Genomic DNA, 72,089 nt, shown 5'->3' with positions numbered 1-72,089 from the left:
GTGAGAGGTCACTCACTGCACTGCAACAAAAGAAATGAAACATTATCCCTGTGACAATCAAACCCTACTTAAGATGCCTTTTCAACCAATTGCCATTGTCTGTCAACTTCCCGGGCGAGTAATGGGTGCTTTTAGCTTCGCTGGTGATTTATAGGCTGACTATGTTACAAAGAGCTCACAAGCACAGCACATGGAGGGTCTTGTCAAACACAGGAAAAAAAAAAATGACAATATAATAAAGGATCAGCTCATGCAAATTACTATAAATACTTGTTATGCCTTATCTCTAGTGCTATCTAGATGGTTTTAGCTTCATTTCTCTAGATTTTGAGCTGTCCATGTCTGACATCTCAGCCTCCGCCCCAATGCAATAATTGTAAACACTCACAGCATAGATAGATAGATAGATAGATAGATAGATATTTTATTATAATGTTAATTCACAAGTTCCAGATAATCTAAAAGCACAGCAAGCAAAGAATTAAAAGTTAAAAGTAAAAATGTCCACATGTCCAGTGCAAACAGAATTAAAAGTAAAGATGTCCAATGCAACAGAATGCAAGTTTGGATGTCAAGTGTTTAAATGAGTTTAAATGACACGTCCAGAGTTTAAATGTCCAGTGCAAGCAGAATGCAAGTTAAGGTGCATGTTGAACAGAGTGTTGTACAGCATTTAAAAGACTTTAGCAGTAACTTGTCTGTTCAGAGACGTTGTCCAGGTGACTCTGGATAATCCCCAGACCTCATTATGAGCAGTTTCCACTAAAACTACTGGATGTGCTACAGCAGAAACATATCCTCTGAGAAGTTTTGATATGAACTCTTTCTTTGGTAGAAAGTACAAACTGTCGACAGTGAATTCTGTGGATTATCAGGAGTAACTCAGGGATTTTGAAAACAATGAGCTGAAAGACCATAAAACACTAATACTCTGTTGGTTCATCATTATGAGAGACCCTAACCATTCACTTTGATCTGCTGTTAATAAAATTTTTGACAAGGACAGCTTTAACATTGACATATTTCCAGTCGGGTGAGATAATTCCATGCACATGCACATGCATCTATCTTTGGTTAAGGAGGAGTTCAGTTGAAGCAGGACAATGACCAGAGAATCTGCCTTGATGAATCTCCCTGCTCTGCTAGCTCATCTGTTTGGACTGACAGACCAAAAGGGCAGGAGGATTAGTCGCTTATTAAGCAGAGGAGCTTGCTCTTTAATCACTGGTGTTGTTTAGGAGACAGGAAAGTGTTGCCGTGTGCTACTGATGCCACTTCTTGGTGCCTCCTGACAGCGGCAACTGTGTCGGAAACAGAATCTTAGAAATAATGCTAAACTAATGTTAGAAAGAGCAACAAAACAGGTTCCACATTTTGGTGCATTTTGGTGTTCTCAGTTCTCACCTACCTTGGTGTGAAAATATATCTTGGAAAGGCCAGGAATGAGAAAACTTAAAGCAATATAAAAATCCCCTAAGTGACTTTGTGCACCTTATATTTTTGCCTCTTAGCATTGCAGATAAAACGTCCAGATGATGTGCTGCTGGGATTGGATCTCCTGGTGCGATGAAGCATGTACGCTCTTCCCACGTATACCCCAGCTGCATCTGGAGAGGGATTCAAGTACACGAAACAGCTAATTACCACTAAGAAGATAATGAAATCTGTGGCAGTTGAGGGCATTTGAAAAGCAGTAGATTGGAGAACATATGGCAACGTACATGCAATAAGGTCTTCATTAGGTGTAATGAGGACTGCTTGGTTGGCACTGAAACGATGTAAGCTGAAAGATACATTCCTAAACTGGAGTTACCCTGAACGCCACTGAAGAGCTCCTCGTCTGCAGAGGGTTTTGTCTGCTAAAGCGAATGTGAGGGATGAATGTGACATGGTGCCTCCAGCAATACCACAATTAGGAAAAAAAAAAAAAAAAAAAAAAACTTTAAATACAACTACATTAATGCAACAGTATGACAGTTTACAGGCAAAAGTTGTCAAGAGCTGCATGAACACAATCCTGTGGATTATTGTTGTAAGTATTAATGTTTTTTTTTTTTTTCTTTTCAGAGATATTTGCACATCCAACTGTATCAGATGCAGGTGTGTTGGAAAGCATCATTTGAGTCTTGAGAAAAGATTACAACATGAAGTCTACTGTAGACGTAATAATGCGTTCTGGTGTCTCGCTTTTCTTTCTCTTTTCTCATATGTGGAATATAATGTGACAGATTGTCACTGCCAATTACTGAGAGACCCTCCCACAGGAGAACAGCTGTCCCACACCTGTGCACACAATGGGTGGAGTATGATCTATTTAAGAACATTTTTTCTTAGGATTTTACAGTACAGTACAGTTCTTACCAAGGTCCAGAGGGATTGAAATGTTTGTATGATCAATAAATAGTGATGCTGAACAAGAGCAGTGTGCCGGATCTTCTTTACTCGAGACTAAGTATTAATCTTTAGAAACCATGTTCACAGTGTTCTGTATTGAAGTGAAAACATGACAACTTGCATTAACCTCTCTGAGCTCAGCTTCAATCAGGGCTGCATTAACACCTCACTGTATCCCTGGGCAACCCAAGTGCATTTTAATAATAAATTATGATCAAATATTCAACAAATCACTCCTTGCTGATTCTATAGAACTTCCTATGAAATGCGTGACCTGAGTAAGTTTATCTGTCAAGGACTTGTCCAGGTCTGTCAGATAACACTTCAGCTTAGCAGCTCTCTCATGCACATCACATTCACCACAATCCCACCACATCAAAGAGTACAAACATAGATAACGATGCATTTGGATAGACATGAACCAAGCCTGTCAATAATAATATACCTTAAATCTCAGACTACCATCAGTGAGAGCTAATTCTCCATCATCATTAGACTCATCGGCAAATCTCTTGATTGTTGAAGACGTCACCTGCGTCAATGTCGAATGGACACTGAGGCTTAATGGCAAGTATTTGCTGTCACCATTGACCTTTTAAACTTTGCATCACCATTACATGACACGACCAACTGGCTGACCAATGAGGTGAGGGTCTGACAGCTTGCAGTTTTACAGTGTGAGTAAGCACCAGTGGACAGGTTAATGTAAAATGAGATCCAACCAGATATTTTGCCTGTGCACTGGGCCCTGTAGAGGACGTGGGCCCCTTGGAAATTGTCCTGTTACCCTTTTGGTTCATTCGGCCCAGGATGTACAAAAGCTTGTGGTCTATTTATGCTTGTAACTCATTTGAGTCTTCCTAAGGTGACAAGTTTGTCATATTTCTAAAATACTGGAATATTTATCTACAACATTTAACATTCTCCATGCAAGTAATTAATGACAGCCATCTGGTTGAAACTTGATTGAGACTGATCACAGTGCAGTGTATGGCAGGATGTTTGGGCTAAAGCAAAGAAAAGAAGAAGTGTCTCTACTAGTTTGCTAAAGTTGGGGTAAGTAAGGAAAATGATACATTGAATTTTAGTCTTCTTTCATGTATTGTGGGGTTGTTAGCATAAAGGCATGTTATTTCATTCCATGTGAGGTCACTATATGGTGGCTACATTCTGCATGGACACGTTATCTCTACATAGTGAATACGTTGTTTGCAGATGACGTCACGTCACTCTTTTGTTGTGGCGCAAACTGCAGATGGAGGCCCGCAAGTGATTTTCAGCATAGGAATCAATGTTATGTGTTCACATAACACACACTGAAAATGCCTGTTTTGCATCATTAGCAGTTGCTTGGATCAATCAAACCAAGAAACACTGATTTTGGACATCTGGTAAGGCACAGTGTGTTTACTTCTGGTTTTACTTTTGAGATAAAACCACTTATTTGTTTACATGTGACACGCTAACATCCCTTTAAAGTTTGCTAAAGTTAGTTCATATTAGCCACTATAAGCTATTGGCCATACCAGACCAAGTAAGGTTGCAGCAGAAAATCCCCTCAGTGTATTTAATTGAGAAAGGAAGCATGTCATTGTTTATGAAGTTCAACTTTTCATTTATAATTGGAAGAGCGTTCTATTTCTTCTTTCAAAAGTTACACAGTCGAGCTTTCAATGAAGCTCAGGAGTTAATTAAATGCAGAATTTACAGCACTGTATGATTTCTCTTCCCTCCAAAAGTCATATAAGGAGAATCTTTGTCCAAGTTCTTAAAAAAGACATAGAAAAATCTTAAGGGAAAAAAAAGAAAGAAGACAAAAGTATGCAACACTTAAATTAGCATGACAACTTTCAGCTCTCTAACTGCAAAGGGCCTGAGAATCATGGGACCTAAAGAAACAAGGTCAAAGGCCAGAGGCAGTTAAGAACCATTGCACTACAGTGACGTTAAGTGCAAGCTAAGGTTAAGCGTTGTGACTGGCAGGGCAATGTCAAGTTTCAACAGATCTCAGGCACTGTGTGCACTGAAACTATACCGTCTCTTGTCACCGACGAGAGCAGACTGTCTTCAGTTTGGACATGTATGTACATTACTGCAACTCTATCCTCCTGGCGCTTTAAAACTTCAAAACATTCAGTTTTGTGCGAAAATAAAACCAGAGTGCAGGTTCCTGCTTGTTACTAGATGACTAAGCTCAGTCCGCCATCAACCTTGACATTTCATATGAATCTGCTGACAAGTTCCTCCTCAGGTGTGCTGCTGGAAATGTCCCAAAATTTAAAAAAAAAAGATGCAGTACTTACCGGAAGCTTGTTATTCTTGCAATTATTCTCTAATGCAACACAAAGGAACAGGGTACTCTGTGTTCTTTGTTGACAGAACAGTGACAGCTGAGACAGAGACAGAGGTGAGGACATCAAAGCACAGGTGGAGAGTTAGTAACATATGGGCTGAGCAGGATGAAGGGATCACATCACCTGAGATAAAAGGGCAGACGGAGGACACACACCAAAACAAGACCACCGCATCAGCGAGGCCACAATATCTCTCACCTGTTACACGATGACCTTCAAAAGGTCTTGTTTTATCTTTCTTCTACAGAGTGTTTGGTCGGTTGAGTGAGGAGAGATGTTTGCTGCCTGCAAGTGAGTGTGTGTGTGTGTGTGTGTGTGTGTGTTCAGGCCTGTCTGCTGCTTTTTAATGTCGCAGATAAAACGAGAGATCCGAAGAGAAACCGCTCCGAAGCTTTAGAAACTGGCCGCCTATGCTCCCTCTGAATGATCCGTGCAGGCTCCCGCTCATTGTTTGTGCATATGTTGATACCTTTCGCTCTCTTTTGCCTCACCTCTGAAGCTTTCTCCCATCTCTCCCTCTATTTAAAGTGACTCCACAGCTCAGAAGCCTTTGAGGCCAGACAAAGGCAACCATCACACGGACAGGATAAGCTCAGAGCTGTGTGTAACCAGATTTGATCCTGCACCATTGTCAGAGATGCTCTGCTTTATACCGCGGCCTGAGCGGTGCCGCTGTTCTTACCTCTGCCCTCGCTTCGACTCTGTCTGAACACTTTGATATGCAGACGGACACAGGAACAAAATGTCAGGATCATTTTGAATTCTGAACCAGGCTTTCCATTAGTTCAGATTTTTTAGGGGTTTTTTTTTATTTTTTATTTCTGCCCGGGATGGTGTAGTGGACCAAGCTGATGCCTTCACCTCTTCTCAATCATTAATCACTCTGATTCTTGCCGGCGAAGATAGCTCAATCTCGAAATGTATTAAAGTTAAAACTCCGTCTGGCAGGTTGATGAATTAATAATAATGTTCATATGAATGTCTATTCAAAGTGGAGGGAAAAGTGGCAAGAATCAAGATCTCTTCACGGCTATCACTTTGGACTTGTGATATCCTTATGAAGTGTCTGAATAAAATATCACCTTGGGAATAGTTAGCATGGATCATGCTGCAAATGTAAAACTGGCTGGAGTCACATCAAACACGCATGACTTGAAAAATGTATTTTTAGTGTGTTTAGAAGAATTCTGCTTTGATGCTGCTGTTGTTTTTGGTAGTTTTTTTTCTCTCTCACTATTTGAGCCATGGTGCTCCTTAAGACAGTGTGTTCTTCCTAATGATAACACATGTGTGCCTTTAATCAGAGAGGATTGTGAGTATGTAACATTAAGTGAACAAAAGTACTGGAAGTGTAGGTCAACACATTTTTTTTTTTATAAAAAGACAATTAACACAGCTCAAGAGTCTACAGCTGTGCTAACGGCTGCACAGGCAAAGTTGAGCTAATTGCTAAGATCAGCGAGCTAACACTCTCACAGTGATAATGCTAAAATGCTGATGTTTAGTGGGTATAATTTTATAATGTTCATCATCTTATTTTTGCATGCTAACAGTAAACAAAAGTACAGATGTGGTTAATGGGAATATCATGAATTTTGCAGGTGCAGTATTTGGCACCGGGGTACCAAATTACATTCCAAACCCGATGGTGATGTAACATACCTGTCAACACTGGCATTTGAAAATAAGGGAAATTTTTCTGGTGTGCTAGCTTGGCCGTCCCACCTCCCTTTTACCACTGTCCTCATACCCCTTACATTTAGACAAGGCTACACACAGTATATCCTAAAATCCCCTTGCAGCAACCACTTTCCTTAAAATATCAGAGCAACAAGGATTGGGTTAACTAGTTCCTACATTAAGTGACTGCAGTTGGATGGTCAGAATCAGATGCCTGGTTAGAAGTGAAATGCTGTGAACACGCCTGAATTATATACATGAAAACACAACACGGCAGATAAATTCAGCACTTAGTTTAAACATGTATTACTTGAAGGATATGAACACTTCACTTCCACACGATGCTTCAGTTCAGACAACTGGTAGCAGAGGGTGATTGTGAAAATGGTGGAGCATGTTTTTGCAATAAAATCCATGTGGCACATTTTACAAGAAGTATGACTTTGACCAACATGAACCTCCTCCCATTTGATGAGATACTTACACAAACTTTCAGCCTTTTTAGGCAGGTACTAAATGCCTCTTATGTTCATCTGTCCTCTTCTTCTTCTTCTTCTTCTTCTTTTTCTTCTTCTTCTTCTTCTTCTTCTTCTTCTTCTTCTTCTTCTTCTCCTCCCTGTCTTATTGGTGGGTCTTACTGACTTCTCGTGAATAGATGTTACAACTAATGCTCTACGTGCTGCCACCTGCTGTACTGGAGGGGAATGTAGCTAACGCATCAAAATAAGCGGTTATACCTCCTGCCAACCTTTTTATTTTATTTTCTATTTTTTCAAAAGATTAAAAAACAGCAGGAGAAAGGAGTAAAATATGGGAGAATCCCGGAAAAACAGGAGAGTTGACAGATCCATGGTGCCAGAGGAAAAAATCAGTGGCTCACTAAAGTCCTTACAATTCACCCTGAGGGGGACATGAATGAACATGATGCATTCCATAGTATTGGATCTCATACCACCACTAGAGGAAAAGCCATGGGCTCACCAAAGTTACATCTGGGAGCCATGACTTTCTCAACAATTCTCTGCCAATTCATTGAATAGATGTTGAGATATTTCACCTCATAGGTGAAGTGTTTTAGCAGCTGATGGCGCTTGATGAAACGTCTAGGGATCATCAAAATCATTAGGATTCATCCTCGGGGCACCATTCATTTATGCAGTAAATTTCAAAGCAATGCATCCAATAGCTGCTGTGATATTTTACTCTGGACCAAAGGACTGACTCTGCCATCCCCGCAGCAGAAATGAAAATTGGCAATTTAATGATATTAGTAATGGGGCTTATTTGTGTCTGAAGCATATCAGCCACAAAAAAAACAAAAAAAAGGTTTGATCAATAGTCCTAAATGTCTTGCACACCAGAATTTAGCCTCTTCTATTCTTTTCACATGCACTATTCTAACTGTACTGACTTGGAACAAGACAGAACGCTGAAGAAGTGTGAATTGCCTGAAGGCTATGAAAGGGTACGACTTTGCCCAACTGAAGTGCATCAACAGGGACTCCCTGCACAGCAGAGCTGTTGCCCTTCAACTTTGTGTCTTTCACATTTTCCACAAACTCGTGTGCGTGTCCGCCACTGTGGCGATGGTGGAATCGCTCCCCGCCTGGCTCTGCGGCCGCGAACAGGGTGATTCAGCTTCACAACTTTGTTCATCGGCATGTACGGGAGACACAGGGTGTGTCTGCTAAACGGTGGGTGACCGACCATAATGATGCCGCTTTCGGTGTGGCTCTGTGTGCAGCTTGAGGCTCCCAGCTGCTACAACCTGTCTCAGCATTTCTTCTCTGTTTGTGGGAGGTGGCACAACCCGACAGGTGAGAGTGAGCTGGCTGGGAAGAGGTGAGGAATACGGATAGGAGAGCATTCAGTGAGGAAGAAATGCTTTTGTGCAAAGTTGGGCGGATGGTTGGAGAAAAGACGAGATTCTTGTGAAGACCACTACTTTCTACTACAGTGTCCTTCTTTTTGTCTCAGTTAGCGTCCTGAAAAGCTGATTGTGAATGACGTCAGTCCCCATAGTGGTGAAATCTGATTTTATTTAGTAAACTGTGTAGTTGGCTTACAGGCATGTTGCTAGACGTGCTGTTTAGACTTGCCTGGTTTATGGTATGTAGCCTGAATATAATCAGTGAGATATCATCATGATTTTAAATCTTAAAATATTTTAGGGCAACTTGGGGACAGCAGGACAAGCACTGACATATTCTCTCTCTCTTTTTTTTTTTTTTTTTTTTTTTTTTTTAGAAAAACAGCATCACGTCTGTCTGCTGTTGATAAGAGTGTTGAAACTGAATCAACACAGCAAAGTTGCCGCCTTTAAAACCAAAGCAGTTGACTGAAAGATGATAAATGGACATTCTCCGTGGACATGACTGGAGCTGCAGAGTCAGATGATCATTCTCTGTGTGTTTGCCCTACAAGTGACCCTTTCACATTACACATTGTAATTAATTAATAGAAAGTTATCGGTTGGTGCAGCTTTAAAGCGAGAAAGTGAAACTGACACTTACGGGTTCAGTTAGTGCCTGACCTGAAGTAATATCTAAAGAATGTTATCATTGGATAACATTAGCTCCCAAAAGCTACTGGTCATACCAGACCAAGTAAGGCTGTAGCAGCTAAACCTCCTGAGTGCGCTATATTGAGCAAAGGTGTGCTTTAATGCTTACTTCGGAACAATGTGTTTATGAAGTTAGTCTTCTCTGAATCTTGGCTTTAGGAAAGAATGGTTTACTTTAATCACTATGAGATGGATTGTTTAGGCCGTGAACATGTCATGCATTCCTCAAGTGGAACAGCTGGCCGCTTTCATTTCTCTGGTAAAGCATAATCCGTAATGCAAATTTCTGTAATATTATATGCCTAATCTGAGCCAGAACCAGAGCTTTTGAGATGCATTTGTCAATTATGTATGAACTGCAGCGAGAAGCTATGGGAGACACGCCGTTGTTCTACAAGCAGGCTGACTGCTCTGAAAACCTTTGGATATTTCCTCTTTTCAGCAAGAGAGCACTTAAAGCTGCATGGTCTGCTCACAGAGTGACGTGTTTTGGCTTCACAGAATTTTCCCCTTGTAATAGAAATGCCTGGATGTACTAATCCCGCAAGATGACAGTCAAAACTGCAATAATAAACACATCCAAGAAACTAACAATTAATAGAAGGCAAAGCTTGACATAATGACTGTCTTGTCCTTTTTCAAATCAGTTTGGGTATTCACAGAATCCTGCTGAAGAGCTGAACTAAATCCTTTCACTGGTCTGCACGATTCAAATTGATCATTTGCCTTTTCACTGATCCTAGCAAAACAAACTTTTCTGTATTGTTTTCAATTTGTTTCACTGATACAAAAGATTGCAAGGTTAACGGTGCTGCAAAACCACACAAAAATTCCCATCAGTGATTTCAAAGTAATGTTAGAAAGTAGATCCAAAACAAAACATTTGCATAATTGTGTTTACAATGTAAAAAAATGTACAATAATAGCTGCTTTCACAGGAGCATGCACGCCCGGACCCTGTAATTTGCTCCTGTGTATGAGCGTGTGTGTGTGTGTGTGTGTGTGTGGCAGATCAGAGATTTGTAAATTGTTTATCTGAGTACAGGAGTGCAAAAAGCTCAACTCAACTTGGGACAACACAATGAGCCAATGAAGCATGATAATAATGCAGGAAAGTCAGCAAGAAAAAGTGCGTGGAAAGATCAAAAAGGGGCTTGAAATGCAAAGCAACAGGCCTAAAGGAACCAGAATAGGCGGCTTGCGGAGAGCCTAATGCAGCCCTGCAATAAACAAAATTACAGATCAGCTTGGTTTCGTTTCACATTTCTGGAGCCGCAAAACCTGATTTCCTGTTTATCTAGATGGGTAGATGGGGGGAGTTAAGGCGTAATTTGAATCCATATTTCATCCGACTTTAACAAGAGGTTTTTCCTGACTTGACATCTGTGTGGTGACACGCACGTGGCCAGTCATATGACTCATTAGCGTGTGCGTGTGTCGTACTGGGTTAGCGGTTACTCTGTGTGCGCACTGAGCATGTGAGCTGGCGTCTGTCAGTGTGTGATGTATGGGTGGATGTACGCGTTTGTCTGCATTTTCAACACTGACGTTCAAGGTTTATTGTCAGACTGTGCAGACAGGAAAACCTGCAGGGTATTTTCTTATAGTTCCCCTGATGAGCTTTGCTGTGAGTAAGATAGAGGACGGTGATGGGAACAAAGGAGAGGTTCTCAGGAGTCAAACTGAAAGGAAATATGCTGTAGAGGAGATGGGAGCTCAGATACAAAACAAGCACTGTATTACAGCACATCTAGAAGAAACACCAATCACAGCAGATAGGAACCCGTTGAGTAAGGTCAGGCGGTGATAGCAAAACACGTCATTTCACACAGATTTTTGTCAACAACGGGAGGTTCAATGGCCACAGGATTGGTACAGAAAGCAGAGTTTATTCATTGCAAAGAATGGCTGCGCCGTCACAGCACAGCCATTCACATTGTGTTGTTTGCCACCCACGCTGATACTTGTCCTTGCCTCTAAACGAAAAAGGTTATATGAAAAATCTTTAAGTAAAATCTCGCAAATTGCCGCCTTCAGCTACTCTAAAATGAAAGCAGTAGTCTTTTTTAAATTAGTGAAGACACCTACATTTCTACTCTTCCTTGAAGCTTTTGAAATGATTTCAAGAACTTTCACCCAGGATAATCCTTGTTGGATGTTCGCCAACCTCACAGGATGGCATGTTGTGTAAATACATGTTCTGAAGGCATAAATTGTACACATGAACCACATTAATTAGCGCTGTGCACCACAGAGGCAGTTAATATTCGATAAATTGCAACCTTTGAGTTCATGTACAAATAATCTGCTAGGGCAAAGTCAGAGTTAATTACAGTGCAGAGAAGCTCACAGAGCTGCTTTTGTTGTGTGACAGAGGTTTACGCAATCAGTCAGAAATGCAAAAGGTGAACTTCCCTCAGGCCGACTCCCTGACAGCTTCAACTCTCACTGCTATCAAAATACATCGGCTTTTTCCTGAGTGTGGGCGCGACAGCTAAACACAAGGCGAAGTCGCCCAGACTCCTGCATGAAACATTATACAATAGCCAATAAATTTTTAACCTAAGGCCTGGCCTTAAAACCTTAACGCATAAATGTAAAACGACCTCACTTGTCAGGAAACACCCTTTTAGCACCGGCGGGATGGAGTGGGTGGGTGGGAAGGGGTTGTTGAAGTCAATCAAATGGACTTGGAAAGGATTAGACCTTTCCAAGGAGGGAAACAGTCGGTCTCCTTAGTGTTCATTAATAAGTGGGTCAGTCAGTCTAAAGCTATATGCCACACTCATGTCAAGTTAGACAGCGGTTCCAAATTTTTTTTTTGTCTGAAATACTCCCTCATCCTTAGCTCAGGTACTCCTTCAGCACCACCTGCCAGGCTACAAATGTGTTCATTTTACAGTAATTGTAAAAATACATAAAAGAAGGTTACGGTTTATATCCTGCTAACACAAGCTGTTAAACCATTTATCCTTCAGCTATTTCAACTGTTTGTCCATGACTACGAATTAGTTATTTCACCTCTTCATTATTTTTGACTAATTCTTAGCTCTCTCTTCGCTGACTATTTAAACCATTCATCCGTGAATTGTACTTCACTGTTTTGATTTCTCCTCTCACTTGCTGACTAGTTTTTCTACAATCTCATACGTCATTAAGGTTTAAGGAGGTGTGTATTGTGCAGTCAGCCTATTGTAGCTGGTAGCTAACTGCTTATTATGACAAAACATTTAATGAAGATCAGTATCTCATCAATTAGTAATCCTATTTGGATGCTAAATAGAAATACATTGATATGCTTTTTAATCAAATTATAATTTCTCTTTTTCCAAAGTAGCTGAGCTACTCCACAGTCTTTCCACGTACCCCCAGGCAGCTGCAGAAGTACCCCCTGGGGTGCAAGCACCCCTGGTTGGGAATCACTAATGTATCCACCAACTGAGTAAACTGAACCTGATTCGGAGCTTCACCCTCTGGGAAGATCGGCAAACAGCAAATGACATCAAATCGCTTTGTACCACATGCTCCATGAACTTGACACCATTGATTGGTTTATTAAACACAGCCGCTTTTTAAGACTCTAATATGGGAGTGGTGCGGCGGTATACTGCCACAGGGCAGCATTCACTAAGTGAACAATAAATCAGCTGCCCGCTCTTTATCTCTGCGCTGCCACTGCAGTTAACAGGATTGGAGAGTGACAAGATTCCATGTAGCATAATTACATCAATCTGATTACAAATTATGCTAATCCTATTACAAAAGAGTGGTAATTGAGTAAAATGGAGATACTTTATGACCCTCATTGACACATTTGAAGAGCTAAAGGCACATTGATTGTGATGTTACATGGTTGCAAATATTGACTATTCAGATTGTATTCGAAAAATGAGAAATTTGCTAAATCTATTTGCCTTTTTTGGACAATTTTCTGTTCAATATACCTGCCTGAATGCCATTAACATATAACACCTCTGAGCTACAATCTAATAATCGCGGTACCAACTAATGTTTTAGCAGGTACTAGTGATAAATTTCATTCTGAAGGTGACCTTGCCCCATTTCAGCACAGCAGCTGCTCTGTCTGTCAGGCTTTTCTCCGTGTGCCACAGCAGCAGCTGAGGAGCCATTTTGGGGCCTGATGCATTCAACAGCTGGTGGTGCCAAGCCCAGGTTGGGCGTAGGAGGAGGAGAGAAGGAGGGGGAGCACGAGGTCGTCTGTCTATCGAGCCGTGGAAACATGGGACACGGAGCATATCGGACGACAGGCACGCAGCCAAATGGTAAAAGAGGAACAGCACTTCACTCGCATCACTCCTCTCAGGGCTGACCTAAAATCACATTTAAACTGCAGCTATAAGCGTCCCATCACTCAGACGGCTCTGTAATGCATGCCATGAGAACACTGCATGTAACTCGCCCATACGCTGTATGTGTTAGGAACCGAAGCCAGAGCTGGCTTCGGTTCACGGGGCTGTTCCCGTTCTGTTCCATGCATGCACGTGTGCGTGCGGACACGGTGAGACAACAATGCACCGCTTGTGGATTTTTGAGACTCCAGCTTCACTTTCACAGCAGTGTGAAAAAGGGAAAAGTGGATAGCATCCCATTTTTCTTACAATCCCGGGACGTGTTTACATAAAATCAACCTTAGTGGTGTCAGGTAATGGAAAAATCCCTTCCAGATTGAATGATTGCAGACACTAGAGGATATGAGAGAGGCAATCGTTCAGTCAATGACCTTCGTCTTGAAGAAATCTCAGACCTCCAGCAGCATTTTATTGCAACTCGCTCACTCTGTGATGACGATACTCATCCACAGCCAGATGTTCAAAGTGCTTTTTTCCCCCTTTTCTCTGGTGCTGTTTGGAGTGTTGCGGCGTGCACGGAGCATCGGTTTGGTTAAAATAAAGTAGAGAGTACGCCACATGAAGGTGGAGTTTCCTGTGAAGTTGTTCTCACATGTAAATCATCCTCCATCTCTCAACTAACACTCAGGGAAGAATTCCGCTCTGCCTTTATGTTGCGCTCATTCACACAATCTGCTGTGTGTGTTAGAGTTTCTCTGTCTCCTTACAAATTATGTGTACTCTCTTCGCTGTCTGTGTGTGTTTTAAGAAGATTCTGTAGAGATGACAAGACAGCTGAACAAATGAAGAAGGAGATAAACATTTGGACAGGACACACCAGGTGTATGGCGAGTAGTATCCAGATGGCACTGTGACGAATCACAACGTGTGTCATTTTCCAGTATGTAATTAAGAATTTAGAGGAAAATTCTAATTTAGAAAATTGTCTATCAAGACAATTTTGAAGAAAAGAAAGTTTTGCTTTGATAAGAATATGGAGATCACAGTAAAATGTATATGCATACCATCCATTTCCATCCTGCTGTGTGATTATCTGGGGTCAGGCCTCCTAATCAATAATCAAGCCTATAATTTCCCAACACAAACAAACTTCACAATGGCGTGCAAATGGCCCTGCGGCAGATATAATAATGTAATGTCTGTCATCCACCACGGCCACCTCCCTCCGACTCCGGCATGGTTCATAAATGTCGTGTTTCATGCACTCAAAGAAACGAGGAGTAGGAAAGACAACTGAAATATGTGAGTTTGAGAGTCTGAGTGTGCTGAGTGTCACGAAAGAAATGGAAAATTCATGTCCATGTGCGCAAATCCCGTAGATTACATTTTGTGACTATTTCACAAACTGCCCTTACACTGTGTTGCATATACAAATCCACACAATCTGTTTTTAATCTTAATTCTGTTGCATCAGTGTGTTGTTTAGTGGTTGTGACCTGAATTTAAAAGCTTAATCAGGTACAGATGCGGTGAATTAGCTTCTGCTAGACGCCTTATCAGATTAATGAAGTATACACCTGTTGACAAATATAAAAGCTTAGCTGAGCTTGTGATGGACATGTGAGAGACAAACATGTGGGTCATAGTCGTTGTGCAAAACATACTAATTGTACTTAATTCCCTGCACAATGACTAATATTGACTCACACATGATTGTGTACCAAGTAGGATTCATAATAGCCTGAATGAGGGCACATATACTAGATAAAGGAAAATTAATGAGTGCAGTAGAGGCCAGTTGGAGTTAGGGCCTGCTCCCCATCCCTTTCCTTAGTAACAGTGGCCTTATGGTAAACACAGGAATTATTTTAGTTCATAACATGGTGCACATTTGTATGAGCCATTAAATCACTCCTCAAAGCAATAATTGAATCATTCATGCTGCTAAGAGTGTTTTTCTTGGACAAATTCCCTTCCGTTTTCCTCTTTTGGACTGATAACACAGCCGGGGCTCGGCTTTATGATGATTCACTGCGATTAACCTGCATCTCCAAAAGGTTAGACGAACACTGCTGCCATAACCTTATTTGACACACTATACACCTCCTCTGGTGCACCCAAGGTGTGCCAATGAATATTTCACTAAGTCAAAATGGATATTATTCCCGAGTCAGACATGCTGGCACAGGCTGCAGTGCTACAGGTGGGGCATTAGTGCCAGGCACGCTCAGAGCACAGGGGTAATGTATCGAGACATTATGGGCTCGGGTCACTTCAGTTTTTTTGGGGTTTTTTTTCTGTTCTGATAAGAGAAGGCTGCATTTGGAAGATTTAGCTGCAGTTAAAGAGGACTTCAGAAAGAGTATGGCAGCTTTTGCACGGATACCGTGCCACCTTTAGCTCTAACACATGGATGCAACACCATCAGTTTAGACCTACATCACTGGACATTTGCTCAAGTTTTGACTGATTTCAGATGTGGACACTGTGCTAGGCTTAGCATACTATCTGGCTTGGCTACTAGTTTCCCTCTTAAGGACTGTACAGACCTGAACTGCACTATGTTTATAGAGATTTTTAGCACTCACAATCACATCCATTCATCCAACCTGTTTATATTGGATTAAAAATATGCTATAGTGAGCATTCAAACACTGACTTCAAGCTGAACTGCAGGTTACTCAGATTCTAGCTCCAGCTGCTTATGTGTCATCCGGAAGGTTTTAGGCAATAGAGTCCTCACATAGCTCATCAAAAGATAAGCTCCTCTTACAATTCTTGTATTTCAGCTGAGACCTCTCTTCTCACAATTATAAAGCCAAGCATAAGAATTGCCTTTAACCAGTCACTGTACAAATACTTTGACGTAAGCCCTGCATGAAGGAGCTTACTTCTTCCCCCAGCAGTATTTAATGAAAGAGAATGCACAAAGGAAATGTGACACTGTGCTTTTATATAAACCTCTGAAAAATCAACGCATGCTTAACAAGTGATAACATTGGACTTGGTAAACTGTGTAGCCATGATCTTATAAGGCTGTGTAAAGCACAGCAGCCATTATTTGGACATGAGACACATTATCCTTAGCTGTCAGCTCCGAATTTGCAGCGAGCCCTGTTCATTCACTCTTCCCTTTCACTCCCATTCATGACATTACTTCTTATCGTACAGTATCCATCTCCTTTCATGTCTCTCCTCAGGGACCAAACCAGTAAAATAAGTAATATGCCGTGCATCAAATGTGGTTCTGCCCATTTATTTTCCAGAAGACTATGTCAGTCAGGCTCAAAAGTAATGAGCCAACACCGCTGGTAAAGACATTTGCAAAGTAAATAAGGCCTCCTCTCTGACACCGCAAATGTATGTCCATGACTGCTGTCACCATGGTGCCGCCTGTCAGCATCGTCACCAGTGTCGTCATGGCAGCATGAGCTGATGATAATCTTTTCTGCGGGTGTGACAGTTTGTGGTCGGGCAGAGTGGGAACTCCAGGAGCAGGGGAGTGGTAAATGTGTCAGTCAGCTACTGTTCAGGCAAAGGACCAGGACGCAGTCAGAGGGCAGGGGATGGATCTGAAAGAAAGAAGTCTATTTTTACTTTTTCACAAGCTTGTAGCTCAGATATTTATTTTCCTTCTCTCGCTTTCCTTTTTTAGCCATAGCAACATGGCTCTGGGTGCGGCAGTGCAGGTTGGTTGGTCGGTCCACCACCTTTGTCTCAACAGAAACAATGTGGCACAGGAGAGCAGCAGAGCAGCACATTTCACATTAGAGTAAATCAATCAAATCAATGAGTATCCATGATCCTGTATTAAAAAGATCCAATTAATTCATTCAGCGCCAATTAATGTAGCCTATGCTCCCAAACCCTGCATAACCATTATTACATTATTACTTGGCAAAACTCAATATGCACAGAATGAAGCTGGCAAACAACCACATGCTACAAAGACAGAGCCAGTCCAGCTACGCAACACGTCTCGTCCACGTCCCATATACTTTGGCCGTTAGTCTTGGAGGAGACATGAGCTTATTTTATTCACCCAGAGAGGTAACATTGTGTTATAAAACAAGAGTCCCTTGTAAGCCATGGATAGTGATCAGCTGGTGTTCTGGAGCAGCCGTGGAAGAAAATGAAAGACATTTTTCTTTCCTCCACCGTGCTATTTGTTCAGTTTGGTCTGCTTGTCTCTCTTGGGGGGAACCAGAGCTGAGCATGGGACACATCTGGGACTGGACAGGTCTGGACTGGTCTAAATGTGTGTGTGTGTGTTGGATGGGGGGTACCCACTGCAGTGCAGACTGGGTGCTGGAGAGAATCATAACTGTTTTCTTTTTCAAAAGCGTGCCCTGAGCAGGTTTACATTGTCGCTGTGCCATATGCTCTACCAAGGAAATGGGCTTTATTAATACGTTTAAGAGCACGTCAGGCTTTGGTGACTTATGGGCTATGTAAGCCAATGTGAAGGTGCATTGTCGGCAACTTTTCACAAGTAAAAGGGGGAAAAAAAAGAAGGAAAGAAAAACATTCTCTGGGGGCCTCTGTGGAACAGGGGACCGACCGGTTTCAGGCCTGTCACGGGGGAGAGGGCTGTTTCAGCCAAGCCTCTGCGTTCCAGGTGTTGCTTTTTAATTGGCAATTCCGCGAGCAATAAAGCATTTCACTTACTTTCGCTTGTAAAGTGCTTTCATTCCATCTCCAAATGATGTAATTACCCCGCCGTCCCAGGCGAGAGGGCGGCAGGAGAGGAGAGGCGTTTGCTCTCCGTGCAGCCTGCTCTCTCAGCAAGAAGCCTGGTGAAGGCTTTCCTGGAGTATGTTTTCATTTAGGAATCCAAACACCATAAAGTGAGGTAGTCGTTCGCACAATAAACCTACGCTTTAATTTCATTTCAAGCTCCCCTTGCTCTGTGTGTCTAATATTTGTGAAAATATGAAAAAAACGTAGGTTAGTTCTCTTTGATGTATGAGGGGCAGCGGGGGTTGTTCTTTGTTCCTGGGAACAGATGGCGATTGATTTTGTTTGTTCAACATTAATCTTTTCGGGGCTTTCATAAAGCCACAGGAACATATTTTTGTTTTCATCATAGCTGGAGATCGACGTCTTTAAAAGAGTATGCTCGGTGTTTGAATACGTTTTTGCTTTTATTTGTGCTCTAACACAGTTCTTGTTCACAACTTCACCCGCCGATCCAAGGCCAATGCAAATAAGTTTGAAATCCTCACCGCACGTCACCTTCGCAGGAGCCTGTTTCTCAGGTAGAGGACGAGAGGTTTACAATTACTCATATGCTAATGAAGTCAGCTAAACCGCGACGTGATGTTATCATTTGAAATTTTGTGGCAAGGGGAGACTTTAAAAAACTTATTTTCCTGTTTATGTAGTGCGGAGTTCCCTCTGAGACACAAAAAGGTCAAAACCAAAGCCAAGTGTCTGTCAGCCAAGCGTGCGGAGACTGTAACACTAACCTGAAGTCATTTGACTAAAACGGATCTCATGATCCACCTGAGGATTGTGAACCCTCAAGAACAAGTTCAGCCTGTCAGTTTGTGGCATGGAGCGAGCTCAGAAACATAAACTCCATTTGATCAACTTCACCTAGCGATAGATGGATTCCACTGAAGCCGTATGCCCAAATAACTCAGCGTGGATGTAACAACACACAGGAGAAAGTCGGAGGGAAAACATTCTTTTTCGCACAAGGCCTACCTGGCAACGCTTTTGCATATCAGACCTCCCCAGAGCCTGTCAGTATTCCAGCAGTGGCGACATTGCCAAAAAACACAAAAACAAGCTGTTCGCTATCACTGTCGTTCCCATGGGAACAGGCCCGCAGAGGGTGTGCCCGCTCTGACACTCATCTGCACAAACAGTACGCGAGCCTACTCCCCAGCATGCTACACAGACCAGGACGAGGTAGAGAGGTGGAGAGTGCTGCACCGCTCCACCACCCCCAGCCTCTTTCTGCAAGTATCGGGGCCTCTTACAGAACCCTGCTATCAGTGTAAGCGATTAGCTGGCCCCGCTTGTGAAAAGTGCCACAAGGGGAAAAAGGATCAAGATTCCTGAGATGTTGGGCCTGCAGTGCTCATTCGCACACTTCCTCTCTTTAATAAAGACCACACATTCCCGGCGGCTGGAGCGACGCCGGGCCGACAGGGCTGCAGTTCAAAGCTGGCCAGAGCTGCAGAGGAGGGGGAGAGACGTCAACAGCGGAGCGCGGACTGGCAAAACAATCAACAAATAAACGCCAGGCTGTGGCTTCAATTACCCACACGTATTTTTGTTAGGCTGCGGTGCGAGAGAGGGAAAGTCAGTTTGACGACGGCATCTGTGAAGGCATCGCATTGGTCTCTGCCTGTTTTTTGGTAATTGGCTGGTGCTGTCATCTTAGCCATCAGTGGGAACGAGCATCCCTTCATCACACCTCTGCATGCTGCACCTCCACAGGTGGCACAAACACCATGTAATTAGAATGGTGTGTACCTGCAATTTTTTTTTTTTTTTTTTTGGATGACTTTATGGGGCTGCACGCAAATGCACCACAAAACAGGTGCCAATGAGAGGTAACAGTTGTGTATTTATATATCAAGCTCTAAATTAAACTGTATGGTCAAAAAAATCACAGACAGAAAATATATATACTGTATGCTGAATTTTTTTTTGTACATAAATATGGATTTTAAAAAGAAATCATTGAGGAGGCAGCCTGGGAATCTGAAGGCCTGACTATAAAAAATGTATGACATATGATGCAGTCCTACATAAAAAAGCCGCAGTGCCTTGAAGAACTGAATTAAAGGGTCACTTCACCCAAATGACAAAAGAACATGTTTTCACTTGAGACGTCAGTCATATTTGTATTGCATATATTGGAAACATTTCCTAGTATAATGCTCTTCAAACACACTGCACAGGCACCTTTCATTCAGTTTAACAAGGCTACAGATGCTGCCTACCTTGCCAGCTAACTAGATAGGTTGGCATTATAAGCTTGCATATTATTCAGTGTTACACTGCAGAGCCAGTGTTAACAGAAGGAGCTAGCAGGGTAATTCAGAGTTATCTTGGCAGCATTCTGATTTTAAAAATGTTCTACAAAGGAAAATAAACACACACACATTAACTGTGAGGAGCAAGCACAAACAGTGTCAAGCAGTCTGGTTGCTGTTGCCAGCAGGATGGAGCTAACATTAGGTAGCTGCCAGCTGTTGTGCACGGAAAGGTGAGGGGGCAGGGATAAGTGACAACAGCGCTGTCATGAGGAGTGACACTATTAAAGAAAAAAGACTTTTGAGAAGGAACGGAATAAAAACGAAATCCAACATAACCCCGAGGCTCCATGAAGGGGCTCCTCATTGAACATTGTTAGCTGTTTCCTTCAGGCTGTGGATGCCTGTATGAGGTCTGCCGTTCAGAACCACCTTGAAAATCTCTTCCTATTCTGTCTTCTTGTCGAGGCTTTCACTGTTGCTGATGTCTGTGATACATTCTTACTTTTAGTGGATTCAGTTTTTAAACTGCATTTCATCGAATTATTTCCATTTTACTCCTCATGACTGGAAATGACCTTGTGACAGTCTGTCTGTCTGCACTGAAAATAAAATCATGATTATTCGTGTGACGTGGTCATCCTCGTTAGTTATGTATGTGTTTTTACTGTTTAATTCATATCTGTGACCCGAGACTAAAATGTGACAACAACAACTCCACAAAAGAAAAAAAAGAAGCTTTCTTCCCCAGAGGAAAACAACCCGCTCTCTAAGTGAGCAATAAATCTAGCACTTAGGAGAGGTTGTCCGTGTGTGTGTGTGTGTGTATTTGAGCGTGTAAATGTACTCAGTGTCCTCAAGTCCACAGCCTCCAGAGCTGTCAAACGCTGCCTGGCCCCGCAACTTCCGTAACCCGTGACCCCTATAACTCCTGTTTTGTTCTCGCCACTCCAGGCCCCTCAGATATCCCTCCACTGGAACTCCCCCAGATGACAGACACCCCTCTCCTCTCTGTTCCTACACACCACCCCGGTAGCCTTTGACCTCCCCAGCACCTCTGCCTCTCTGTGCGACTGCCCTTGCATTCCAGCAAAGGCGCTGAAACCTGAGCAGGCGGTGAGCTCATCGCTGGGCCACGGAATCAAGAGTTAAATGATACCAAAAAACAGAGGGAGAAGAGAAAAGGGAGAGAGAAGGGGGAGAGGCAGCCGTCAGTGCAGGACAGGTCTGGAACTGGTTCTGTGTGTCTGCTAGCCGGGGCTCTTCAGGGGTTAAGTTACACCAGAGAAAGCGACGAGGAAGAGGAAGAAGAAACTGCTGGCGTCTTTGAATTCTCTCTGCTTTTGTCTGTCTCATTTTCGCCCTCTCGCTGTCTCTCAGCGGCCTGACTGACTGGTGCCTGCAGTTTCCTCTTGACACACTCCAGCAAGCCCGCCGCCCTCCATCCGCGCTTTCAAGTTAACGAGCCCCGTCGGTCTCGTCCTCGTGTCTGGAAGGCTGGGATGTGAGTGTAATGCCGTGGGGTCGCGCTCTCCCCTCTGTCTGCGTCTCTGTTCTTCTCTGACCCTGCCATGACCACCAAGTGTCCAGAGATGGTAAGTGTCCCTCTTTAAATTGTCTGCCAGTGTGTGGATTTGTGTGCGTAGGCTGGGGGATTGCATGGATTTATCTGTGTTGAAAAGTGCAAAAGATAGCAGGCAAAAAAAAAAAAAAAAAAAAAAAAAGCTGCTCCCCAAATGTCACATCTCGGAATCATTGTGATTCATGTCTCATATTGTGATGAGTGCCATTAAGACGCTTCATCACTGCAAACATAATTAAACCAATCAGTGTTTCTCTCAAGCTGAGTTCTGAGGATAACTACAGTAAGTTAGAAAAGGGGGCTTTTTAGCCAAGAGCTCCTCCAGCTGAAAGCAAAGATCAACTTTTAAAAGTTTTAAGAGCGCCATTAGATAAACCTTTCATCCATGTATTATTCATGGCTGCCATGTTTCTTTCTAGTTCACTGCCTGTTGTTCACCGTGCCTCTTTCTGACCTTGTGCACTTGTCTTGTCGACCTTTGGGGTGACAAATCCCTTTAAAACAAAGTTTTAAACAGGGTGATGATTTTAATGGTTGACCCACAGGAGACTGTAAGTAAAAGGCTGAGTACACATTATTTGAAAGAAAAAAAACACATGATAAGAGAGTGCATTCGCATCCTCAGGGGTTGTTTTTTTTTAAAATTCAACACAGCATAAGGGCCAGTTTACAGTCTCGAATCTGCCACCTGCACTTCCTTTCAGAGCAGAAAGCAATTTAAAATAATTGTGAACGTTTCCAGCAATAACTTTTAAAAACGTCTGAGGTGAAACAGTAACAATTATCTCGAACATCTTTTGCAATGGTCTCATTATTTAAATGGGTGTGAAGTGCTCCATTGCTCCTCACAGGTAAATACACCGCACTTCTTGGGAAATAATGACATCTCTATGATCAAAAGCTTTCTCTTTTCTTTTCTTTTCTTTTTTTTTTTTGCCCTGCATGCACTTGATTTACAAAGCTGTGCTATTCACAGCTTTTACTTAACACACCGCCAGCATGCCAAATCCCAGAGCCTGACTACCAATGGGCGTGATTAATGAGTAAACATTACAACTTGTGGAGAATAACAGCACATATCTCGCCAGCCTTGACATGTAACTTCTTAAATTTCAGTTCACAAATTCACATTATTCTGTATTGTCAAGCACTTTTTAAGGCTTTTCTCTTTTTAGTACTTTTTTTAATGTTGCTTCCTGCAAAGAACAAAATGATTGAAATGATTCCTGGTCCAAAATGATTGGTACAAAGTGATTTGCACATACAGTACACCCAATAGCAAGGAAGTCAAGGGTCATAGCTGTAGTGTGTTGTAAGAATACATCAGTGGCTCCCGACACTTTTTGTCTGATGTGCCCATCGTCCCTGCCAGGTGAGCTAAAGTACCCCCTCATCAACTCCAACCATCATGTGCTTAATGTGTTGCTTTCAGCTGATTTTAAAGTGGATGTTAAGTAACACTACATATATTTTTTTTTTCATTCAACTGAATTGCCAGTGTTTAATTTGCCATCTACCAACACGGAATCTGTTCCAACCGTTTCTCTGTTACTTTTAACTGCTTATTTCAGCCATTAGTTTTCGCTAACTGCTTCAACTATTTATCCATCACGTTTATGTAAGAGCATGTGTCGTCTAAAAGTGCTCGTCATGAAGTTAGAATGGCCCCCGTTCATATATATTTAACTGATGGATTAATATATAAGCAGTATTTTAATGTTGTAGCTGGTCAAGGTGCAGCTGTTTTAATTGCTTTATATATTCAAGTAGTTGTCATTTTTCAAGCAGAAATGCAGACCAATCTGTGTTTGCAGCTTCTCCACTGTGATGATTTCTCTGCTTAGATCAGTGTCAACTGAATGTGTGACCATTGTACAGTCAGAAGAACACATTCAAAGACATCACTATGAGCTCTTTTTCACTATTCTCAGATGTTTAACACACCAGTAGATTAACTGACGAATTAAGAAAATGAGAAAAATCAGACTGATCTGTAAAGAACGGTAGCCAGAGCTGTCAGATAAATGAGGTGGCGTACAACATTTCTTTCTTAAATGCAGTGGAGTAGAAGGTCTGACGTATGAGCCTAACTGAGGTGACATACCCCAATCTTTCCAAATCACTGCAAATTTCATGCATCATCATTCATGCATCAGCTCTGAAGGTATGTCACTGAAGTGTCAGAGCAGCTGACGGCTCAACATGCACCTTTTTGGAGCATAGGGGTTGAAGTGTTGAAAAAGAGCTACTTCACCTATAATTGCTTTAGGGGACAGGCAGGTAGTCAGAAATGGTTTTATATAGAAGTCCATGAATGAGCGTATTTGACAGCTGGAATGTGTTTTTGTACGGCGGCGGGGGAAGAAAGAGGCACTGATTCAAGCCTCTGTTTTAAGCTGTCAATTTAAAGACATTTAATATCCAGATTTTACATCGTTATTTTGACAACAAGAATGACTCACTGTGTCTGAATCTATCAGAAATAAATTATAAAGACACGAAAACAGAAAGATAAGAATAAAAAAAAGCAATATTTTTTTTGTAGAATTCTTGGCTTTTGATTCAAAACTGTTCTTTTATATTAATTTCTTAGTCCGACTCACTGGAATTAATCAGGATATTGAATCAATCTTCCGACAAGCGTGATCCCACTGTACAATAGAGTCAGCTGAGCGCAGCAGCGGACTGAGGCCATGAATCAGACGTTGTCTGGCTCTGGACATGGCCTGAGGGCAGAGCTCAGATATGCAGCGAGGGAGCAGAAGGAGGCTAAAAGGGGAGCGCGAGGAGAGCGTTGAGAAAGATCCGAGGGTGAGGAGGGGGAGACAAAGACAGCGAGAGTAGACCATAGACTGCTTCTCTGGCCAAATGGGAGGTCCAGCACAAGGACAGGCTTGTTCTTGCGCTGCCTCACTGTTCTCTGGGCATGTAGCAGGAGGACATGGCCTCCCATGGATGAAAGAAAAATAGACTCAAATACCAGAGGATAATGTGATTACAGGCAAATAGGAAAATGAGGGTTAATTGGAGTTAAGTGTCTATAAAAAACGACCCTATATATATATATGTATATATATATACATCTGCTACATTCTGCCAATTCTTGCTGCGTCCTTTAAAGTAAACACATAACTCAATATTTCAGAAAGAATGTTGCACATGTATATTTCCTGAAGTCAATACCTTGAAATTTGGAGAGCAATCATTAGATTATCGTCACTGGTTTAGACATGTGATTAGAATAACATGAGGCCCAATGTAAAAAACATGAAGCTGCCACAGTGACTTTGCCACAAGTGTCTCACATGCGTCTGGAGGTCGAAAAGGAGCGATTCAACACCACTCATGATAAATCCCAGCAGTGGCTGTTTTCATCAAACCCTCATAATCTCCCACTCGTGACCATTCACGGCCTGTTTATGTTGGACCTGTCATTCAGACAGACAGACTGCGCTCGCTAAGGTAAAAATGCGACAAACCTGACCTCTAAAAGACGACCAGAGCCAAACACGGGAGGAAAAAATGACTTCTTTTTGCCATACTTCAGCTTCCTAGATGCCTTTTCTGGCAAGAACATTGACATTGACGGCGCCACGGTAAATGTGTCTCAACATCAGAGGTGACAAATGATTTTTTTTATTCAAAAGAATCACTCAACATTTACCGGCACCTTTGATTGTTCTTTGCAGAGCAGGATAAAAGGAAAATCACATCTTTGATTGCTGCGGTAACAATGTTCTGAAAACGCTGTGCAATTCAAACCACTTAGGGATGAAGAAAGCCCATAAACATTCAAAACAGCCATTTAAACCTGGCTCGCATGCCCTTCTGTATGGAAAAGGCCCAGAGACTGCCACTCTGTAAATAACAAACTGCATTATTAAACTGGCACTTAATTGGGTTGGTTTGAAATTTGCTTTACAATATGAGTAGCGGAAGACGAGAGTGTAACAAGTGAGCATGACTGAAATAAAATCCAACTGAAATTGAACCCCCCTTTTTTTTGCTAAGAAATCAGTGTATGTTTCCTGTTTTGCTATTTTGTCAAAAATTTACCTACAGTGGCAAAAAATATCTGAATTGCAGGAACAATTTGGTAGATACAAAACAGGATTTTGCAACACTTCCTCTGAAGACAACATCTAAAGTGCTCTAATCTAATATAATCTAATCTAAAGTGGGCATTCAGAGTGAATTATTATGCCTTCATAAAGCTTCCTGATGACGCTCAAGGACATAAGTAATACTTTATGATGCACTATATCAGCAGTTAAAACATTCTAGATGTGATTTATGACAAGTTACAACTTTAAGTGTCTTGGATGATCTTGACTAAACCAGACGCTGCTTATAATGCATTAAATGACTGCTTATACGCACCTATACACACACACACCTCAGCAATCAATGGTGGTAAGGACTCGCAGTATGCTATAACAGTAGTATCATAAGTTATTATTGAACCAACACTATGCTGAAAAAGGAGGGACCCACATCCTGTAGCAGTCCTCTGTAGGCTCTGCAGGGCTGTGGCGTGCTTCGGTCAGTCGTACGCCATGTTTGACAGCACGTCTCCTAGCAGCACTGACTCTCAAATGTCAGTTAACAGCTGCCATAATGCCTACACAGAGGTTTGAACCCGACCTGTTATTGGTATTATGTTCTTTTGATAAAAAATGCTAAGTTATGCACTATAGTCACAGTATCGTCACAGTTTAAATGTCCTTACACTGAAGGTGAGGATGCTTGAAATTCCTTAAAAACGCTAACTTATCATCACAAAGAACATGCAAACGCGTCATGCCATTTTGAGAAACACAGCGCTGCGTATGACTGAGCGGGCTGACGCACAGTGTTTTACGGCCTGTAAGCTGGGCCATTCGTGTTTGCTTTGGAGCCTTCTGAAAGCAGCCAAAAAGCAAAGGCGAATGCCAGCCGGAGCAGCTGCCAGCACACAGCCCAGAACCCCGCTCCTCCATTCTCTCGTCCAGCCACACTGAACTTTTAGGAGGTTTTTACGCTGCCGACGCAGTTTGGACCCAATCAACCCCTCCAACCTCACCTCCACCCTCATCTTTCCCCCTTATCTTAAATTTTATGTTCACACCTCATAAAAACTCAATTTGTCTGCTCAGTCTGATCTTTAGGGCTGAAATCCTTTTTGTCGTTTACAAGCGATGGTGCAGTTTGTGCTCAGGCACTGTGAATCTATCAGGATTAATTTCAGTGGTAACGACGCTGCTGCACATACGGTGAGCATTTTTCTAGAGCGAAACCAAAACAAGCTGCAGATGTGACAAAGCATGGAGACACATGCTTTCACACTTTAACACCACAGTGGTAATGTCGCACAGGCAGCATCAAAGACGAGGACGGTTCATCTGTGCAGCCATGTTTCATGTGGCAGGAGGGGAGGAAAGTGACTCTGTACCGTGTTGAGTATTTCCATTTTCTGTTACTTTCTACTTTTCCTCCACTACATGTCAGAGGGGGATCTTTTGCTTTTGAATCCACTTCATTTACATGACAGATATAGTTGCTTTTCAGATTAAGATCACAGCAGTTTTGGCTTACAAAAACACATTTCCTCGTCGGGGCTATCGCGTTTCAGACATCCATGAGCTGTCAGCAGTTTCAACAAAGAGTGGCTCTAACTGTTAAGATGGTTTCATTTAAATAAGTGATCGAATTAGAGAAAAGGGCACAGCAGAATAGAGCAAAATGTGTGGTTACAAACACTTAAAATCTACTCTAGGGCTTTTTTTTTTTAGACATTTGAGAACGTCACATCATCATCAGCGTCGTTTTGTACAGTTATGTGACCCATTTAAAGACACAGCAAATGAAAAATACACTTTTCTTTCTCCTTGTAAAATGTAAAAAATATTCCAATGACTCATCTTGAACAAGTAATCATTTATCCAGATGAATGTAATTTCAGTTATCCTCACCCATCATTTAAAACTTGAGTGTTAGCTCATGGTACCGTAGTGGATCATTATCATATTGAGAGGTGTGTGTTTGCATGTCAGCTGGCAAAATCTTTGTTTACATTCTGAAGAATGTGGTTGAATTTTTAAGACAACACACACACATTCACCGCTCAGATTTATTTTGTGATCCTTAGGTTGGAAACCACTGAACTAAACTGTAAAAAAAAGGTGATTAAAAGTAGCTCCACCTCAACCAGCTATGACAATAACATGCATGTAATAACATCACTATAAAAAAAATCTAACAATGTCATCTATAATAGTGAATAAGCCACAGTATTTTTGATGCTTTAAATACATTTTACCAATAAAGCATCTGAACATTTAGTGACTGTAAATAGGCTTTTGAATGCATTCTCATGTTATTACACTGGCACTTCCACTTAAGGTCCAAGTGCTTCTTCCACCAGCGGTCACAGCCAGATGTGATGTCACCATCATATGTTCTGCATTACGCTTTGTGAGTGACGTAAAGGACAGTTTCAAATCTGATTTGAGAGGCTCGGCTAAGCCATTTAAAATTTCATTTGAGTCAGATTTCAAACCGCCTACAGTCAGGCTTCTACGTGTTTCTTGCCATCCACACATGATAAAGGCAATCTGATTCCAATCTGGATATGGCAAAAACCTGATTTCGGCTGCCAGTCCGAACGTAACCTTAATGTCTGTCTTTACTCATATTCTCTGTTTCTCTCGGTCTCCTCTTTATCTCCCCTGCGTATCTTTCTATAACCCTTTCCACGCTCTCTTCTCTCTCTTTCTCTCAACAGACTCAGTCAGTTTTGTTGTTGCAATACCTAAACTTATCACTCAGGAATGCAGGTTGGATCAAAGGTCTAGTCAATGCAATACACCAGCTACACTTCCAAACTGTGCACCATACAGGCATTATGCAACTCCCTGGACTTCCTGTTATTGCTCACCTTAAGGTTTTTCTTTATTAAACCTCCTCAACCACCATAAGATCCACTGCATAATATCATGAAATGAAATCATCCTTTCATAAGGGAACAAATTTAATCTTCCTGTTTATATGTACTGCTTTAATACCAGCTGATACATGATTCATTCTCAATAAAGCAGTTCAGAACATGCCTGTCCAGACTGAGGCTTCCCTAACTGTCCTGCTTTCAGTCAGACAGCCTCTGTTGACGGCCAGGCTTTGACAGCCCTCACTGGAGAGCCTGAATATGTGTGCATGTTCACTTCTCTTTGGATATATGTCTCCTAGTTTTGTGTAGGTTCATTTCACCTGTCTCCACGAATGTGTTTTTCCCTTCTCCTTCCTGTTTACTTCATGTCTCTGTGTCGTAGGGACGATCTTCTCTTCTGGCACTCGACACCATTATTTTCCTATTTTGCATGTCGCTTGCTGAGTTAGCTCACGCTGTCAGCTGCCTGCTGAGTGATGCATTCCACTCTATCTCAAAAGCTTCACAGTAATTGCTGGGTAATTGTTTGTCCAGTAACGCGGCACGCAAGCGCTTGATCTCTCCTTGAATTTTTGCCGAAATAATCCAGAAATCAGAGATCTCTACCTTGTGGCAGGATATTATCACATGTTTTCAAAGCCAATTATTCAAATAACCTGGATTGTATTGAAACAGGGAGGAATAATCCCTCCCAGGTGACGTACACTTTTCACTTTGTTTTAAGAAAAATAATCTTTCTTGACTACAACAGCCTTTGGCAGGTATCCAGCTCAGCCACATTCCATTTTCACATGACCTTCTCACAGACCTGGCCTGGAGCGAGAGCCACACCGTCCTTCCCCAACCAAACCTCTGTTTCACTGGCCTAGATATTTCAAGACCTGCTTATCTTTTCCTCTTCTCCTTCTGCCTCTTCGTCCTCCTCCCCCTCCTCCTCCTCCTCCTCCTCCTCAGTGTTTACAAGTTTGACTCAACTCCAGATATGCAATTGGCTAGTAAATTTCGTTTATGTGTATTTACAGGTTTGTTTTACAAGGACAAATACACCCCCGCTCAAACACTAGAAGCCTTTGAAATCTATCATTGCGTTGAGGTCGTGTCAGGTATTATTCAGTGTGGCTGTAGCAGGTTTGAACAGCAGATGTTATGTTTAGACAGTTTTAATGTTAGGAATGCATCAACTAGTGGACTTTTTAACTGCTTAGCTGCTTAAAGGATTAGCTCCACACTTGTGGAAATACACTTGTTTGCTTTCTACTGTAACCACCAGCAGCTGGTTCACTTAGCTTAGCAGAAAGACTGGAAACTGGAGCAAACAGTTAGCCCGGCTCTGTGGGATGCTGACAAATCTGCTTACCACCACCTTTAATGAGCACATTATATCTCCCTGGTGTGAAAATGACAATTAGTGGTTTTTCAGGCGATTATGTGTGTGACAAATTGTTGCTTTTATGCTTCAGTTTTGGTGCAGATTAAATAAACAATGTGTTAATATGGTGGCTGTTTTTTTTTTTGTTTTTTTTTATACTTTGGATGTAGCCGGGCTTGCTGTTTCCTACCTTTATGCTAAGCTAAGCCAATCAGTTTCTGGCTGTAGTTTAATATTTATCCTGCAGATATGAGGGTGGTATTGCGACCTCTGGTAACTCAAAGAAAAGGCAATATCCCAAAATGTTGAACTATTCTTCTTCTTCTATTCTTCAGAGGATTTGCAGCTTCTCTGTTTTCTACAAATGTAAATGAAATATGTCAATCTATATAATTTAATATCCAGTACCTGAAGTTTGCCATTTTCTTCTCTCAGACATTTTTGTAGATTAAGGGATTCGTAACTCTAACTCCAACAGATAACTAGATAATGAAAATAATCATTATTTCCAACCCCATAATCAACACTGACTGCCCCAGCAACGCTCTATCTGTTCTGAAGTTCCTGGCCTGAGATTTTATTGACTTTCTGAACAACAGAGGAAGGCTGTGAAGCTAGCTTCTAAAGCAGGAAATGGAATTGGCTTTTGCAAATGATGGTGTGTGTGTGTGTGTGTGTGTGTGTGTTTGTATTAAGGAGTCAGAGAGACAGAGCCATGCAGCACTTTAATATCCCCAATAACGCTGGAGAGACGGGGCATCTGTTTGAGGATCCCACATCAAACGAGACGGCATGTCAGCGGAGGGTTATGCATATATTTCCCCTGCTCGTCCCGTCCAACAGGAACAGGCAGGCGTACAGGGAGAGCTGATGAGGGGAAGGAGATACACTTTTGATCAAAACTAAAAAGTAAGGAAAGAGGAAACCAAACAGACAGGATACATGAGTAAATACATACATACAGAGTCAATACAGCTACAAGGGAAACTTGCAAATCAATTACGTTATCAAGGCTTGGCGCTGTGTTCTTTTTCTGTGGTGGTGCAGGCGGGGATGTTGTTTTCCTGCGAGGGCATCTGGAGGAGATTAGGGTCCAACCTGACACTGCAGCCCCGTGAAACATGACTCAGGGATGAATGGAGGCTTTTAGACCAGTGTCTGTCTTCCCACACGTTGTTCTGCTATTCTTTATTTGTCCGTCACCCAATAAAACACGCACGGCGTTATCTGATACCCTCGCGCCCGTCGAGCAAACAAGATTCTGCCAATCTCATTCGCTTCCTCCTTCTTTTAAAAAACAAGCCATTGTTGGGGCTTTTTCGCGTAAGGTGTTTTTTATCATGTCCGAAAGCAAGGCCTCGGAAAAACAAGATGTCAGCGGCGATATTAATTTCAAATCAGTTGTCCGCGCAGACTATACATCACTGTAAGAGAATGTAATTTGTAAGGTCAGCAAATGTCGGCTTTTTTCTCTTGTAAAAGCAACGAAGCAGAGCAAGAGGAGTGCAGAGCAGGGAGCGTGAGGGAATGTAACAGAATAACAGCAGTTTAGGCCCAGCCAAGACCGAATTACCTGCAAAAAGAAGTCCGCATTCAGGGCCTTTGTTTTGATATGGTCTACACAGCTGCGAGTTGGACTCTTATTAGCTTCGGCCTGCGTTTCCACTTGTGGTTGAGACGAAGCCCTCTGACAGCCTTTATCCAGTTACGTCTGGGCCCCGGCGCTCTGGGGAGCTCGCATTTGCTCCTCCGTTATGGGGGCAGAGGGGGACTAATGCATGTCACCGATGCCACCTGCAGTTAGAGCAAACAGAGCTGACCGCCACTCAGCTGGGCACTAATGCAGCAGAGAAAGAGGGGAGGTAAGAGCATTACGGCTGTGTTACTGCGTCGACTAACCCAGGTCACATAGCTGAAGGATATATGCAACACCAATATATTTCAGACATTATGGGAACTTCCCGTGGCTGTTTTATGCTGCAGTCCCGTATCTGCCTGTGAAAGCTGTTTTGTTGCCTCCATAATTGAGGCTGCTGCTGTCAATTGTATTTTTCCATTTTTTATTGGGAGGAAATATGCGAGCTGAGGTAGTGACTCCACATGTTAACGTAGAGGCATATCTGTTGGTTTGACAAATATTTTCTGGGGCCCTGAGCATGTGTGTGTGTGTGTGTGTGTGTGTGTGTGTGTCTGAGAGGCAGAGAGAGATGCAGCAATTGTACATTGTTTTCATTTCTGCAGCGAGCCAAAGGCAAGACTATATGGCGCTGTTCTGTTTGAGAGCATGCCACTGTCCCTGCATGGGTTTCAATTTCAACCCCCTCAGCACATCAGCGACGCAATTGCTTCCTACTGCAATTTATTACAGGCAAATTGAAAGATTCCAAGGTGTGAGTCAGTTTGTGTTGGCTCTGAATGTGCAGGCTGGTTACTTACAATCCTTTCCTCTGTCTCTTTTTCTCCGGCTTGTCCCCCCATCTGGCTTTGCGAGAGCTGAAGTTATTGTAACCAAGTCCTCAGGAAGCAGAAAGACAGAGAGGAAAAAAGGAATTGCTGCTTTTCCAAAGCAAAGAGGGGAGGATGGCAGTGGTCCCATTAGTTGACCCCCAGGCGAGCTCTCTGGAGGCATATAGACTTACCAGCGTCAAAGCATAAGAATATGCACTAGGCAGCATCAAAGCGCAGCATCGGGGCAGCTGATAGCTTGTGGTGACATTGTGCTGTGGGACAGAGCACTCTGCGCCATCATTACCGTGGATCCCTCACTTTGCCTATTTATAATCAATTTTCCATTCTGAAACATGCTGCATCTCTGTCTCCCATATGGTGAAGGAAAGAAAGAGATGAGAGACAAAGAGGAGGAAAGGGGCTGAACAGGGAGCTGGCCGAGTATTGCTAACAAAGAGGAGAAATTATACAACAGGGACTTGCTCGCATAAATGGACCCAGACGTGTAAAAGTAACAGCGGTTTAGTGAGGCCATTTCTTTAAAACCAAAGCTCAGACGAGGAATAAAACGACTCCGTTTGAATTGGGTCATACCTCAGAACAGCCCCCCTTTTAAATTAGCCAGTAAACTGCGTAAAGCCGCATCATTATTTACAACAAGAAGGCCTCATTTACAGGCACAACTATCACCAGGCAGTCAGCGAACATTGTTCTGCTGCTTTCATCCTCTATTTATTATCAGGGGACTTTTTACACTCTGATTACTGTGGGTGTAGTTTTGCAGTTTTTTTTTTCCTCTGTGTGTGTATTGAAAATGCACTCATGAGTGGAATTTGTTTTGCTTTGGTTAAATGTCAAAGAGGCACACTGTCAAGGGAGGCACGCTGCGAAGACATGCACTTTTCAGTATGCCCAGATGAAAAGCAGAAGTGTAGGTGTGTGAGTGTGTGAGTGTGTCTTCTCACTTCTTTCCTGAAAGGATGAGCTGCAGCATTCTTGATGGAGGTGATGAACCCACGTTGCAGTGACATTCTGTCTAAGTGTGTGTCTCTGCGCGCCTGTGGTGTTATGTTTTGTCTTTGACACGCTGATATGTGAAAGGAAGTGGATTTCAGCTCGGGGCCCATGACTGTGACAGGGAAATATGACCAAACACAGAGACAATAGAGGTTAAGTGCTGCCCCCACCCCCACCCCCTCAATCCTAATACCTAACACTCATTCAGGGACACAAGGATGAGGTTTGTGGCCTTGCGGCGCCACTTTACACCCACTTCCCCTGCAGCGACAGTAATAGGCCTAGAAGTGTAACCAGTTTCAAAATTTATGCAGGTTAAAGGAAATGAATGGTGGGACTGACCTTTTTGTTAATCTCTCTCATTTTTCTGCTGCTTCAGGACATCAGACGTGTAGCCCAGAGTGACACCACTGCGCCCTCTGAGGCCTGTAACATTTAATTAATGTTAAAGTAATAATCTGTGACATTTGCTGTTAACTTTGGAGCAGCATGAGAAGGTTTGCTGCATTCGCTGGTGTAAACATGGTTTGACAAGAGGGCCTAGTTCTGGTGCAAGTGATGCAAGTTACTTCTGCTGTCTGTTACGCCCACTACGGTTACACTTACAGCTGTCCAGCAGTGAATTAAAATGACGTGGTCGAACAAACAGTAATAACAGTGGGAGAGAAAATCAATTAGATTAACACAGAATTCACAACTGTGTTTGATTAATTGATTAATAATTAGTCAATTGCAAATATTTGCTGGTTCCACAAACTCAACTATACATACTAAAAGGATCTGCTGCTTTTATTTAGTTATATGATTTTTTTTTTTTTTTTTCATTTTTTTCATAAATGATAATTGATTAATCAGGAATATAACCAGCAGATTCACAAGAAATATATATGTCCCCGATGTAAATCCGCAGCTGCGCTATGTGGAATAGATGAAATCCTCAAAAAAAGATGCAGCAGTGGTTGAAGTCACAGTCGAAGTGCAATTACAGAGGTTGAAATAGCAGTGAAAATGGAAGTGCTGAGAGAGGCTAAAGTTTCAGTTTAAGTGGGAGCACCGAATGACGTTAAGGTGTCAATTTAAATGAAAGCCGTGAGTAAAGTTGAAATATCAGTTGAAGTAAAAGTGCCGGAAAAGGAAATTCAAGCACCGAAAAGAGTTAAAACGGTATTACCTGAGCTGGAGGTGTCAGCTGAGGTGGAAGTCCTGAATGAAATGAATGTCAGTCAATGCAATGTTGAGTGTATAAACGGAGAGATTAACACTTAAAAGCAGTCGGAGGAACTTGTGTATGAGCAGTGAAGGTTGTGTGACGGGAAAAGCTGAAGATTTTTCAGACACTGAAAGAGTTTGAAGTGTTTAAAGTGGAAGCGCTGAGCAGAGAAGAGCAGAGACGTACTGAGAATTAAAAAATAACATCTGAGCTCATAACAATAAGGATTATGACCACTTCTGCCATTTCATCTTGTGTTAGTGACTGTACTTCTGCTGTTTAAGTTTGACACTTTTAACTGAAAAATTCTTCTCAAGACTTCTACTGGAACAGTTCAAAGTAAAGTAGTGAGATTGTTCCTTTGTCACAGTGTGTTGTACAGTCCGATTACACGCTGTGAACGAGAAAGAACTTTCCAGCAGGAGGAACATCAGTTTGTCCCAATCATAATTCGGTAGTTACCAGGAGTGATGAGCTTTGATTGAGCAGACAAAATAATACAACTCGCATACAAAAAAACTCCAAAGTCAGGACAGCAAATCCAGGCAACAAAGACATCACAGTGCTGGACGCATTTGATTGACTGACAAGTGATCTCGGAGGTATTGCAGGGTAAAAACAGTGGCACGTCTTCAAAGACATTACTAAAATAAAAATACAGCAGCAAAAATAAGGATTATTATTTTAAAAAAATCAATCAAAATCCATCAAACATCCCCCCTGACAGGTGGCCTATCATGTGAAACCGGCATAATTTCTGATAGCTGCGAACATCTGGATAGTTTGGAGACCAGATCGAACTTTAAACACAATATGCAAAATGAATCAGCGGAAACTTCTGCTCTGTTAACCTCGCTGGCAATTTAAAGACTAGATGGGTTTGTAATGAAGAAAGTTGCACTGAAGGAAACAACACAAAAACTTGTTTAAAGAGTGAAAATGATTTCATTTCTAATCAGAAAAGGCTTCCAATTGACAGTAACTGGGTTCCACTGTGCAAAATGAAGGAAATCATTTGGAGAAAATAACCACATACGCTTGTGTAAATCTGCTAAATGCTGATGATTAGAAAAATGAGAACATCTCTATGAAGTTCATGAACCTGGCAGCCTTCAGACAGACTTAAAACATCCAGCTCGCTTTACTTCACTGAAAAACAATTAGACAGCTTTGAGGGCACTTAATACGGCAGGACAGCTTCACCACTAATTACTCAGTTATAGGGGACCATTAATATTTTTGACAAGGCGCTCATTATTCATGGATTACATTTGCATTAACAAGGTAGAAACTTGGTAGATTGACAAAGGATTTTTTCCTTTGACTCTCTCCCACAGGACATAAGTTTTAGTTAAAAATGTTCCAGTAATAATGTCAATCTGCAGCGACAGACCCATGTTAATGTTACAGTTTTGGTTGACAAACGTGGAGATGAGCTGAGTGTCAAAGCAGAAAAAGAAGCATCTGCAAACACTCGTTGTGGCCGGGCCTCGTGGACTCAGAGGCCCCCCACACTCTGCCTATACTCTAGAATTATGTGACTGGTTGATGAGTAGTTGTGTCGAGTTGGAAGGTCCTTGGCGAGAGGCCTTGGGCACCACTGGAAGACTATCAGAGTGCAGAGTCATTAGAAATCCCTCATTCTCACTCTGCTGTGTAAACGGCCCGGCGGCCTCCAGCCGAACGAGCCCCGAGGAAGGATCACCTCCGTCTGGTTGAAATTGGATCGTGCACAGAAGAAGGGAGCAGTGGGAGCTGAGCGGGGAGGAAAAAAATGTTATGTGTTCCTATTTATTGACTCTGCTGCAGAGATCACTAAACTGTTTCAAAAACAGTAAAGTTTGGGGAGTTTTTCCCAGAAGCACTGCGGACATTAGGGGAGTGACAAGTTGCCTTCATAAAAGCCTTAAATGACTATGGAGAAAAGAACTCAATTGGAAATGTACTTAAAGCCACATCAGGTCGACAAATTATGTTTTGTTTGTTTTTTTCCTTGCATAGTAGTAGTTAATCCCAGCACAGTACGTCCCTAAGCACAAGCGTATGGCATACTATGCATACTGTTGGAATAACAGTTTAAGATGAGACATATGAATTTGAAAGTTCATATTCCTCAAGTCAGTCCTACATTACTTCAGAGGAAGGTGACTGAAAACAAGAAACCCCTCATTAACAGCAAAAGGGCAAAAACAAACCCGAGCAAAGAAAGGAAGAAACCAAAGTAAAATCTAATTTAATCTGTTTGCTGTGAATGTGAGGCCTGAGAAATGTTCTGTACCTTTCATCTGAATTCAAACATTGCAGCCTGACACTTACAGTTGTCTCAATACTGAATTACTTCCATCTTACTAAAGGCAATTAAATGCTACTTTCTGAATTAAAAAGCAAATTTATTCCACTACTTGTTTCATTACCGTAATTTGTCAAAGCTGCCGTTAAACAACTTCCAAACTTCCACACCCACAGATCTCATCGTCTGTATTTAACATTTCGAAGCAGAAAAGGGTGACGTGACAGTTTAACAAGCCCCCAGCCTTCAGTTAAACAGCTGATGTTAGCGGAGCTTCTGTGACAGCACTCCAGTCGTCATGACCTCACAGTCAGTTTATTCCTAAATATGGGCTAACATTAGCAAACCAGCTAAAGGAGTCCAGCGGCTAACAGTAGCAAGACGCAACATCAGACAACCATGGAGGCGCGTTTCAAGATTCACTCCTTTTTTTGGCTGAGGTTAGCTGACCTCCCTGACCTTTAGCCCCTGCATCAAGCTAACATGACCTGGTGAAGTGAATGCACTGAGATCCCATGACCAAATCAATCCTTTCAGTCAGAAGCTGAACCCACATTGAAGCATTACTTGTACAACTAGCTGTAATGTTGTTGCTGAATTTCAATATGAACACACCTGAGGCGTTACTCCGAAACATTTTAAATATTCACATTACTGTAATTACTAATGCTAATGATGAACATTACCCAGTTCCATAATGATTCTGTCTAATAGATAATAACAATCTAATCTAAATTATGCTTGACACTGATTTTGACTGAAATATGTGTCACATGGCAAAATTGTTCCTGTTGTGTACGTTCAGATTTTACAACAATATAGGCAACAACAGTTAATCTGCCCCGGTGTGATGAGACAGTTTGTTACTGTGGCGATACAGACCACTCAACGCAGCTGGCAAAGAAAGAAGTATTGTCACCTGAATGAGTTGTCCATATAGATACAACACTGTACATTTGATTTATTAGTGAAAAAAAACAGCAGCCTCACCAGACGACGACGAGTCTGTTTGTGTGATCAATCCATTTCATTTCTCTGCTTTTATGTTTACTGTCACCGAGGGACAAATGTGGACATTGGTGCGGCAGCTATCATCTTTTGTCTGGAGTGTAAAGCGACCAAGCATGAATTAAGCTGAAGTTGTAAAACAGAAGCTGTATTTACAACAGTTCAAACTCCACTACCTCCCAGAAACCAGGCTGCAGCTCAAAAACTGATATCATTGCAATGAATCTGTAATTTAATCCCTCATTTACATTAACATGCATTACATCCTCGTGTGACTTTATAATACCACAAAAACTGTGCTTGCAATCATATCAAACCCACATTCATGCTGCAACAATAGAAGTGGAACTGAAATATGCAGGAGCTGCATGTAATTGCCTCCCTCTTAATGTTTAGTTTTTCCTCTTCACTAGAAGAACTAAAACTATGCGTCTCGTAAAAGTGCTCAGCAATGGCAGAAGTGAAAATAGTCCCCATTAAAGACAATAATGAGCCGCGTGATTAAGTCACATGAATAAAAATATCCACGTGTTGTTTAAATATGATGGAGTGTGGCAGTAAATGCAGCCGTATGCTTTGCGTTCTGCAAGCTGCTTTTAATGGACTTTGGAGAAAAACAACAGGACTTCCGGGCGTAAGTCAAAAAGCAGCAGCAGAGCAGACAGCAGAAGCCTCTGACGGTGGCACACACACAGCACAGCTTTTAGACCTTTGCAGCAATAATGACATGTTAGGGGCATGGGGGGGGGGGGGGGGTATTAGCACCTGGCCTCCACACAGACCTGGACTCTCTGTGTAGCCACGTGACGCAGAGTGCGAGTAATGCCACACTTGTCCTTGGTGCTACTTGAGAGCGGGGGCTGCATTTTGCACATGCTGGGCGTGCATGTTTGTGTGCGTGCAGCAGCCCAAGCTCGAAAAAAAAAATCAAGGTTTTTTTTTCTTGCTGGCATGAGTGAAAGGGGGCTAATTGCCATGGAGGAGGATGCATGAGAGGTCTGCAGCAGAGAAAGAAAGAGAAAGACAAGAAAGAGAAGAGGAGAGAGAGAAAAGTACCTAATGCTGTTTGGACTTAAATTCACTCAAAAAGCCTTTTCATTTACGTAGGCCATGTTGAGAGATTAGCAGCGCCAGGGGATGGCCGGGCACTGCACTGTGTTCACTCAGCTTCAGTCAGCAGGAGCAGCAGCAGCGGAGGTGACAGAGCCCTCCTGCTTTGACTCCTATCAACCATTACAATCAGTGATCTCAGACTTTCTGTTTATCCAGCCTTGTTTTCTTTCTCCCGCATTTGCTTCTCACATCCACCTTGTACACAGGTACACACCACACCTCTGCCCACCTCTGGGATACACTCAACACTGTCCTTCTTGCACAAGACTGCAACATGTCATGTTGAAACATTTAATGTAATGTGTGGGAGACAAAGTGCTCACTCATAGCTTCTGACCACATGGAATTATCCCCCAGCAGTTCCCCTCAGTGTCTTTCAACTCTTTGTTGTGCTTTTACAGTTCACACCTTTACTGTTTTGATTCACTCTTCCGGCTTTCATCAAGTAACAGCAGACAGCAAAAAGCTTTTAAAAACCCACTGTGCACTACCAACACCAAACAGCAGACAGACAATGCTCGCGACTAGCTGGTGAGCATATCGGAGCTTTCAGCAGCTAAAGGCATTTCCTGCAGTAGTTGGTGACTAACGAGCTAACATCGGACTTACATTCATCAGGTGGCCAGAAATTCGACTCTAAATGAATGCTGATGTTCCTCTGTGTAACACGTTCATCATATCAACGCTATGAGGTGATAACATGTCTGTGTTGTGTTCACAGCTTGTTGCACTGTCCCAAAGTAGTCAGAACTATCAGTCAAAGCAGAGTTAAGGATAAAGGTATAGGTAAACTCAAGTAGCTAATTGTCCACAAGCATAACCGCAAATACGAAGCAAACACACAAAAGCATTTTATTAAACTTAAAGAACTGTGGACAGAGGGAGACCATTAGACAATGTCATGGCAATTGGTGGGTGCAGGTTCACAAGTGTTGGCGATCAATGCCGCTTAGACCGCTGTTACCTCAGCAGGTCCTGAGATTCAAGCCGTCCTAACAAGCAAGCTAAGAAGTGATCACCTTGTTAGGTCAGAGAAAATGCACCACAAGCCTCTGTTATTATTGTTATTAGAAATTATTAAACCTTTAAAACTATAAAATAGTAGACATGCCTCATGTTTGAACCACCGGGAAGTCCCATACCCACCCACATACACACACACACACACACACACACACACACACACACACACACACATATCTCCCGCATCTTTCTCTGCTCCCAGGCTCTCTCTCTCTCCTCTCCTGTCGTTTTTGCGTAATTCCTCCTGCTTGAAAGAATGAGTTTCCTCTTACAAGAAATAATAACAAGCGGGCGGTGTGTGTGTGTGTGTGTGTGTGTGTGTGTGTGTGTGTGTGTGTGTGTGTGGTGCGATGAGAATCTGAAGGGGCATTCCTTGTGTCAGCACTGCTTTTGTACCTCGCAGGTTGTGAGTGTGAGAGTGTGCGTGTGTCTTTCTGTCCGGCTGCGTGTGTGTTTATTGGTCTCTAAGTCTGGTTTATGTGTCCGTCTGTCTGTTTGTCTTCGGGATGTTGCTCACTGTGTGTGTTCATGTTTGTTTTTGTGTGTGTTTGTCTGTTAGTCCATTGTGTGCGCATGTATGTCTGTCTGTCTGTCTGTGAGTTTATTGGCATCTTTGATGTTCACATGTCTGTGTCTGTCTCTCGGCTGTGTGTCTGTTGATGTTTCAGTGTGGGTGCGTGTGCGCGTGTGTGTGTACAGCAGGAATAAAGCACCCCATTGATAAGAACAAGTTCTTCTTGTTAACGTATCAGTAGAGCTGGACCTGAGCCAGCGCTGAAGTCCCAGGGGCGTATTTCTATACAACCCCCGCTATGACACGGCAGTTACTATTTTGCAGCCCCAGACCTTCACACACACACACACACACACACACACACACACACACACAAACACACAAACACAGGGCTAGATAGCCCGGGAACTGAACATGTGTTAACACTCTCTTTCCAAGAGATACATTGAAGAGGACATTGAGCAATGTTTCGTCTTACATCTCTCTAGCGGCCGCCTGCTCTGCAGTCGTCTAAAATGCTTCCATGTGCAGTCTCTGCATTCCGACTACCTTTCTGAGGCATTTCGAGACTCTCCCGAAAGATACCCGATACCCAGGGGAAAGCAGATAGTCATGAGAAATACCTGCTAGCTCTTAGCAGTCTTAAATAACAGGAGGGGAAATATCTGCCATTCCCTTGGTCTTCTTTCTTTTGCACATGTGCCAGCTATTGTTTTCCTCCTCTTATACACCAGGGAGTTGGAGCCAAGGCTGTTTTATGACAGTCATAATCACCACCCCTGGCGGCTGCATAGGGACATCAGCTCCAATCGGCTGTTGTGGGGCACGCCTCGTTGTCAAATAAAAGTGTCTGGATGAAGGTCGGTGGGAGAACAAAGAGGTTCAGTGTGCAGAATGAAGCACCTACAAACCCCACCGTCCCACCGTGTGCATGCTCTGCCTCCCGTCTACTTGTTTAACCGTTGCAGACCACGGCGAGTGTTGCAGAGCCAGGCTGCACACTCATTCTTTGACAGCAGGGACTATCACAGTAAATCTGTGCAGAACCGCACAATTAATCACAACGGTGGGTCGAACAAGTGGCTCGACGTGAAAAATGCATGTGGGCAGTGCGTGCTGAGAGCCCAAACAGCATTTAGTGTGAGAATTACATACATCAAGATTGTATTTAGTGAAAAACAGGTCACTGAAAGTAAGGCTCGCACAGGAGGGTGTTGTTAACATCTGTTTTTGTAGATAGATCAGGAAATGTGAGGGCGTTTGGGGATGAACACAACCACAATGATAGACAAGGGTTTAGTTTACTGCATCTAAATTTAACGTCATCATCCTCGAACCGTTTGAAGTGCAATCACATAGAACATTTGCATGAACTGATTCACTGACTTGCCCCCTCAACACAGGATATAATGTGGAAATTCAAGAAACGGGATTTAAAGAGCCTGAACGCGCTTTTAAAGACAAGCGGGGACGTCTATTTTCCAGATGGCTTTGATATAGATCATAGTGGTTTTACCACCAAAGCATGCTTTCCATTATTCCGATTGTTTAAAAGCTTTACCTCTTAAAGTAAATGCAAAGTGACAATCCAAAAGGGTTCAGACAAAAAAGGGGGCAGGTCTAACAAATGGAATTGTCCCCATGGGCAAACCACATAATATTCATATCAAGCCTCGTACATCTACCACTTGAATTTCTAACCATGTAATCAGGGGCTCTGCCAAGTTAGTGAATACACCCTGATGAATCTGATGATAACAGGGGCCAACGGGGCATTGTGGCTTTGTGGAAGGCCATGTTCTCATTAGCTATCAGGCATCTTGAGTTCGTTCAGATATTAGCTCATAGCCTGTAAATGCCTCCTGTGTTGCAGAGCTGTAAAATCTCATTTGTCAGGGACTAAATAATCCCACGAGTTTTACTAAATCTACTCTGCTGCTCCTTTAAAATGTCTCCCCAACTGTTTGGGTGAGCACATTTTGGGTTTGATGGGGATATGATGTTGAAACATTACCTTTTCAGGTGGCTTATGCCTCCACCAAGTTAGTGGCAGAATGTTCGCTCTCTTTTGGTCTTCAAGGATAATCATATTTTCATTACACATATATGTATTTTATAGATGGCAACGTCGGTCTGTTGGTTGGCCCACCACTCTGGGCCACACCTAAACATCTCAACAACTATTGGATAAATAATATAAAATCTGCTGCAAAACTATTCCCGTCAGCCTGAGCTGCGCTTTGTGCTAATGTAGCAAATGTCACCATGCTAACATGCTGAACTGTATGAGATTTTTTAGTATTGAATATTTCAACATGCAAACACTAGACCCTAGACACTAGCTAGATGCTATATGTTAAAAAAAAATGTTACTTCCTCACCTTTACCAGTGTTTTAAGGATTATTTGATCCACGACTGTGCATGCATATCAAATATGTATTATATGATTAGCATTGTTATTATTATTACAGCTAGATAAGGGATTATTGCAAATGCCCGGAGAGATGAAGTTGGTTGGCATGGATACCACAGTGACACGTCTCAGAGGAGGCTTTAGCGTTGTACCAGTACGTTTAAAAAGATACATATTACTATTTATTTCCACAAAAGTATGTTGAATGATAGTACACATACTGAGTATGTGGTGCACAGTAGTGATCAGGGAAATCCAATGTGATATTATGACTTTTGTATTATTCTTAAGTGATTAATATTTTCATTGTATTCATTGAAATAGTGATTGTATTATGTATAATTGAAATAATATGTTGTATGTTTACTGTGTTTTTCCCCATTTTCTGTGTACAACCATCGAAGGGACACATCAACTAGTGTCAGGATTTATTAAGACAAACAATCCCCCTCCTGTGCGTCGCTCCCTCTGCTTGGCCTGTGCATGATGTTTACATGGCAACCATGCTGTGTTGACATAAAACCCGATCGAGCTGCCTGGCAGGACACTGTTGTTAATGTCACTTTGGTCAACATTTCTCACTCCTTATTACATTCTTCTGAGTGTCAGTGTGAGAACGCTGTTGGTGACTGTTCACTCTGTCCCCTTCTTTTAGTGCTGTTATTCTGGGCAGTGGGTCTTATAAATAACTAATAAAGACCAAAGCTATGACGCATTCATCTTAATGCTAGGTGGCATCAGGGACAGGTGTGCTGGCTTATTCCTACCTTTTGTACGACAGCGCAATTAATCTGCTTTGTGCCAAGTTAAGAGCAAGGGGTGGACGGTGGAAAGAGACAAATGAAAAACCAAAAGGGAAAGTCATGAATTTTACAGTGAACTCAAAGCGATGACTACCTGACCTTGGCTACCTTCACACTTTCTTCTTCCTCTCTCTTTTTTTTTTTTTTTTTGCGTTGAGCAGTACTTTCTTAAAAATACGAGGAAAGAGACATGAGTGAAGTCGTCTGTTCCCGAAATAGAACACAAACGAGGAGAGGTGATGCAGGCGTGTGCTGGAGAGGGGAAAGTGGGGAGATATTAGCCATATGTGATTCATTTACAACAGCATGCTTCAATTAATCTGGGCAGGGTGGCAGGCGCCAGGGTTGGGCCCCATGCCACCTGAGCGAGAGAAGAAGAGTGATCTGCTGCTCTGTGAGGGATGAGCAATGAAAGCAGATCCCTCCGAATCGATACGCCTTACATTATTGCTCACACCAAACTCATCCCGTCCACTTTCCTCCTCTCTTTCTCTCTCGCTGACTCTCTTCCTCCGAGCCCCTTTGTTCTTTCCCTTCATGGGACTTGAAGACGAGGCCAACAAAGGCCGCACAAGGCGAGGGGAGCGGCGATTCTCATGTAGGCGTCCACCTAGACACACCCTCAGGATGTTTTGTGAGACTGTTCTCTAACTGGGGCGGCATGCTGTGGCAGTAAGTGAAAGCAAAGGGGGGGACAAACTGGCGAGGGGCAAAAAACCACAGTGACCAGATGGAACCGCAGATTGTTTTAAAGCGGCTACTGCCTCAGCAAAACCATATGGGGCAAAAATGCTATTTAGCGAAATCTCATTTATGTTTTTCACGACATGGTGAGCAGCACCGGAGGAACGTGTAAACAAAAGATAAAGTACCAACACTGTCAACATGTGATGGAAAAAATCCAGTAGCCTCATCTGCATGTGTGTATCTACAGGGCATGTTGCAGTGAGGAGTTTTATTTCGACTTGTGAGCAACATTCCAAAATAAGAGTGAATGAACACTTGCCAGGCTTTAATACCATACAGCATTAAGTTACAGCGAAGCCTGCCAAGCCTAATACTGTGATTGTTACTAGAATAAATAACCTGAAAAAAAAAATTGATGATGATGAATTAACCAGAGGAAAGAAATATATATTAAGGCATGGATAAGAATATTAAATTACGACACTTGATAGGAAAAGACAAGCAATGGCATCAGTATGGCAAAGGATTAAACAGTGTAGTTTGGCAGCGTCTGACAGTATAATTATATTTTTAGCTGTCTGTTTTGTGAGCTGTTTCACCTGGCTTCTGATGTAATCTGGATTTATCCACATTCCTGCCTCGTGCATCAGGGGGATTTTTCCCACTGAAAGACAAGGGGAGGGCTGAAAGAGATAATACAAGCCTTTCAAACATCTATTAGGATGTATGCTGTCGGCCATACTGCGAGCTAAAATGTCTCTTTGCTTCCCAGGCAATTAAAACTTTCCACGAGGAATAAAGATTGGCACAGTATTTAATCTGAAAGTGAAGACACAGGAGTATAGAAGTAAAGCGAAAATGAACAACCTCCATGCCTCATCCCCAGAGTGTGTGTGTGTGTGTGTGTGTGTGTGTGTGTGTGTGTGCGTGTGTGCGTGTGTGTGTGTGTTTGGATAACTCGCTAAATTAAAGAATGATGATAATAACGAAGATGATAACAATAATGATCTCCTCGTTATTTGATCCAGCGTTAAATAAATAAGCAAGGTTCAGAATTCCACCCGTCTATATGAAATGGCATTAAATGCACTATATTGTAATTATCTCTAATTAAAATCTAGTCATTAATAAGTGTCTCAGGTCATGCGAGTGTAAATTGTTCTGAGACATTCTCCACTCAGCACTAATTTGAAATCATGCAATAATAAATCAGCTGCAGGGAGAAGCTGTCAGAAAGAAAAGGGTTCAGGGGACCATGGTGTTTTGGTGTTTCAGGGCTTAGTTAATTAGTCGGAAGGGGAAGCCGAAGATAAACACAGATCGTCACTCAAGCACAGGCTGAGCCTTTAAACAGCTGTCCACAGCTGTAAGGTCCTGATCAAATCAAGGTGGTGGTGAGACGCGGCTGTGCAGCGTCAGGACGAACTTATTCACCACGGCATACGTCAGGCTACGTGTTTTTCACCTCTTTCAAAAGTAGTAACTGATTTTTAACAACTTTTTGTTATGAAAATCTACAGTGAAACTTTCATTGAGTTAAAGTTGAGTATTGTTAGAAAGCAAACAAACAAATTACACAAATGAAAAATGCTTGATAGGCTCAAAACCCACTAGCATGTAACAATATAAACGTCCTACAATGTCATTACATTGGCCAAAATGATCACAATACACACTGACATTTCACATTAAACACTATCATCTGTCCAAGCAGTTTTTATCTTCACTGTAAAACATGAATGGTGTTTCGGCAGCTTGAATAACGAGTTTATTGGTTTTAACAAAGCAGCCTTGAACCAGAGTTTTTTGGTCGATCTAGTATTGGACTTCCATGAAGCTGGAGAAGTCTGAGGAAAAGTACCAAAATCAATGGAGCAGAGGCCAAGACTTTTAGCCTCTAGCGTGGGTCAGTGGATTCAACACACAGCTCTGATGATGTCATCAGGGTCGTTTTCTACAACGTCGTAAAGTTAGATAACTTAATGCAACTGTTTTCACTTGTTGAATCGTTCATCAATCATCATTTCATTGCATATGAAATACAAGCATATATCCAAACACTTTTATCTTTATCGGAAAACGTGCATGTAATTCTGTTTTTTGACACGCTGTATGGGTTTTAACGACAGAGCTTAGAGTAGTGGTTCTACACCTGTAAACGTTGCCACCCCTTACCACCCCTGAATACAAAGCACTGTCCACCCCCAGCCATAGACTTTTGTTTTAAACTATTTCATGGGAACATTTTCAGGCCCCAAGAGGTGAAATAAGTTAACATGTAAGTAGTAAAAAGGGAAAACTCAGAAAAGTCAACATAATGTGTGTGGCAAGATTAGATTTTTGTTATTTTCTTCCCCTGTAATCATCCAGTGACCCCTTGGATTCATCTTTTGACCTCCTGACTAGAGTTTACTCAGAAGTAATTGTACACATTTTTTTCCCAGTCAGCAGAATAATAAGCAGTTTAAGACAACCCGGCATCCCCACACTGCTGAAGACTATCATAACCTTTAGTGTGAGGGAGTGTGATTACTGGAGATGTTTTATTTTGAGATTTATAGTGTTTAGTGGCCCACACCTCACACCCCCATCTGACGCTGCAGGAGTCTGGCAGGATGGATGAAACTTCTCGCGTTCACCTCTGAATGACTGATACTGATAAGACATCTGTGTCATTCCAGTACTCATCACAGATGCACCACGATGAGCACTGACTCAGGGTCTGGATATATGTTTGTTAAGTTCTCGCTCCAGTGACTCATGGATCTGCAGTATTTGTACTGTTTAGCTTGGGAGGCAGGAGCAGCCCTGAGCTCCTTCCACCCACCCAGAAGACTTCCTTTTTGCTAAACTCAGAAGGGGAAATTTAGCCCAGATGTGACTTCAAACAGAAGAAAAGCTGCTGGGATTGGAGGTGGGATCAGGCCCATCTTTCGCGTGACCCCAAGACCTGCTCCTTCCTGGCATCTGTCTATTTTTCTCCTCTTCTGTTCTTTCTCTGATGATCTCTTGTAAGTTGCCATCTCGTGGGACCCTTTACTTTTACCCTTAAACAGCATGGCTGTCTTCAGCAAATCAGTGCTGTGTCATTCTTTCTTTGGCTGTGTGGTTATCCCCCACGGTCTATAAAATGATAAGGAAATCCTGTGTGGCAGCACATTTCCACCAAGTAAGGTGAAAGTCAAGGATTTCCAAAGTTCTCAGGACACACACATTTAAGCCTTTCAAAACAACCACACATGAAGTACTTTACATTTCTCAGCTTTATGTTGTATCTTTTTCTAACATCTAATATCTGCCCAAATGTAGACAACTCCATGACATGCCACTATTTCCAGGAAAATGGGGATTAAGTTGAAACACATTTCACTGTAAAACATCAGTGGTAATTAAAGAACATGTTTCAGAGATAATGCTTAGACATGTTCTTTGGCCATTCTTACTTTTAATTCCGTTAACTCAAACAGGTCTGAAGCAAAAAGATCTACTCCCAAGAAACAGTTTAAAGTCACATGAAGAAATGGAGGAAGTGACGTAAATAGAGTGGATGTACAAATGTTTATTACTCAAGTCACACAGCATCAAATGTTGCAAAAAATGCACACCTGGCAATCTTTGAACAAGAGTCTACAGCCATGCTAGCAGCTCTGTGAGGCTGCACCTGAGCACAACAGTGTTTTGAGCTAAATGCTAACATCAGAATGTTTAGCAGGCATATGTTTACCATATTCACTGCCTCACTTTTGCATGTTAGCATGCAATTGTTCGCTAATTAGCACGAAACAAGGTGCAGCTGCTGGGAATTGCATTAATTCTGCAGATATTTGATCATTAGCAAAAGTATTAGGCAAAGTAAAACCCTGAATCAAGGTCGGGTGATTGCCAAAGTTATTATAATTCATCCTCTTGGAAAGATGGAGGTCTGTACAACATTTTTAGACACAAAATAACACTTTAACCTTTTGGTGGCACCACAGCAAAAGTAAGGGGATCACCGAAGTCTCGACCCTGGATTCCATGGATATCAGTGTCAAATTTCACGGTAATCCATCTAATAGTTGTCAAGACATGTCACTAATAAACCGAAATGTCAACCTCATGGTGGCGCTGGCAGAAAAGTCAGACAATGATGAATGTGTGTGGAAAATTTCATCTTAATTTAGCTGTGGCCAAAAAGAGGCGCAACTGAAGAAACGTGCTACATAGAGAGAGAATATTCTCTCATCCCGGTGGTTCAAGGAGTCTTTGAGGGTGGTGCAAATACTGACAGAGGTGTTGTTAAACGATCTTCTGGGTTTTTTTTACTGATTGGTATTTAATTGGTATTTAATTTTCTGCAAATCAGACGCTGAGCTCTCCGACTGGAATGTAACGGTCATACGCGGAGGCACTGAACATCAAAACCTGGAGATGTGAAGTAAAGTAAGACCTTCCAAGAGTGGATTGCTCTTTCAAACTATTTTATTTTTCATGGCAGAGAGCAGCACATGTCAGCACAAAATGGCCACCACTTATCTCAACAATTATATGTCGCTAAGCAGTTGTCTGAGGTATTAAATCTCTGGAGGACAAGGACGACATGGCAGACACATGTCAGAAACAGCAGTAATCCACAATCCCCTCTTCCTGTCCTCTTTTTGAGCATTTTAAAGCTCCCCACCCCTTTCCTTCTGCCTCTTTCCCTCTCTGTGCTCCCCTCTCTCCCCCTCTCACTCTGCTCTCCCCCATCCCTCCCTCAGCAGAACTACAGGGGCTTGCTTGTTGTCAAGTCAGTGTTTTTACAGCCTGGCATTAGCACAGGGCAGCATTCAGTCAGGACACTGCATTCACTTTGCCTCCCCTATAATTCACATGCTCACGTGAGAGCGCCCTGCCTTCGCTATACTCATGAAATGACCCTGATTGAGCATCGCCGGCCTTTTGACAGATCATTTTTCTCTTCTTATAAAAGCAACTTTAAGTCTTCCAAATAAATCTTTTATACATTTTAAATGTCACATATAACACACCATGTGACATCAGGAAGGCTCAGATGGAGTGGCGCTGTATTGAGTTTTCTTACATGACAGTCAGGGGGGCGATTTGTTTGACTTCAACAAGGCAGGAAGGTGGGGAGGTAAATGCTGTTTAGCCGTGCCATCTAATTAGAGACCCACATTTCATCCTCTTACAAAGTATCTTATTTTCTGTTTCTTGTGTGTGCACTGCATGCTTTGTTTATTGTATTTTTCAGTGTCTGTCATTCATGATATGTTTGCACAGAGACAGAGTGGAAGAAAAAATGGGTTTCGGTCTAGAGGGGCTCAGGAGTTGGTGCAATCCTCCGACTGCCTCGTCTCCTCTCAGCTCCTTGAGTAAAATACACAGTATGTTGTCAGCTGACTAGTTTCCTCAGCAGTGAAAATGCGCCGCTCTCTTGTGGGAGCCCTGCTGTGACATTAGAGGCATGTAGATTGATAATCGACGGGGGTAAACATAATTACATCGCCTTAGAAATTAATGAACGCATTGATCGCCCACACTAAACATTATCAGCATATTTTTCTTTAAGCCACTGAAATCTCGAGGGAATGGACTGATTATATCACGGCTACGGCGATTTGCAATATTACTGTGGCTTCCCACAGTTAGCTCTCGCAAAGATCTTGCCAATACTTGTGGGGAGGTTTTTAAACAGTGATGCCGTTGGCACCTTTGAAGTGCCTTTCGGTGTCCAGATGTAAATTCATGCAGGGAGAAATGTGATAAGCTAATGATGTCTCCGGGGAATAGAATGAATATATCCAAGGGATAAACATATCTGCATATCTGAGTGGACTTTTCCCCCCCTCTACCCTCCTTTTACACTGTTTGGGGCCTGAACAGGAGCAGATGGACAGAGCAGGCTTTGATGTGCTCTGGGGTCATGTGTATCTGCAGTTTTATCAAGGTACACAAGCGTGCAGAGTAAATATGCCACACCAAAACTCTGGGAAGGTCTCTGGGTAAGGCAGAGAAGGGAATTTCCACTTTGAGATTCAAGAGAGGGTGTAGACTGAAATATTTAGCAGCGTGTGTGCAATATAGAGTTTAAATATATACAGTATATCCTCACGAAGCTTTAGAGCAAGGCTGCCAGAAGAAGGCACAATAAGGATGGCTCACTTTTTCACTTACAGAATCTGTTCTATTAAGCTTTACATTTTTCAAGTCATTTTTGATCCAACGCAATCAATATGTTCGGGCTATTGTACATCGAACTATTGTTATTTTGCCCGACAACAATGAGCAAAACAAAATTAACATAGTGGATAATGGCTCGAGCACATTTGCCTCTCGCCCTTCATTCACCCATTTGAGCGTCTGTCATTTCATCCCCATTTGCGTGCCTGAAAAGAGACATTCCATAATGCTGCACCGACCAGGGACAGAGCGCACTACTGCAAAACATGTCCATCAAGGAGAAAATAAAAATAGGCTGTTTCCTCTAAATTCACTCAATCAATAATTCATGCCGTGCACAGAAGCTTGATTTATGAAGGAATTAAATATTGTGGACTGGGCCTCGCAACAGCCGTCCATCTCGGGAACGTGGCTGCCGAAATTAAACATGAAAGGCAAACACTGAGAACAACCAAATCATCTCGGGGAGACTTGACGTATTGAGAGACTTCAATGGAACGCACTCTGGACCGCCTGATTGGACAAAACGACACAGGTGATTTGATCGTGAGCTGCATAATTTGTTCTGAAAATTTTCAGGACTTGTATATGTAGACGTGGGTCACCAAAGGCCACAGAGCGACATTAATACTACTTGGCAAATGGAGGCAGAGATGAAAGGCGAACATGCACATGCTGACCTGTGGGGATCTTGTGACTCCTGTGTGCCTTTCTGACCCTGACTGCGCCTATAAACTAACATGGGAAACGCTGGAACGTGGCACTTTTAGTGTTGTTGTAATTTATATTTCCTTTCCTGTGTAAGGAAGTAAAAAATTCTAACGAGATTTTCAAAAGAGGATACAATTATTTTGTACATATTTGCAGAAATGGCTTCGAAGCTTCAAGCCTCTGTGTATTTGCTATGGCGACGATGACAGCCAGCATTCGATACACAGCACTGCTACGAGACACACATCTTCCGTGTTGCACTACCAACTTCCATGACGTAACTGTAGTCTTCCAACATCCAGCTGTCCTCAACAGAAAAATAACCGTATAGCTCGACTGTGCATATTTACATTTATTGCTAGGTGGTGACTTCTAGTGGCTGTAATAATTGTGACTTGAGCAAAGGAGGAAGTCACAGGCGACGTAGTATAAAGAGCAAGAAAGTCTACATATGGAGAGATGGGTCAAACAAACACAGGACTTTCACCCAGGAGACAGCTGTTCATGTCCCGTGAAACAGAAACTCAGTGTCGACTCATTTTAACTTTAATAATGCACTGAAGTGATGTCACATACGGAGAGGATCCAACTTAAACTATAATGTTTTGCAATAGCAGTTGAGGCAAGTGATGATTGCAGGCTAATGGTGAAAGCTAGGAGTTGGTCTAACAGTAGCACAAATAAAAAAGTAGCCATAAAGACAGCAAATTAATCTGGTAATGTGGTTTGCAGCAATATCTATTTTAAATTTACAAACATTAGCTAACATTAGCGACCCAAAGCTAAGGGTCAGTCCAGCCAATTAAGACTGTAGGCCAAAAAGCAAAACTCAGGGTAGTGAACTGGTTTTATTGCTCATCGTTCAGTTTTATTTCCTCTTTCAGAAGTTAGCTGACAAAGTCTCACTTTAATTTCACTTCAACTTTAAAAGTGATTCTTTGTGTGTGTGTGTGTGTGTGTGTGTGTGTGTGTGTGTTGAAATATTTGAATGGTAATCTATATGGATGCATGTGCGCGTGTGAGTTTTCCGTGGCGTCAAAGAATGAGTGCGCGCGCAGGGAGACAGTGAGAACACAGCTGGATGTAGGGGCTCGCGTGTGCGTGCGCGCGCGCGCGGGGCGGCTTGTAGAGTGCGGGCAGAGCAGCGGTGCACTGCTGAATCAGTGTTAGCACGAACAAGCGACGTAGCCAGATGCAATTACTTTGGCTGTGTCTAAATGCTTCAAATCACTGCAGGAGAGCACAGGAAGCAAAGATGAGACTGTGCTTTCCACTCGGGCTAATTATCCAGCTGTAATTAAAAAAGAACACCCCTCCGAAAATAACTTAAAAAATCTTACCCCACGCCTACAAATAGTCCAACAAAACTTCAGGATCTCTAATAAAGTCCATCAGGGACGCTTGGTTGTAGTCAGGCAGTCACCAACTATAGGGACATAAAAGAACTCTGGCCCGGAGTGATTTTTCATTGAGAATGTGACTCCAGGCCGAATTCCCGGATTTTGTGATTAAAATGCAAATGAAAGCCCAGACGTGGTCTTAGGTTAGATAGGCCAGACACAGAGCATGTAGGAATGAAGTGTGCTGGGAGACAAACTATATTCTGCAGTGTGAGGGCAGCGGGGAGGATCTGTGGCTTGAAGCCATCACGGAGCTGCTGGAGGAGATGCATTCTTTATCCTGAGGAGGGGAGGAGGGACAGAGAGAGAGAGAGAGAGAGAGAGAGAGAGAGAGGGAGGGAGGGAGAGAGAGAGAGAGAGAGAGAGGTGAGCAGAGCACACACGTCGCACTATCAACTGAATCCATAAGAAAACAACTCGCAGGGAGTCCGGCTCTGAGCTGCGTACACACTAAAGGCAAGTTTGAGCTCCCCACTAAACAGCGCGGCGGACGGACGCAGCTGGCCGTCATGGCCCGTGGCGGATCAGGCGGCGGACACTTCGGCGAGTGCGTCCTCACCGTTCGAGCAGAGTGTGGAAGGAGAGAAGTGGGCTCCGCTGTCGCCCTGCCGCCGCTTTCTTCGCTCCTCATGCGCCGCAGACGGTGTTGAGTTAAAGCGGAGGAGCTCCGTGTTGAAGCGCCCGGGAGCTGGAACCCAAAAAAAAGTGGACAGCGGTGCGGACGGACGCGCAGTCACAGCCGTGGGGGACCCATGCAGGGAAATATGCTGTACCGTAGACTCACCGGGTTCAAGCTGCTAATCGGAAACGACTCGCTCCAGTTTTACCGAACGGACCTTTACGCACGGGCGTACAGCGGGACTGCATGAAGGACAGAGGCGCACAGAAAGGGGAAAAGTTGAACGCTGTAGCGGGGTTTGTAATGGATAAAGGCTCGCAAAAGGTACAGTAGCTGTTTCTCAATAACCCGGGACATAGTTGGAGAGAAATGTAGAGGAAATCTCACAGGCCTAAGATGAATGAATCGGCTACTTTTCAAATGACATTCTGAATGAAATACATAATATGTGAACCTTATCTGAACCAAGCCCGTGAAAACATCCACCAGTACGTTTCACCTCTCTAACCTACAGCCCCGAGCATCCTGCAGCAAAGATAGCCATAAACTGACGTTAATTCACCTTTTCCCAACCACTTTTTAAGATTAATTAAAATCGTTAGCCCATTTAGCTGTAGGTTAATTAGATGTTTCACCGAGTTGAAGATTACTGCGCTACAAAGCGCACCGCTCCACATTTTTTTTTACCCCGGAGAAAACCTGACTTTTTTTTTTTGGGTGGGGGGGCTTTCACTCAACGCACTGCACGGTTTTCAATCCCCCTTTTGAAATAATTCATTCAAATGAACACCGCTCACTGGGCAGGCTTTGAAGTATACCTGATCCGCCTTTTATCGCCTCTTAAACACCCTATCCATTTTAAACTTTTAATTGCGTTTCTGTCGCTAAATCCAGTTCTAATCGGATTGTCCTGGCCACATATCACAGCGTTCATCTGGCGGTGAGAAACTGTGCTCCGTCGGCTGGAAATTAAATAAAAAAGGAAGAAAAAGAAAAGAAAAAAAAAAGTCTTTCTGTCACTTTCCCTCCTCTATCTATTCATTGTCCACTATTCAAGGGGTTTGGTGTTGTTCAGTAAAGCCCAACGTGGCATCCTGCTTCTTTTTAAGGTTATTATTTGGTTTCTTGGTGACACTTTATTTATTCAGCTATAATAATCTTGATGCTGCTGCCTTCTGCTGTTGATTCTGCTGCTGTGGCAGCACATTTTATGCCTCATGTGGTTGCTTATACCCCCCGAAGCTTATTTGATTAAATTTAGCTCTTTCAATTTAGAAAAGTAGATCACAGATGTGTGTCAAAGGATTGTTTCTCCATCTCTGCCACAAAGAGCCCATGCAGGCTCCATCTCGTCAACAAACACACACAGGGAGTTAAAAGAAGCCAGGCTACGAAGGCAGATAGATGGATTTGCTTTACTTACTATTATTTATTTTACTATTTTTTCTTTCCTTTACGAAATATAGTTCTCTGGTCATGACTGCCAGATGTGGGAAAAAAAATAAAATCTGAAATTTAGGTTAAAATGAGCAACAACAGCAAGAAGTCTACCTATTTTTTGAATTATGTGGCTACTCCTCTTCTTGACAAACCCTGCAGGACACCTCAATCCACACTCATGGCCGTTCCTGTGCTTAACATTCAACCCATCCTTCCCATTATTGTGTGTCATCCAACATTGACTCGGGGTGGAGCTTCAGTTAAGCTGAAATCTACCGATGTCAACCAGTATCTTTCAATCATGTGGGGGAAGAGGGGAAAAATGTTTGATGGGTCATAAAACTTGGAATAATGGATCTGAGGTTCTACTGTAATCCAATGGCCTTGTGCTTTACAACAAGCCTCTCCATGCTGAAAAATAGCCTGTATCGATCATTTATTGCAGGTGGAGGGACTAAATTATTTTCCAATCCCATTTCATTTGACAGCTGATATATGTCACTCTAGTGAGAGGAGGAGCAGATATGCAAGGTTTTCATTCCTCGATTGCCTCGCCTTTGTTTCGTAATATCTCTCTGCATGCCCTTCTTAAGTTTGGTGGTGAGTTCAGGCATAAGCTTAATAGCGAGCTCCTCCTTAGGCCACCGGCAAAACAATTGGCTCTGTTTACTGTAAGCACTTGTGTGTTTACTCATGTACCTCTGCCCAGAGTGTCTACTCAAGCAGACAGAAAAGCGACAGTTGTATCTTGTTTTCAGTTTCATTTTTTTTTTTTTTGCTCCAAAAAATATTCTGTGCTTCCATGTTGGCACATAAAGAGGTGATGTCTTTTTTAGCTTAATCTCTTTTTAGCCTGTTTTCCATTAAGCGGCATTGATGTTGCTCAGAACCTCCGTGAATCCACGAGTGTGTGTCCTTGCAGTGCTCTATTCCCTCCTTTGATAGAGCGGAAGGGATAAAAGCCTTCTTTATGTCTGTGAAACCGGATGTGCAAGAGCTGTTCTGAATATTTATCAGATGGTTTGACTCTTTTTTTAAAAAACCATCGCATAATTTGACATCAGCAGTGAACGATATGTTTTGTGACTCTGTCTGTCTGTAAGAGAGAGAGGCAAAGAGTATGAGAGAGGGAAAGACGGTTGGTGTGTGTGTGTGTGTGTGTGTGTGTGTGTGTGTGTGTGTGTGTGTGTGTGTGCGCGCGTGTGCGTGCGTGCGTGCGTGCAAGTGTTTGTATGTCAAATAAAGAGACAGAGGAAGAGAAGGAAAACAGAGGCCTCTTTTTTCTGGGAACAGACCACCCCTAAATATACTAATCCAGCATTTCTTTGTTTTCTCACAGGTCTGTGGATCCAAATGTCACCCCCCTTGGACTCTGCCCCAGTCGGGGACCGGCAGTGTGTGACGGACAGGCGAGCGGAGCCTGTGGTGGCTCTCTACTGCGTGGCTTCAAATTGGCCCTGGCTGAGCTCTGCATGGAGCAACGAGTAAAGAGTCCTGCTATGGTCTGACGTCTCAGCATGGATGGAGTCAGTCAGAGGACCGGCCACCACTAATGAGACCATCGTTCTTCAGCTTAGGACTAGCATTTACAGGATTACTCCCACGGTTTCCTGCTCATTTACCAGCTAACTGCATCATTACCAAACTCTGCTAGGTGGACCTTTCGTGGGTCTGGTTTTTGGTGGATATATACTTCATTGCCTTTCTGATTTCCATATTTGTTTTATTCCCTCCCAGTTCTTTTTCATTTTTGGTTTCCCTTTTCCTGTTTTGTTTTTCCACTATGGAGTTTCTTGCTGGACCCTGGAATAAAGATTGGGCTTCATTCTTGCAATTTTGGTTGACTGTCATCCTAAGCCTCCAAATGCAATTCAGCTTGGGTGCCTCTTGCCCAGAGGAGTGTCGTTGTGACAACCAGTTTGTGTACTGCAATGAACGCAGCCTGACATCAGTGCCTCTGGGGATACAGGAGGGCTTCAAGGTCCTCTTCCTACATAACAACCAGATAAACAATGCTGGCTTTCCTGTAGAACTTCACAATCTGGCTTCTGTGGAGACTGTGTATCTCTACGGCAACCAGCTGGACGAGTTCCCCATCAATCTGCCCAAAAACACCAGGGTCCTGCATCTCCAGGAGAACAATATCCAAACGATCTCCAAGGCAGCCCTGGCCCAGTTGACTCGACTAGAGGAGCTGCACCTTGATGATAACTCCATCTCCACAGTAGGGGTGGAAGAAGGAGCCTTTCGTGAGGCAGTAAGCCTCAAACTCCTCTTTCTTACCAAGAATCACTTAAGCAGCGTTCCAATTGGCCTCCCAGAGGACCTAAAAGAGTTGCGGTTGGATGAGAACCGCATTGCTGTCATTGCAGAGGAGGCCTTTCAGAATGTGACACGCCTGCAGCGCCTCCTGCTGGACGGGAACCTGCTGACGGATGAGGGCATTGCACCAGGGACCTTCCAGGACCTGGTCAACCTCCGTGAGCTGGCCCTGGCCCGCAATTCACTCACCTTCCCCCCTCCCCTCCTACCTAGCCAGTCACTGGTCAAACTCAGCCTACAGGAAAACCAGATCGACCAGATCCCTGTGGCAGCCTTCGCCGTGCTAAATAGGCTGGAAAAACTGGATATCTCCAGCAACCAGCTTCAGACTCTTACACAGGGTGTGTTCGATGGCCTGTCAAGTCTAAGGCATCTTATGGTGCGAAATAACCCCTGGCGTTGTGACTGTGCCGTGAAATGGGTGGTGGTGTGGCTCAAGTCTTTGCCGTCCACCATCAATGCCCGAGGGTTCGTGTGCCTGAGTCCAGACAAGGTGCGTGGCATGGCAATCAGAGAGCTCACGCTGGATATTATAGAGTGCCCAGTTGATACTGACCTGCCACCCTGGCCAACCCTCCGCTCCACGCCCCCTCCCCCACCCACAACCATCCCTATCACCACCATGATCTCCACCCTCATCACCACATCCATTCCTTACTACTTTGACTCACCCTCCCCACCCTTACCCCCAGTCCATAACAACCCTCCTGGTCCCGTGCCTCCTTATGAGGACCCCCTTAAGATCTCCTTCCATCTGGTCAACTCCACCAGTATTGAGGTGAGCTGGGCTTCTTATTTCACCGTCACAGCCTACAAGGTCACTTGGGTCAAAAGGGGCCAAAGCCAAATAAACGAAGGAATGCGGGAGCGGACCGTGAGCGGGGACCGGCGGCATATTAGCCTCACCAACCTGGATCCCCGGTCTATGTATCGGATCTGCGTGCACGTGCTGGACACCCTTAATTCCTATAGGCCCGGAGAGGATACTATATGCTCTGAGACCAGGACCAAGTCTGCTGTGTCTACGAAACCTCCTGGTAGAGAGCAAGCTCCTCAGGAGAGCATCAACTCCACACTGCTAATGGCTGGGATCATAGGTGGGGTAGTGCTTATCGTCCTGGTAACACTGCTCAGCCTGTTCTGCTGGCGCATGCACAGGAGAAGCCGGTCATCTTCGACCAAGTGGAAATACAACCGGGGCAGGAGAAAAGATGACTACTGCGAGGCTGGAACCAAGAAGGATAACTCCATTCTGGAGATGACTGAGACCAGTTTCCAGATAGTGGCGCTGAACAATGAGCAGCTGCTCAAAGGAGATTTTCGCATTCAGCCCATCTACACGCCTAATGGGGGCATTGGATTTAGAGACTGTCACCTCAGTAACAACAGCATAGCCTACTGCAAGAGCAGCAACGTGCCCAGTACAGAGTTCTGCCACACGTGATGCAGCAGCAAATAGTACAGAGGCATTCACACATTCACACACACACACACACACACACACAACAGAAACACCTAACAATACATGCATAAATACACACAGACATACATCATTTGTGTAGACAAGAAAACACATAAAAATTCTAGTCAAATATAACTGTACTATATATATTTCCAAGTTCTGTCTACGATGTAATTTATACTGTGGATAATAATGTGGGATTCTCTGCTATCTTTTTTATTCTTAGAAAAAGAGATACAAGTGTTTCTTTTTTTATAACCAGCAGGGTTTTGAAAGTTGTTTTAATGGTCAGTACTGTACATGAACATGGATTTGTACAATCACGGCACCCTGGGTGTAGCTTCTGACGAACGCTGTCAACCTTGGAAATGTAAGGGCGCTTAGAGGGCTGGGATCCTTTGCTAACCACAGAAGCAAAATATGGCCTTTTTGCGCTTTGAAACACTGCAAACCCTCCCCAGTACAACAGAACAGTAGTAAAGACAACACAGCACAGGGGAAATCAAAACACTGCTGATTAGAGCACTGTGGAAATATAGCACTGGTTCACTGGTGGCATGTTGTAAAAAGAATTGAAGTGCACTTTTTTATTAATGGAAGCAAGGCAGGAAATGAGCAGAGGTGGTGATCACACGTGCAGGATTGTGAATGGTTGTGTAGGGAGAATGTCATCGATACGGTGGAAAAACCTGCACTGAGATTTCCCAAAAGTGCCCGTATACTAAAAGCATCTTTGTTCTACCGGTGGTGGAGCAAAGGTGAGGTTAGTAAAGACACTTTTTTGGAAAACTCTAAAAAAGGACGTGTCATTTTCAGCACATTTTTTTTTAGTTATGAGCTGCAATTATTAACAGGAGTTTAAAAGCAACAAAGGATTATTGTCCCTAATGAGGTGCATAGGATGTGCGGAGACTTGCCGATCCCTCTTAAGAAATTCCCTAATTTGTTCTGCTTCTTTTTTCCCTGTTTTGGCAAGTGAGGCCACAAGGGGGCAGTTTCCCTCAGCGTCGTGTGTGGGACAGAGGAGCAAGGGAGGGCAAGACAGACAGAGAGAAAGAAAAAAAGCTGCATAGATCACTTTACCTCCACAATTCCCCTGGAGTCCATTACCCAGACGACATTACTCATGCTCAAACAGCATTGTTTAGAGTATTATTGCTCATCGAGCTACTTAATGATGTGGAATCATTTAAAACTAACAGTGTTTTCTGTGTTTGGTGGCTAAATGGTATGGATTTTCACCACTGTGGTCTATCATGGGGGGGGGGGGGGGGGGGGGGGGGCTGTGTTCGTTTGCTCTGTGTGTGTGCGTGTGTGTGTATGCGTGTGTGGAGCATGTGTGATGAATTCTGAGAAAGCACACACATAATGCTAATTATACTCCCACTTATTTCAACCTCGTCCCGGCGTTCATTAGGCTTTTTGATAAATTAGGAAATTACAACAATAAGATGACACTCCGCCCATGATCCTCACAATGCACGGTTGTGACTGAGCAGCTCATCGAGCGCCTCATCATTTACCCTTTTGTGTACACTTATGAGACTGTCGACTTCATTTATTGGTTGCTCACCTGAACAATGCACATGCTCACTCCACATTAGTTTCTGCAGTGGTGATTCTCACCCTGTCTCCCCTTGTTTTCTGTCTCACCGTCTCCCTGTCTGTCTCTGCAGCTCTGATCCCTGCATGGGCTCAATTAAAACACTTTTCCTGTCCTTCAGCTCCGGGGCTGTGGTGGCAGCTCTTTGCATGTGAGGTGCCAGTGAGAGGTCTTCATTATACACTTCTTAAGAAGACTTTATTTGATTTGACAAGATTTTATTTTGAGGGGCCAAGTTTAAAGAATTCCCACCGCTGACCCCTCAGCCCCCCTCCCCTGTTTCCCCCCTCTCCTCATAATCCTCGACCAAAAAAGGGAGAAAAATATGTAGACCTTATTTTCACTTGGCTGCGTGGAGCTCACGCTGGGAGAGGGAGTGTGTTAACTCTTTGTGAGGCGCACAGATACAGCTGCTCCAACGTGCAAAGGAGAGGATCAACACAGACTGAGCTGAACATTTAATGTAACATGATTTTTAAGGGCTTGCACTCGAGTTATTCCAGAGGGTTGAGATGATCTCCGATAGGATTCACCTCTGCAGCTGGAATATCTCAAAGTAGCTGCACTTGCTGAAATTCCAGCAATAGCTCAGATCGCAGTCACATGGGCAACTACTTCAGTTAAAGCTTAGGCACAGACTTCAACACAATGTTTAAATTCATGTTTCAATTCAGTGACGAACATCATGGCTGAATGAAATCTGTCTCAACTTGTCTTTTAGCGTCATATGTCTTAAAATCATGTTTTTTATTCAGACATGTTGTTTCCAGCGCCTTTTGTTGGAGTTTCGTTTGACTTTATTTTAGAATATCCTGAAAAGACAAAACCTCTATTACCCAGAAAACATTTGAAGCAATAATTGGACATTTTGGGAGATGAGCTTTTTCACTCTCTTGCAGCGAGCTAGATGAGAAGTGTGACTCCCCTGTCATGTCTGTAAGGTTAATATGAAGCCTTAAATTCATAATGTGTCACTTTTACATGAATTAAACATGCAAGAAGTTAATTACTGAGCCTTAGAGGAGCTCATTTTGTTACCTTTAGACAGTGCCAGGCTTGCTGTTCCCCCCTGCTGTTTTTATGCTAAGCTAAGCTAACAGGATGCTAGCTGTAGCTTCATATTTACCATACAAGCTTTAGAGGGGTATCAATCTTCTCACCTGAAACTTGGCTTTAAGTAAATAAGCGTATTTTACAAAATGTCAAACTATTCTTTTAAGAGTAAACTGTTGGTGAAATAAGTTGATTTGCATTACGACAAAATGAATGATTGTAACCATCTCACTCCCCTGCAGGTGAGGCGCATTTATTTTAAAGATTTTAAGACTTCCATACATGACCTGTTTAGATGGATGCTTTCATGTTGGGTTTATTAATACTAAGATCTTCTGTGGTTATCAAAGCATCCCCACTTTTTATTTGAACTTTTTCTACTAATATCCACAGCGGACCATAAACACTTGAACATTTTCATCAGATCTTGTTTTGCTTTTTCTTTGTTAGCAACGAAAGCCCCATTTTAAGTCACGTGCAGATCAAACAAGGAGGGTCAAACTATCGCAAAATATAGTGTTGTGTCCTCTGTCTGTGAATGTGTAACAGAGACAGATATTTGCCTTACCTTTTATGCAGGACTGAATGATTAACTAGAGAGAGAGAGAGAGAGAGGGTTGAGTGGGAGGAAGAAAAGGAGAGAAGAGAGGATGAGACATAAAAAAGACGGCAACAAGAACGCTGAGCGGAAAGCACATTTCTCCCAACAGATTGCAGCCACGGCAGCAACAATAACAGTATTAACAGGAAGAACAACACTGAGCGTGACACGCAGTAGCTAACGAGAGACTGTTCATCCATAGTGCCAGACCTTAAGCGGTGCATGGCTAATGATTCAAGCAGACGGGGGAAGGAGCTTTGGTTGTTGTTTTGCAGTGTTCATTACTCTTAATTTTCTATTTGCTTGATAAAAGAATGCGGCTGCAGTGCCGTGACCGATGGAATTACACAAAACATATTAAAGACTGCTAGCGTCATATTATTACTGTTTCTGGGTGCAGAGAAGTAATATCCCGTAAAAGCTCACTGAATCACATTGACGTACTTATGTTTCATCTCTTGAGAGGTCAATTCAGACAAGACACGAGTGGTTGAAACAGAGTATATTGAAGGTCATCTTTTCTTCCTGTAAGCAAAACTGCAAATATCTATTAGCCAGTGACATCCATTCAAGGATTTTTGCATGTACTGTATTTAGCTTCATAGCCCTTCATTTTTGTCATACTGGGTTTTGGACTTTCATGTATTTTTTCAGCGGTGGTTGAGGTACAGTTTGAGCAACCGTAGAGAAAGGTTCTCATATAGGCTGGAAATCTACAGTGCATGTAAAACGGCTATGTTGGGATACTTTGCCATCCGAGCTTCTCATTGAGACGCTGCAGTGTTACGTTAGCCACCCACACCAAGTTTTCTTAGGAACCAAAGTTAAATTTCTGTTCTCATGATGAAATATTGATGTTGTTCCATGTATGTGCCTTGAGGTTGAACTTACAATGTAAAGTCCTTGAAACCTTTAAATGTTTTTGCACAAACTGTAAATACTTAAGTGAAGCTTTTTGAAAATAAAAGAGCCATTGGATTTGAGCGATCACTCCTGTTTATTTAAGCAAGCTATTGCCTCCATCCAAATGAAAGTTTATATCCTGTTGTGCTTCAATGAGTGATCCTGCATTCTTTGTCTTTTACACATTAGTTTTGTGTGCTGGCATAAGCTGTCAAGCTATCTGAGGAGAGAGTTTGCACAGAAATATGGGCCTAGCTAAATGTATTTTGGGTCAGACACTAGTAATTCTGGGTCAAAGATTTGTGCTGTACACACCATGCCAAGTTATCCTCTTATTTCTGTATGGGAAGCTTGAGACATCTTAGCGTAGCCACCGCAGCTTAGCGTTCAGCTGGGGAAAATCCAGGATACGCTCTCATTCTACTTGTATGGCACAACTAAACCCCAGAATGGGCTCTTTCTTCAAATCCCTGTGTTCTACCAAAATCCAACTTTTTTTCTTCCCCATGACCACAACCCAGTGTTGACTTTGTAACCACCAGCCTGCTAAAAAACCCACATTAGCCCAATCTTAATTCACTATGACAATTAACCACATGCATTCAGATGAAACACAAGAGGGTGTGCCACTCTGGTATTTTGAGCGGGAAATTGGTATTTTTCTGAAAATCCCCAAATGTCAAAATATAATTTGTTTTGCAGAATTGTAGGCTTTTTGGGGAGGTAAAATGAGTGAAGAGAACTGAGGCTTTGGCAAAGAAATCATCTTCTTTGCTGCTCTCCCCTCCTTGTGTGTTGTGTAATGAACAGCATAAAAGATTCAGTGTGTGATCTCACCCCTGTGCTTTCATCAGGATTGGGTTGTAAGTCCATCACCAAGTTTGTGTGTAAAGTGTGTGTAAACTACTAGCTAGTTTCAGTCTAGGGATTTACCAAATGGTTGCACCACTAGTCCAGAAGATAAGAAATGCCTCATACTAAAGACTTTACTCATGTGCAAGGATAAAGATCTGCATCACTGTCCATTAAAAGCAATCAACCATGTCAACAGGAAGTGACTGTAGCTTCACAAGCTGTAGCATAGTTTCTGAAAATTCCAGTTTTGGGGGAAATGATAAATTGCCTGCCAGTCCTTTAATTGTAGGTATGACTTGTAAATGCATATCTCCATTCTACAGTAAGTATTCATTCAGTTAAGAATGGGTGGGAAATATTCAAAATGGCTAAAGTAGTTTACATTCTTAAGTTGTTGTAGTTTTTGTGCCCAGATGGCATCATAGTGAAACAGCATTTTAATAAGTGTCATGTCAGATGTGTTGATCATATTCAGTATTATGTTTCTTCAGTCTAATTGTGTTTTATTAGTAAGCTAACATTAGCTTTGTCAGTGAATTCAGTTCAACTAAAGCAGCTCCACCTGGCCGCTGCAGGTCTGAATATTTTGTCATAGTGTTGGAAAATAAGTAAGTACATTTACCCAGGTATTATACTGAAATACAAACATGTACTTGCATTTGATTTTTTTTTTTTTCTGCCACTTTACACTTCTACCCCTCACAGTCCACTGGGTACACTGTTCGTCCATTACTAGATGTCACTTTACCTATTAAAATTTGACAAAGAAATTGGAGGGTGAACTTATAAAACATGATGCATTTGGGATAGATTAAACTACCCAGCAGTAAAAAACATTAAAATTCAACTTAAACATTATTGTAGCAGTAATAATAATATAGTAATAGAAGTGAATATTATTATAACACTCACATGGGGCCATTTTTCTGCCTCATGGTTATTTTACTTTTGATACTTACAGTTCACAATACACGCATACCTTTACTTATGGAACATTTTATGCACTGTTCCTTGGATGGGAACACTTCTTTCACTGATGGTAAGAACATATCACTGTAAGAACTAGTTTGTGTGATGCCACCTCTTTTAATTTAGTGACATGTGAATCTCCATTAAGAAAACACTGAGGTTATAACAAGGCTAAGTGTGAACTTCGAGCTGGCACAGTCAGCCCTAGGCCACCAAAAATAATTGCCAGAACACTGAAAAACGGTATCATAGCAGTGTTTTCAAACACAATTTGTGCCCAAACATTTGTGAATATTGTGATTTTTAATAGAAAGTGGCTGTGTTTGTCATATTCCATATGGCAGGAACTAATGAAATGTGGATTTTTGCCTTTGAATTGCTCACTCAACAGGTGTTAGCTCTGAGAAGCTGTTTTTTAATTGCTCTCTGCTAAAATAACATTCAATTTGTTGCTTAGGCCAAGCTCTCAGCGCAGCTTCCCTTTGTGATCCTCATTTAAACATCAGCCTCAATATGGAGGAAAAGTCATTAAAGGAAGCAATTTAAAGCAATCTTATTCCAGGTATTACAAAAACCGACGTCTGGTAGACTTAACGTTGAACTGGCTGATTTAAAGCTGTGCTCTGTTGTTATTCCCATCCTCCATTGCCCTCAGTAGCCTTTAATTAAAGACTGAATGCAGGTGAGACCTTTGCCTCTTTCACAGTACTTCAGGTTAATGTGTGTCAGGATGGTTCGCTGGATTTCAGCCCAGTTGCTGCCAACAGTGAATGCCATGTACATTAAGGAAAAAGCAGACTAAATCAATTTAGACTCACCTTGCTGTACTGAGAAATTACATGGAAAAAAAAGCTAATGTATGGAAAATTGGTCAAAACAGGCCACATGGTTTGCATTTATCCCAGCGATGAAAGAGAAAATAGCCTTGCAAGTTGTGTTTTCTCTTTTCTTGAGCTCTGCTGTTTCCTGAAGGTACTAACTCTATTTGATGCTAGTCATTAAAATTTGATGTTGTGAGTTGAAAGAGACCAAAACACAGCACGGGCTCTATAGGAATTCCTGTGATAGCATTTAAACATTGAACACTAGATATTTTAAGCAATCATCAATCAGGGGACTGTTTTCAGATGCAAATTAAATTTGTCCTCCCAATTTTAGACTACTGAGCTGGAGATTACCATGTGAGGGTAAAATCTGCACAGAATTCTTTCCTGTTTTTCTTTTTCAGTAAGAAAGAATATGTGCTTTGTGCCATTGAGATAAGCAAGATATTTTCCGTACCAAAATGAACACTATGAATACTGCCTGACAAAGTCGTTAGTGTCTGCAAAGAGATTTGCTTTCAAAAAAAGGAAACCACAGCACTTTCTTAAAAAAATGTACACAATTTTCTTATCTTTTACAACTTATGAAAAGGGACTCAGTAACTGCACAGGGTCCTAATTGGTGACAAAATGATTTTCACACTGAAAACTGCTGCCGAACTGCCTGAACTCCTCTCAGGCCTGGAAGGAATTTACAGGTGTCGACACAATAAAAGCAACTGCTGCTGCATGCAGCGTGATGCAACCCACTTACAGAGTTCTGCAACAATACTACCATTGTGAAGCTTGCAATTGTCAGTTTGAGTTGACAGTATGTCCTACGGGCATTGATTCAACTATTTGGCCGTAGTTTGTGGTTTTGCCATATTAGATTCCATTATGTTCAAAAATGTAGGGTGATGGCTAAAAAAAAATGGCACACCATTTAATAATAATGCAATTGAAAACCCAGTAGGGAATTTTAGGGTGGCTGAGGGGGTTGTGATCCCCCTTGTGAGCAAAATGACCAAAAAGCATCCCCCTTGTTAACCTGCCATCCCCTATCCATCCCCTAGTAGCAGAGAGTGCGGAGGCATTGGGGTTGTTTAGTTGAATACTTTAGTCTATTTTGCCTGACTCAATACTTTTTCTGACTGAAGTTTCTGCAAGTGAGAAACGATGATCCCCACCGTGCCTCTGAAATATCAGTAGCCTGACAGTTGCCAGTGCTGTAAATTTATAAAATCTCATTCCCACCCTTCATCTTTATCTATAATATTCCCTGAACTCCATAATATATTGTGGCCTATATCTTCTATAGAGGCACACTGCTGCCTGTAGTATTCCTATAAAAGTCCTATAATATTTCTAGGATCATTCAATGATGATGCTGACCATCAGTATAGTTTTTACTTGAGGGTTAGGGGTTAGGGCCATCCTCCCAGTTAAAAATGAACAAATCACTGACTGCCATTACATCACTAGCTATGACCATACAATAGAATTAAGACCTCTCTGGGCTCACAAAGGTAATATTTCTCACATAACCACTGTGATAGTTTGGATTGCATTGGACTGCACATTTGTATTGTGTCCCCTCCTTGTATTTTAACTGCCTATCTTCACTTCATTGACAAACTATTGTTGTGCGAGTGTTTTAAGGAGACTGGGAACGTACATACATGCATCATTCTGCCAACGTGTGCAGAGGATTTGCGTTTTAAGAGGTGAATGTGTGAATGAAGCTGTGTTACATCACACTCCACTCCCTGCAGTGCACAGCAGACAGTAACAGACTCTAGGAGGTGAGACTGTAGCAAGTGTAACAGTGGTTGAAGAAGTGTTTGCAACAGCACAGACAGTGATACTACAATATAAAAATACTCAAGTCCAACTTTCAAAACCTTTTTTTAACAAAACAACAGTTAAATGCAATGAAAAAAAGTGAAGGTAAAAGGACTGGTCATGCAGAAAAATGGCCCCTGTGTTATATCATCGTCATTTTCTATTGTCAGTACTGATGCGTTCATGTGTAAGAAGCATTCTACTGCTTATTTATACATTCAGCAGTTACAGAGCAACATCATCATTCATTTGGAGTCTTGTTTCTATCCACCTGATGAATTTAAATGCACTATTTACTCTGTTTTAGCTCCTTTTTTTGGTCTCTACCAGCTCCTGAGGGAAATATCTGGCTCTTTATCTGCTAAATTCTCCTCTATGTTCACCAGCTAGTTGTTAACTGTGTCTGTTTACTGTTTGGTGCTGGGCAGGTAATGTACAATTAGATTTTAGAGCTGCTGAAAATAAGAGAGCAGTGAGTGTGAACCAAAACAGCAAAATTGTGAGGCTGCCAGCTTAACGATGGGCTGATACCCTCTATAAAGCTCAATAAAGCCGAGGGGAGCTGCAGATTCAGGTGATAATTCTCTGAAGGTTCAGTACAAGCGGCTACTTTCGCTTTGTCGCATTGTTTTCACACAGTGTCATTTCATACCTTCTTATAATAAAAAATATAATCATTACAGTTTTCAGTGCAGTGCTTGATTAAATGTACTGAGCTACATTCCTCTGGAGTGTAGCATGTTAGCTTGAATATTATACAATAAAACCAATGTGGTCCACAGGAAATGCAGCGGTTCCCTTAAAAGCTACTGGTCTAAATGTGCATCCAAATATGCATTATGAATTCCCTCATCATAAATTTACCTGCTGCTTGATGGGCTTGTGAGCTAAGTCAGAGGCATCCAGAGAGATCCCAGGGCAGATCATTGCAAAGCACAGTGAGAAGATTAAAAAAAAAAAAAACTCATACAATGCATTGATTTTTTTTTTTCTCAATATGATATCGCACAATTTCCCTCATCTGTTTTTAAAAAGCTGCCTAAATAGCTCTTAATTATGTGCATCCATAACTGAGTGGCACTCGTGGCTGAGCAGACTCAGTTCATTAGTCGCATGAAATATCAAGTTGTCCTCGCACTTTCATTTGTTTCCACGCTAACAATGTGTTCTGTACGTCTACGACACGTTGTGTTGTGGTATAAAATTCATCTTTAGTTCTTTATACATGAAGCTACAGAGTGAGACTTGTGCATATTTGTATGCTAATTGGTGATTTCTCCGTGCAGCATGTATTGCGGTGTTAGGCGCCTTAGAGAGGCTGTTATCATGGGAAAGGTGATTTCTCCAAACACGTCAGCATCCAGAAATAATTGGAATGGAGCTAAACAACACTTCTTCCGTGTCTGGTTTCCTCAATTGAAAGTACTTGTGCTTTTACCAAAAGCTACTTGAATTTTCAAAAATATACAATATTAATGTTGTAGAAGGGTGAGCGGGATGAGGTGCTTAATAGAGAAGGTGTTTATGCATGCACAACACATAACCGCACAATGGGGAGAGAGGCAGAAATGCTTAATATTACTTCACATTTGCTGCGAATTTATGGTCCTGGCTGCAAGTTGTTGGTCTTGATGAGAAAGTTATTCATGGCTAAACTAAATATGAACCAAGTATTTTCAATAATTAAAACACCACCTGTCAGGGAAATTGGGAGCAAATTCCCCAGTAGCTGGCCAGATTAAAGTTTAACTTTCTCCCCTGGACCGCATGGAGCACAGTAGTGCCTCCATATGTTGGGCCAGTGGGTCAGAGGAGTCACAATTCCAGGTGGGACGGAGCAGCTGTGACCTAGAGCGAGACTCACCGTCTGGTAAGGACCGTAATGAATGAAGATGGTGATGAATAGTGAAGGCGAAAGGCGAAAGGCTTTCTGGAGGTGACCACGAGGAAACTTAGAAAATGGGTTGACTTTTTTTTTATTTTCATGTTAGATACAAGTCCAGACTGTGCAAGGCCTCGGCCCAGAGAGATTTACTGACATTGCAAAAGCTCTGCAGGTATTCAAATTACAGAAAGGTGGGTTACTCATAGGGCTAATTAGGGTCATGCTCCTTTTTTAATGGAAACATTTCCAGTATCAAAGTTAAGTAAAGTGCTTGTTTTAGTGCTTTTTTTTCTCATGAGAATACAAAAAATGATGATCAAGGTGGGAAAGAGACAGGGCAATAATTCTGCATTTGAGAGCGAAATGCTGACCCATAATGTTGCAATGGAGACATGAACCATTTGGGATGTCACTCGGAATGAGTTCATCCCACAACAAGGCCTCATGGGATGTGTTTATGACACTGACAATGACTTGCTCGTTTGAGGGTCAAGTTTTCCAAACATGAGTTATGAGGAACCTTGATAACAGACAATGAAGTCTGCACAGTGTAAAAATGCCAACTTATATTCTTTGGCGTAAATAAGATCTAGAGGTGCTTATGACCAACAGACCAAGACATTTTTTCTTTTCTTTTTTTTTCTTGTGGAATTCACAGAAAACCAGGGTTCAGAGTTCACCTTCAGTTATATAGTTTATTCTCGTAACTTCCCGGCATGTTCTGTATTTGGTCAATAACTCACCATAAAGTCTATCTTCAAGTTATTTGAAATATGTTACACGCTAGAGGCTCTTTGCTGTCTTCCTTACTGTCTATTTTCTTGTTTTACGTGGTTGTTTCACTGGTCTAAATTGAATATGATGACAGGTATCCGCTTCAAGCACCCCTGTACTCCTTCTGTGCAATTCACTGAAGCCACGAGTCATATCTATAAGCTCTGATCTTAGTTTTAAAGTGTCTGATAGCAACACCCTGATCAGACGTGACACTAGGTTCAGGTATGCTGCTAAAAGTTTCAGCGTTGTTCCATTGCTTCAAAACCACCTCTGCTTTGTGTTCTTTTAATCATGTGAGAAACCCTGCAGCTGTAACAAAAGAACAGAGCGACGACCGTCCTGAGCCACAAAGTCTCCTTGAGTCATGAGCGCCTTGTTCACAGCTGCATTCTTTGGGCTGAAGTCATAAATACCCTCCTGAGTGAAAGTAAAGTCTGTGGCAGCGCAGGCTCAGAACAAGGCTTTTATGAGCAAAACATGCCATGTGTGATGGAAAGACTGCTAAATGTTTGTTTGCTGCCTGGCAAACTGCTGCAGCTGATGTAACTCTAGAAAATGGCTTTTGATGTGTGTTCATTTATAGTCAGACCGAAATTAGAACTCATCTGTGCAAAGAAAGACGTCCATATATCTCCTCAGTAATTGTTTTGACTCGAGTTGTTATTTATTCCAAATTGTACCGAGAAGAAGAAACTGAGGTTTAATTTACATTTCTGCTGTGATAGCACCCCCAGCATTCTGGGGGTTGTGATTTATTGGTCAAAACATGTGCAGTTAACCAGCTGCATTCAGTTCAACTATAATTAAATGCATGAAAAAGAATTTCGGAAAAGTTGTGTCTTAGCTGACACAATATTCGTTTCAAAGCCGGTTCCCATGTTCACAGTCAGTCAGTTAGTTAACGCCGCACCTTATAGCTTGTCACATTTCCCTTCACACTAACTTAACTGCAGAAGTGTTGTCATTTCAGTACGATAATTAAAGATCAGCTTTGTTCATGCTGTCACGCAATTTTTGTTTTCTTGCTCCTGGAGTTTGCAGTAGTTTCTAATGAGCTCTACTAAACTCTTCACATGGTTTTAATAGAATCCATGCAAGCAGGAATATGTATGTATGCGTGCGTGTGTGTGTGTGCGTGCGTGTGTGTGTGTGTGTGTGTGTGTGTGTGTGTGTGTGGGAGCTACAGTAAGTGTTTTTATCATAGGAAAAAATCAGGATTTGAGTCTTTTCCTTGGCTGCTTCACATAAACAGGAAATATACTGCTGTTTCCTCTACTCTCCAACTACCTACTCACAACAGAAAGCTCTTGTTTTTGCAACTGCTTTTTGAGTTTTTTTTTTGATTCAAGTGTCTGTCTCATTCTCTTGAACTCCCGTTTCCAGTTTCATGTCTTCTTGCTGAACCTTCCTCTTAGAAGGAATAAATTCTTCCAGTCCCAAACAAACATTTCAGTCTAAATTGGGAGCTCATTAGAGTCTCACACATCCACTGAGAGCATGGAAAAGCGAGACATTATGAATTGATTTCTCTATATCTGGACCATAAAAGCGGAGTGCATTAGCATTAGAGAAGATGAACGTTGCATTTGAGATGAGCAGAGGGGTAAGAGTGGTGTTGAATTAAACAGATATGTTTAACAAGCTGTTAACAACTCCCACTATCCCGGTCCCCCTCTTTTTCTCCCCCCTCTCGCTACGACTTGCGTAGACAGAGTCCAGCCGCGGCCCGAACATGAGCGAGATCCCGAGAGGAAGCAGCGAGAAAAGGCCCACTGTGGAGAGGTGGTGACAGTTCACACAGCGAGACTGCAGAGGAGTCCACCCGAGACAAAAAGCAGAAGCCCTTTGTCTCACAGCTGGGGAAAGTGTGGCCCAAAGCTGTTTAAATGTTATGGCGGGTAGGAATGGTTCTTATGAGCCCCGGGTCCGGAGTGCACATTACATGTTAATGACTTGGAACACAGACAGCAGAGCAGAGGCTCA

At 42.4% G+C, this 72,089-nt stretch overlaps 1 protein-coding gene across 2 annotated transcripts; it reads left to right on the top strand.

The window, feature by feature from the left end:
- The first annotated feature begins 21,691 nt into the window (after positions 1 to 21,691).
- flrt2 (fibronectin leucine rich transmembrane protein 2) lies at positions 21,692 to 63,045 on the top strand. Of its 2 annotated transcripts, none has more exons than XM_076756425.1 (2): positions 21,692 to 21,888; positions 56,368 to 63,045. In XM_076756425.1, the coding sequence occupies exon 2, from the start codon at positions 56,812 to 56,814 to the stop codon at positions 58,792 to 58,794; it is 1,983 nt and encodes a 660-aa protein (XP_076612540.1). In that variant the 5' UTR covers positions 21,692 to 21,888; positions 56,368 to 56,811; the 3' UTR covers positions 58,795 to 63,045. The 2 variants fall into 2 exon arrangements, with proteins under 2 accessions (XP_076612540.1, XP_076612539.1); XM_076756424.1 differs by lacking the exon at positions 21,692 to 21,888 and adding an exon at positions 53,376 to 53,912.
- The last annotated feature ends 9,044 nt before the right edge of the window (positions 63,046 to 72,089 follow it).

The sequence above is a fragment of the Chaetodon auriga genome, chromosome 18, assembly GCF_051107435.1.
Source record: "Chaetodon auriga isolate fChaAug3 chromosome 18, fChaAug3.hap1, whole genome shotgun sequence".
NCBI lineage: Eukaryota > Metazoa > Chordata > Actinopteri > Chaetodontiformes > Chaetodontidae > Chaetodon > Chaetodon auriga.
This window is presented reverse-complemented; position numbering and strand designations above follow the sequence as displayed.

What these genes read in the sequence shown, in the direction of transcription:
- flrt2 (XM_076756425.1), top strand. Translation starts at nt 56,812, where the DNA reads ATGGAGTTTCTTGCTGGACCCTGGAATAAAGATTGGGCTTCATTCTTG.